Source organism: Myotis yumanensis, unplaced genomic scaffold (genome assembly GCF_028538775.1).
Source record: "Myotis yumanensis isolate MYYU_CA2020_CCGP unplaced genomic scaffold, mMyoYum1.0.hap1 SCAF_9, whole genome shotgun sequence".
Taxonomy (NCBI): domain Eukaryota; kingdom Metazoa; phylum Chordata; class Mammalia; order Chiroptera; family Vespertilionidae; genus Myotis; species Myotis yumanensis.
The window spans coordinates 50,691,574-50,763,662 of record NW_027223760.1 but is presented as its reverse complement, the minus strand read 5'-3'; the positions used below and the strand labels follow the sequence as shown (position 1 = coordinate 50,763,662).

The 72,089-nt window shown below is 39.7% G+C and overlaps 1 protein-coding gene across 4 annotated transcripts; it reads right to left on the bottom strand.

Moving 5' to 3' along the window:
- Window positions 1-32,471: 32,471 nt before the first annotated feature.
- C1GALT1 (core 1 synthase, glycoprotein-N-acetylgalactosamine 3-beta-galactosyltransferase 1) lies at window positions 32,472-57,130 on the bottom strand. Of its 4 annotated transcripts, XM_070424317.1 has the most exons (5): window positions 56,978-57,130; window positions 46,426-46,662; window positions 42,267-42,934; window positions 35,199-35,424; window positions 32,472-34,510 (listed from the first exon to the last, which is right to left on the bottom strand). In XM_070424317.1, the coding sequence occupies exons 1-4, from the start codon at window positions 56,982-56,984 to the stop codon at window positions 35,239-35,241; spliced, it is 1,098 nt and encodes a 365-aa protein (XP_070280418.1). In that variant the 5' UTR covers window positions 56,985-57,130; the 3' UTR covers window positions 32,472-34,510; window positions 35,199-35,238. The 4 variants fall into 4 exon arrangements, with proteins under 4 accessions (XP_070280418.1, XP_070280417.1, XP_070280419.1 ...); XM_070424316.1 differs by having other exon boundaries at window positions 32,472-35,424; XM_070424318.1 differs by lacking the exon at window positions 56,978-57,130 and adding an exon at window positions 56,461-56,541 and having other exon boundaries at window positions 32,472-35,424.
- Between the last annotated feature and the right edge of the window lie 14,959 nt (window positions 57,131-72,089).

Sequence of the window (72,089 nt, the reverse complement as noted above, 5' to 3'; positions counted from 1 at the left end):
TATGATTTGTGCTTTGTACCAAGTACTATAGCAAATGAGTTCTGGAGGGGTATGCCTGGCAACTTATGTTTAAAGAGCCTCTTCGGATGATTTCTCAAGTTGAATAGACACGTTACTCTAAAAAGCCAGCAGGTTCTTGAACCCAAAGACAATGTCTCTTTGAGCTCCTTTAAGTTACTGCTTGAACTGTAAGTTCCTATTGGGGGTGGGGGAGGGAGCATTAAAGGAACTCCAAGGTCTATTTTATTGGCAACTTAAGACACAAAGTATTTTATTGTTAAATTTATTACATTTGAAAAGGAGAGCCTAGGTTAAATAATGTAATTTTCCCAAAACTGAATGTGCTCATTTGAAGCTCAGTTTTTTTTTTTGCTTGAATGTAACTACTGCTTCAATGACCTGAGATCAGGCGATTGATCAGTCCCAGTTGGTAGCATCCCTGTTGTCCTTGGTGAGGATTTATACCATTCTGGACTATATGGAGTTTGTCTTATGTGGGCATTTTCATTCTGAATGTCTCCTGTGAGGCTATACCATATGCAGGAATCCATCTTCATCATTCTCACTTTCCTACACCAGAAATCACCATGGAAACGGTCACCATTCAGTGTGCCTTCACCGACAGGAAGATTTGATTAGCATTCAGCTGTATGCCTTTTGAATTCTTTTAATTAATTACTCATGATGACATTGTCTGGTCCCAGGAGCTTAATTTTATCCAGGGAGCTGCTTCTCATCCTTATGTCTTTCTATTATCTCTGGTAGGATGCTTTTCTTGGATCAGTCAGTCGTCACCTTCTACTCTTACTGAAGATTTGAAGATGTGAAGCTGTTTGAGTCTTTTCCCACCACAGGGAGAGGGAGAGTGGGCTGATGGAAGGTTGGGTAGATGGTGGCTGCTGTGGCTCAGGCAGTGGTGACTTTCATTGTGCCCCTCCAGCTCCACGGCTTGGTCAGCTGGAATGGATGTTTTATTATGTGACAGTGGCCAGAGAGGTGACAGACTTGCCTGAGATTTATTTCAGAGCTGGCCTGGAATGGATCCAAAGGGCAGGTTGGAGAGGGAGAAGTGAGAAGCAAAAACACTGTACTTTGCTTGCATCTACAAAGCCCCGCTCTTTCAATAAATCAGCTACTAGAGGATCAGGAGGATTTGAGGACTGAGTGGTCAGCTGTCAAACAAGATGGTCTCTTTGTCGTCACCATTTATCTCATGTCAAGGTTCAGGACAAATTCCACAGCACCACACAGCATGGGTTCAGAGAGAGGCTTACTGGGCTGGGTCATCAAAGGAAGAGAGAGCAGGAGGCTGCCTTCCTCAATCACCCATAGAGAGGAGTCCCGGGCAGGGCCTCTGCTGGATATGCATTGAGGGTCTACCTTCTGAAGAAAGGAACTGCCCCCTTGATGTTGGAGGGGAGGAAAAAGTTCTTCTCCACCCTCTTAGGGTCCCTGGTTGGGTCTGAAAATTAAACTAACAAAGACAAATGAACAAAATACAAATTTATTCAACATGCGTTTAATGTGACATGGAAGCCTTCATAAGGAAATGAAGATCCAAAGAAACAGACGGTGTATTTTTATTCTAGGTTTGAGGCAAGTGGGAAGTCATGCAGAAATAGGATGGGATAAGGAGTATGGGGTAAGTGTAGTAAAGTGGGGGGAACTGAGCAAGACCTGCTTGTTAGGATTCTTCTTAATGTCACTTGGTCTAGGGAGATAAGAATGCTCCTTCCCTCTGGGTATAGGGAGGGCACTTCTTAATGAGGGGAGAAGGAAGGGGATGGGGAGGTCAGAGGGACCGTCCTCCTGCTGTTTTCTCAAACTCCTTCAACTTAAAAAACACACAAACACCTCAATGTGCCAAGGTGCCATATTTTGGGGTAGCATGTCCTGAATCCCATCCATATCCTTCCTTTGTATAGGGTAGATGTGAGGAAGCAACCTGTTGCAGTGAGGGGAGACACACTGTGGGAGGCTGATGTTTACAGAACTTGCCTGGGAATGCCAGTTGTCCAGCACATGAAAACCATGGGACCTGGAAAGTTATACGGGTTGGGAGGAAAGAGTGGGAGGAGGGGACTACCCCCTCTTGAGCAGTGGGAGTGAGCATAGCCTCCTCTACTAAGAAGGAGCCCCCATCCAGGTGGGCTCACTGTCCTGGCGCCAAGAATACACGTATGAGGTCACTTCCAACTCTTCTGACCCCTGCATCATTATCCAGGTGAGAAAGAAGGAAGAAGCAGGGATAAATCCAGGTTTCAGGCCAGTGCAACTGGATATCTAAAGGAGGAGGAGGAAAGAGCAGGTAGGAAGTGAATGCAGAGGGAGAGCAAAGTTGAAGGAAAAGACTAAAGAGTACTTACATAAAAAGCATCCACTGTTTCCTCAGTGCACAGAGAAATGAGAATGTATTGAATACCTACCAAGCTTAAATAATTTCATCAGCTATTTTCTGACAAAATGGATCACAAAATAAATACCTATGAATTTATTTAAGAGATTTTTTAAAAATCTGCTATTTTGCCTCATCCCACTTGCAGAATAATAGAAAGGGAAACCAATAATTTCAGTAGCCTTCAGAGTTTTAACTCTGAGCCAGTCAACAGTTTAGTCCATGATGCCCTCGAGTTGACCCTCGGTAGGTCAGGGCAGTGGGGTGAGCTATGGTGCTAAAAACCTGCATTTATAAATGACATGTGGACAAGGTTATTCATCACAGCATTTTTTTTTTAAATGATTGAAAATAACTAAAGTGATTACCACAAGGGTAGCCATTACGTAAATTATGTCACACAATTCACTGGAATATAATGCAACTATAAAAAATACTTTTTAAAAACTCTCATCATCCTCCCTTTTAAAAATCCTCACCTGCGGATATGTTTGTACTGATTTTTAGAGAGAGAGAGAAAGAGAGACATAGATGTGAGAAAGAAACATTGATCGGTTGCCTCCCTTTCACATTCCAACTGTGGATGGAACCAACAATCTAGGTATGTGCCCTGAACGGAAATCAAAGCTGCAACTTTTTGGTGTACTGGAAGATGCTCCGACCAACTGAGTCATCTGGCCAGGGCTACGAAATAATACTTTTTAATGTAGTGATACATAATGATATCCACAACTGCTTGTTGGGTAAAATATTGGCACTGTCAATCAAACAGTCTATTCTATGCTATTATTTATATAAAAAACAAGTGTGGTGAGACCATACGCATGGTTATATACAGCAAGAATATTTCTGGAAAGACATGCAAGAAACTAGTAATAATGATTATCTTCAGGAAGGGACACTAAATGGCTAGCAGCAGAAATGAGAGATATTTCACCGAAACACAGGTGTCCCCCAAAATTTATGCACACTTTAACAGCTGATAGCTCAATTCTGGAAATGAAAAGTATTTTATTAAACACTGCCTTTATAATTATTCAAAGTGTGTGTGTACATTTGGGGGGGCACCCTATATATTTCACGTCTTTTGGATCATGTGAATATATTATATATTCTGAAAAAAATATGGCTTCAAAACAGCATATAAAATCTTACATTTACTCTCTTTCAGACAAAGTCTTTCTGCATTTGCTCATGGCCTTTTATCAAAATTTCTGTTGTATCATTTTTCTGGATTCTTTTCTTCAAGGCAGTAGAGCAGGGGTCCTCAAACTACAGCCCGCTGGCCACATGCAAATACAAATATTGTATTTGTTCCCGTTTTGTTTTTTTACTTCAAAATAAGATATGTGCAGTGTGCATAGGAATTTGTTCATAGTTTTTTTTAAACTATAGTCCGGCCCTCCAACGGTCTGAGGGACAGTGAACTGGCCCCCTGTTTAAAAAGTTTGAGGACCCCTGCAGTAGAGCGTACTTTTGTCCCTTTAAGAGTGTGGGTTGGAGTCAGACTGACACAGGTTGAGAGCTGGCACCACCACCACCGGGCTGTGGGAATTCTAAGCTGCTTTACCCAGATCTCAGATCCTTGATCACAAAATGCTCACCGTGTGGCATCTAGCTTCCCCTGCAGTGAGTGATCCAAAAGAGAACAAGTGCCTTCAATGACCTACACCATGGTCACACACCATCACTTCTGCCTTACTCTACTCCTTAGGAGCCAGTCAGTAATCCAGTCCATAGCCAAGGGGCAGGAAACTAGGTTTTAACCTCTTGAAGGGAGGAATAGCAAAGAACTTGTGGACATATTTGAAAACCACGACAAAAAAGTAACCATATAATTTATCATTCAAGCTCAGACACTTTAAGAGTAAAAGATGGTGTTGTTCACAATCAAGTGTGGGCAGTAAGGGTAAACTGGGACTTTCCTGAGCAAAGCAGGATGTATGGTCACTGAGCTATCGGTCTTCCCACAACCTCTCGTGAAGATAAATCTCAGAGCCAGATACATTTGCAAATATCTATTACAAACTGGCTCTCAAACACTCATTCTCCTTGCCCTATAAGTTCAGTGACATTTTTTCTCCCAACACTTTGCCTGAGAAGCTATTTTTCAGACAATATGAGAAAATGTTTTGACTGTAGAGCAGCTAAGTTTCTAATTGAATCAGACGAGAGAATCCTCTTAAGACAGTGATGGCGAACCTATGATACATGTGTCAGAGGTGACACATATATGTGACACGGCACCAGAGTTAAGTTAGGGTTTTTCAAAATGCTGACACATCGAGCTCAAAAGGTTCGCCATCACTGTCTTAAGAGAAAAAAGTCGGGGCAGAAAATAAATCTGGGTGTCTTTCCCAAGGTGTTAGGCTGCCAGGCTCCTCAGATAGCACAGTCATGTCACCACTGAAAAGGTCTCATACTATCCCTTTAAAATCCCCTGAAGTGCAGATAGAATAGCAACTTTTGAAGCTCCTGCAGAAATGTCATCCAGGTTAAGGCATCTTACATGTGTTACCTAGCTTTCAAGCATGTACAAAATCTCCAGGTGTTAGCAAACATCTCCTTGGGGATAGACTGAAACTCTTTTAAACAGATACCTGCATATCACACCATCTATGCTGAAGTACTTACAAGTAAATTTCAGACGGTACACAAAACTCAGTAACTATGTCCCTAAGCAGCTTTCAGTTTTTATTTTTATTTTTGTTGATTTCACAGAAGAAGGGGGGGAGAGAGAAAGATAGAGAGAGATAGAAACATCAATGATGAGAGAGAATCATTGATCGCCTGCCTCCTGCACACCCCACACTATGGATTGAACCCATGACCCTGGCGTGTGCCCTGACCGGGAATGGAATCGTGACCTCCTGGTTCATAGGTCTATGCTCAATCACTTAACCATGCTGGCCAAGCCACCTTAAGCTTTTAACAATTCCATTAAAAACTATCATTTCAAGAGGAAAAAGAAATTCTAAGTAAGAGAGGTTCAGACTGGTAGTAACAGATAGTTTTCCTACAGAAATTCCAAGGATAAAGTATTTCCTTTCATAATATCTTACCTAATAATAGACAAATATGTAAACTGACCGACCCTCTGCTAGGCTCACCAGCCTATCAGGAGAGTATGCAAATTAACCCAACAAAGATGGCAGTTAATTTGCATACGTAGGTGTGAAGTGGCAGAGCGAAGACGGAAGGCTCTGGGGCCGGCCGAAGCAGCGAAGACTGAAGGCCTGGGTCCCAGGTGCTGGAGGAAAACTGGTGCTGGCAGCCAGGGGAAGGGAAGGCCTATTGCACGAATCTCTTTGTGTAACAGGCCTCTAGTATTCCTATAAAATCCAAAGAGAGCAAACCCAGAACTGGATTACCTCTGGTTTTTCTTGCTAGTTACTGCCTCTCCTTTTACTTACCATAGCAGCACTATCATTCATGCCTTTGTCATTTATTTCTATCAGTAAAACCCTAATTACCTACTCCAACCCTTGGTCCTGGGTCCCAATTATGATATGGCAATAGCAGCATGAGCCCTACCTCATTGGCGGTATCACGTCTACCTTGAGTTGCTAAAATAAAATTCTGAGAAAGAATGTCTTTGTCTGATAGTCAAGGTGTGCCATAATTTGGCCCAGCACCATCCTGTAGAAAAATAATATCTATCACGTGGGTAACTTAAAATTTCTAGTAGTATCATGAACATAGTAAAAGGAAAGAGAGTTGATTTTAGTAAGATGTTTTATTTAATCCAATATATGCCAGAGGGGTTCAGAGTCTGCCATGCCAAAATATGCCAGGCTGGTAGAAGGATTATTTTGGCTGAAGGCAATTGAAAAGAAGCAGACACCAGAAAAACGCGCTGCCTTCTCCCATTCTCCTAGGATGGGCAACACGGTTCTTAATCACCAGAGGCAACTCTAGACTCTTTCAGCTCAGAGATGGCACTGGAGCAGTATACACAAACAAAGCTTGCTAAAGCAGCCCTTCTCTTCCATTAGTTTCTCCATCCATGTATTTGTCTTCCCACAATCTGTTGCCCCTAGAAGCTCAAAGACCCTTTCCTTTGTCTCATTACTTCTCTACACATTTACTGTTCTTTGTTAAGATGCTCTATAAGCCCACGTTCTAACCACCCCTTTGAGTTACTCATCACTGAGTACTCCTGTGTTTATGAGCAATGAATTCATTACTAAAAATCTGTTTGTTTTTCTCTTGTGAATCTGCCTTTGGTCAGTCTAATTTTCAGGGCCTCAGCCAATGAACCTAAGGTAGGCAGAGAAAAAAGAATTTTTTCTTCTTTCCTACAATCCAAATATGATTTTAACACATAAATACAATACAAATATTAATAAGATATTGTGTTTTTCAATTGAGTGTTCAAATCTGGTGTGTACTTTGACATTTGCAGCAATTTGACATTTACAGCAAATTTCTATTTGGACTAGACACATTTCAAATGCTCAGTAGCCACGTGTGGCTAGTGGCTACTGTATTGGAAAGCATAGACTAGTTCTATCAGACCTTGACCCCTTAAATTTCTATCAACCACAATACTTGCTCTTCCCTGAAAATACTCCAAGATTATTTGCCTCCTATCTTGATAGGCATTGTTCCTCATTCTTAGAAATTCCTCCTTCTATCTCATTCTTCTAAATCTTGCCTTATCATCTCAAATGCAAGACAAAGCTTTTACACCTGGACCAGATGTGTTCACTCACTTAGTCTATCATAGATGGCTGCAATGTATGCATGCATATCAGTTTATCTTTATTGTCTTCTTGAGAGAAAGTATTGAGACTTTTTTTGGTCTCTCTTCCCAGGCCTTCTAGATTGCTTTGCATATACTGGGTACCCAAAAAGGATCTGTTGTTTTGAAGTGGACTGCACTGAATTCACTGCAAAGGAAAGGATTTAGAATCAAGCCACTGATAGCCAGTGAGACATCTGCATGGCAATATGTTCTCTGCCTATAGGGAAACCAAAACCCTGCTGACTTAGTCACTCCACATCCAAAGCAACCATTAATTATGTGGAAACTGCTCACTTTGCATGGCAATTTTAAAACGTCTTCATCGTGAAGTTGATGACTATATTTAATTTAGCTATTATCACTTTAAGGCTGCACACGCAGGGCTCCCCACCCCCTTTTGGCATATTGTCTATTAACTCAGCTAGAATCTTCTTTGTCACCTCGTAGAAAACTGCCAGTTATTCCGCATCTGGCATTGAGGACTATTGAGAGGGACTGGAAAGAAAAGGTAACTGCTTTGACTAAATATTTATAAATGCTCACTCATATCTCCCTGGTCCCATTTGATCCAAAATGAGAATTCTGCCTGTGCTGGGAATCAGTGATGCCAACTAGATGAGGTTTCCTCTTTCTGAGTCCTGTCTTTGCCTTCTGCTGTTTCTGTCTGCTGTGAGGCTGCAGAAAGCACTGACCTGCCTTCCTTATGGAGGTCTTGGGGCTCAGGTTACTTGAGTTCCTTCCCCAAAGAATACAAAATATTCCTTCAGACCAAAGACTATTTACTAATAATATCTAAAGTGTTACTTCTCACAGGTATTTGTACTGTATTTATTTCCCAATAGAAACGAAGCCCTTGTGGGTCTCTGACCTACCCTGAGACGCACCCTTCAAACTCTCCTATTTGTATAGAGACTGGCTTCTCATTCACCTGTAATACTAGATTTTGCTGACTGTGGGGACCCTCAGGTAAAATGAGATTATGCCATGTTAAGAACTTGAGCTTTGGCATGAAAACCCCTGGTTTAACCAATCACAGACTATTAAATATTGAGCAAGTTAATAAACTTCTCTGAGCTTTGTTTCTTTGAGGATGATACTATTTAGCTCATAAAATCATTGTGAGGTTTAGATGAGATAAGGTATATTAGATAAAGTGCCTGATGCATGGTAAATGCCAAACACATATGGAGACATAACTTAGAAAACAGTAAGTAACATGCTTTTCATGCCTTCTGTGGTCTAGATCCGATGCTGGCTTTTCACTTATGATCTTTTTCATGACCCAAAATGATTAGACTGGGGCAAACAGGTGAGGCGGCCAAAAGCTAAAGGTGAGCAGTCCAGGGCTCTGGCCAATATCTTGAAATCCTTAGAACATATTTGTGAAGGGGGCCAGCACCCAAAAACATGCTTCTTTAGCATAAGGATTCTTTTGAGCTGATTATTTTGAGAAACTGCAGACACAGGAGAAGCTCTGAAAATAGGTAGAAGTTACCCTTTTATAAGGGAAATTTACATTAGACGTGTGTCTATAACAGGAAGAGCAATTATCAGAGATAATTTTTCACCTGAGAGACCTATCTACAGAGCAATCTCAGTTCACCAAATATTTCCTCTTCTTACCTTCCTAGGAATTGCCTTCCCCCTTTCAAGTCTAGACCTTAGCTCAGGATGGTGTACAAGCCTCAATCATCTGTCTGCCTTTTAAACCTCACATCTTTGTGGGCTCCCATAATCAATTAAGTTAATTCACATTTTAAATTTAAATTAATTAACTTGATTAATTAAATACAATTAAAATTATTTCTTCTTCCATGAATCTTTTACACAGGGGTTTCAGCCAATAACCTAGAAGAGTAAAGGAAAAATAATTTTCCTCCCCTACATTTGGTATGCATACTAGGGAGCCCCAGAACATCAGTTGGAAGTTTTTCTATAAAATAATAGTCCCACCTAATACATAGGAGGAAGTTGCAGCCTGAAATTCAGTGCTAAATCCTAAGTACCTGATAAACACTGGTGATATGGCAAATAAAGAGTGGTACTGAGACTTAGTCTTCAATAATCCTGGAAATATTTACTCAAACCAATACATGTTTATTGTAATATTTGTGTCAGTTATTTTGCATTAAAATTTTCACGTTGAGGCAATTGTAGATTTATACGCAGTTATAAGAAATAATACAGAGAGCAAGAGAGAGATCCCATGTACCCTTTACCCATTTCCCCCCAGTGACAACAACTTGCAAAACTGTACAGCACAGAATCACCACCAGGATATTCATGTTGATGCAGCAAAACATTTCCATCGCCAGAACAATCCTTCATGTTGTCATTTTACAGCCACACCCACTTCCCTCCTGCCTGCATCTCACCTTAACCCCTGACAGCCACGAACCTATTCTCCATTTCTCGAATGTTGTCATCTCAGGAACATTATATCAATGGGATCATATGGGTTTCTTGTTGCTTCAGACTATAGTAGATGACAGTCAAAGCATACTAGTACATAGGATTCAGCGGTTCTCAACCTGTGGGTCGTGACCCCTTTGGCGGTCGAACGACCCTTTCACAGGGGTCGCCTAAGACCATCCTGCATATCAGATATTTACATTACGATTCATAACAGTAGCAACATTACAGTTATGAAGTAGCAACAAAAATAATTTTATGGTTGGGTCACAACATGAGGCACTGTATTTAAAGGGCCAGAAGGTTGAGAACCACTGACATAGATGGTCTCTCAGTGAGCTAGAAATATGGGTGGAGCATATATTAGAGGCTTGAAGGTTATAAAGCAAAAAAGTAGACAAGGGCCTCATATATGCTGAATGCAATAATTTAGATATTGTTCCATAGGCCATGGAAAGCTGTTTACGGATTAATTTCTAATCATTAATTAGAAATTAACAATGTGATTCAAAGAGCTCACTCTGGCAGCTATGTGCTGGAGTAATCTAGGTTGGAAGCAGGAAGAACAATCAGAACATGATGTTAGAAGTCCATGGAAGAGATTATAAAGAGCTGAACTAAGCAGCGGCAGGAAGAGTAGGATAAAGAAGATATGAAAAGTGGAAGAGAAAGTGTGGAGGTGAAGGGGTGACATGTTGGGGAGGAGAGCCATTTGCCAGGACAAGTGAAGGACAAGATCAGAGTTTGAAGATGAGCCCAGTTTTCAAATACTCATTTCAAGGTACTTGTGGGACATCTGCGGACAACGTCCAGGAGGAAATGTGGGGCGAGAGCTCGGAAGGGAGGGCAATCTTCCACACACACGTAAGAGGAAATTGAATCCACAGTGACAGAGAGGCCCGCAGAGACTGTGGACACAAAGAGCAGACAGAGCAAGACAAGTTAGTTGTCTTCTATTTTCCTACCTTCTCATGAGGTATAATGAGAATCATAGAGGGTACATCATATTTCCAGGGGGGAAAGAATGCAATACCAGGCTTAAACCATTATAGAATTTTATAAATTCAAGATTTTATTACTGCAATAAAGAACTATGATGAAATACTAGCAAGTTTTTAGCTCTTTTTCTTTTTTCTTTTAGCACTAAGCACTTTTTAAACCTTTTCCAAACATCCAAGCCATGCTCCTATTTTAGAAGAACTCAGAAAGGAAGACATATAATTACAGTGATTTCTGAGTAGTTGTTTAGGCACAAACAGTAGCTTCCACATACAGAATCTTATAATTAGGGGCAAGTCCTCAGCCGAATCCAGAACCAGCTGAGTGAGACCATGTAAAGCAAAGGGATCAGATCTTCACTGAAAAAGTGTAAAACCAACATCCAAGTGTCTCTTTTCTTCTTCTGGTACATTCAACTCTGAATTTTCCATTAGCATATTGCTCTGAATACCTTCTGCCAACAAAAGCTGAGTGGAGTAGAGATAGTCACATTCAAGAGAGCTCTCTTGCAAATCACAGCATAAGTAAGTAGTCAGATCTAGTAATCTCTCCTCCCTTCCAGTTCTAGCACTATCCCCAGCCTCCCCATGGCAGTGACTTATTTCCTTCACTTATAAAAATAGTAACAGGATTCATGAATACTATAGTGACAGCACAAAAGGAACTCCAATGGGTTAATAAAGAAAATGCACAGAAGTACCTAACTGCAAAAAATTCAATACTAAACCATAATAAACTCCATGTATCTGAGAAATAAAATCACAGATTTGGAACTATTCAGGAGACTTCGTGAATTCTATCAAACCTACACATGTACTTATCAAGCTGTTTCCCTCTTATTAAGCTGAAGGAAAAAGGAATCATTTATACAACTTCTTCCTGTCACAGTGATTAGTGAATGCTTTCATTCCTCTAGCCAGTATCTCTGGTGAGGACTGTAAGCAAGTCACTATGCCAGCCTGGGGCTTGAGGGAGAGAGACTAGCTTGAAAAATTTACAGTCTGGTGGATACCAGTGAATTAATAGAATCTTGATTGTTATGTTATCAAAATCTTTTCCACATTTTTAAAGAATTCCATATTACCTAAGGGACCTCAGGAAACCACAAGCATGCGTACTGTGAATTCCCCATATTCGCTAATTCTATTTTTTGGATAAAGCTACCTATAGGGAGTTATCTTATTTAGCACTGCCTAATTTCAAAGAGGGTGTGAGCTAGCAGCCAAGGATCCCAGGTATGAATTGAATAAGGGAGACTGGAGCAATTACAATAATGAATCCTAATAACCAGATGGTGTGCCAAGACTACATCTGCCCAGGGGAAAAAACTGAGTATTGATGCACGAAGTCATTCTGTGTCATTCTGAAGGCTGGTTTATGGTTTCATAATGGATGAAATTCAGTAAGATATAAGTGCCCTCCAGGAAGGCTCCATCCACCCCTAGCCCACGTCTCTGCTTTTCATCTAGGCTTCATCTGTATTGGGAAGAATTACTCTGTTACCAGCAAACTTAGTGATGCTGAGCTCCCTGCATGGAGGAGCAGAGTGACGCCCCTGCATGCTGGCATAACAGAGTCAGGACGGGGTGGGAGGGGAAATCATGTTGAGGGCTGGTGCTGGGAATCAAAAGCAACAGAACAGACCTTCTGCAGGTTGGGGCAGGGAAGTAGTGTTGGGAAAGGTTGAGAAGGGAAGAAACATAACAGTGGTTCTCTGCTCTCACTGGAACGCATGATTTCTTGCTTTTAAATCAAGAATGGGTTTTGTATGCTGGTTGGCTCTTCATTTGTCTAATAATGATTGAGGGATACCAGCCAGTTTAAATCTGCATTCAACAAATATTTCTTGCACACCTGCTATGTGCCAGGTTGTTCCAGGGGCTGGAAAAACAGAAATGAAGAACTCAAGGAGCTCATATTCTGGGTGGGTAGGTGGGGGATAAACATCCAAAGAGTAAACAACTAGCATCCCTGTAGCACTGGTCACCCAGTGCCCTTGACCCAAGGACTCACCATTTTACATGTTTGCATGTCCTTGGCCTCCCATCTACAGGCTCTGCCTACATAGGACCGTTGGCATGACAACAAGGCACTCATTCTTGACTCCACGCTTTTCTCCCTCATCCTATTCACTTTCATGCTTTACTTTCTGCCACATCCACTCATATGCCTTGTCTACAACAGAAGCACAATGAGCAGTTTGTAGGATTTAACCAGGACCCAAGGCCTGAGGTTCCACTCCCCACTTTCCATTTTAATGGACTTCCTGGCACTGCTACACCACCTGCTTAGTCCTTGGTTTGTTACAATCTCTCAGCTTTTGTATGTGCCACTCCCAACATTCACTTACGTATATACTCTTCTCTGCACCAGCTGTCACGACTGACCAATAGATGACTCCCAACACACTCACCACCCTAGTGCCTAACACACCTGCCTGTGCTGAGAAACAACAGTATCTGTCCTCCTTCCCTTGGCCGGGTGGCTGTACTATGCCTGCAGGCCTCAGCAGGGGCAATGCCTGTCCACCATTCCCAAGACATCCCTCAGCCCTGCTGGACCCATTCTTATGGACAACTGCACTTTTAAAAAACCAGAATAACCAGCTCTCTGGGTCCCGGGCCTAGACTCCCCAAGAAGGGTGAGGGTGGCAGTGAAAGCCTCAGCCTCTGCGCTTGGGCATAAACCTACTGGAACAAGCCTGAGCTGGGACATTTGTGAAGCACTTCCCGGTAACATTTCTGATTTGTTATTATCTGAGGATGTTGTTTAGGCATCTTTACTGTCTACATACAAGATAATTTTACCCTGAGGGAAAGTAAGTGGTTGGTGTTGGTTGATGACCAACTCTGTGTAGCCCTCCCTAACGGAGGGCAACACCTAAGAAGCAAAGGTTTTCTGTCTAGCGCCTTCCCCCTCTTCAGGGGACAGGTAGCGTGGCTTATCTTGGGTCTCACTTCTTCCCACTCCCTTCCTTCTCTTCCCCTCTCAATAATGTAGGTCATTTGCTAGTCTGCAGGAGAGTTGGGGACAGAAACACTGTCCTAAATAGAGCTAGAAACTAAATGAAAGGCATGGCCTCTGGTGAGCTTCTCTGTGTCAAGAGAAATCCGATCCTCCAGGCACTTTGAGGTCTTGGGGAGATGAGATACAGATTCATGAAGTAGAAAAAGAAGTCCTGTAAAGCAATATAACCAACAAATGCAAATGCAAATCATAGGGCTATAAATTCTAGAAGGGCCTGGAATAGAGATGCACGATAGAGATGACAGTAAAAGAAGGCTTGCTGGAAACACATCCTCCCGATAGAGTGGGTATGGTGCCTGCTGGCAGTCAACACCACGTCAGCCGCCAAATAAAAGGAAGACTGGGCAGGGATGCTGGGGAAAAATCCAATGTCTGTGACAAGCTGTCAGACAGGCATTAGCATTCCCCTGACCTCAGAGGAGCTCACATTTGAAGGTCTCGCCTGATCAAACACACTTTCTGCATAATGAAGTATTGGAATAAAAAGCCCTAAAGGTCTCCTTGGAACTACCCTGGCATTTGGAACACGCCATATCCCCATATGGCCCATTTTATTTCTTAAATTTTAACTCTTAAAATGGAAGGAAATTACTTATTTATTTAAGGAGCAACTGATACCTGATCCATGTTCTTTCTTTCAAACTGGATAACAAAGTACTTCTCACGTAATAAATAGTACTTAAGTCGATCTAATACATTTCTGAATAAGAGAGTAAGACAATCCTAAAAAACAATTTAAACAGAACTGCTGAATTTATTTTACTCAGTTATACATTATGTATATACTTTAAGTACACTTGCTTTTCTTTTTTATCTAAAATTGATAGTTTCTTTTCTAAATATTTTTATTTATTTCAGAGAGGAAGAGAGAGCGAGAGGAAGAGGGAGAGGGAGGGGGGGGAGAGACAGAGAGAGAGAGAGAGATTAACATCAATGAGAGAGAGTCATTGATTGGCTGTCTCCTGCAGGCCGCACACTGGGAATTGAGCCCACAACCCGGACATGTGCTCTGACCGGGAATCTAACTGTGACCCCCTGGTTCATAGGTCAATGCTTAAACACTGAGCCACTGGCTGGGCTGCTTTTCTTTTTCAAAGAACAGAAACATCACTTTTTCAATTTGTTGTCCAAATTTTAGAGGCATATTCTTTTTACTACATATTAATGTTAACAGATATATATTCAAACTTCCTAAAGGAAGTCACCTGGAAATGTGTCCTATGTTCATACTTGTTGCATTATCAAAAATGAATACTAAGTTTACCTAAGGTAGGCTGACTCTATGAAATAGTATGATTCAGGGGTCAGAACTACTGGCTGCCATCCCATTCTTAGATTCTCAGGAGTCTGTAATTAATTCTCCATAACTCATCTTAGGTGCACGTATATCATTAGGATTTGTCTGGACAACAAAGAATTTAAGTAACCTGCAGGGTGAATAGCAACATTGGAGGTGTTTGGTTCTTATCCAGCTAATAACTTCATTTCTGAGAGGGCACACCTAAACTCCAACAGCTGCAAAAATGGAACCAGTGCCTATAAGACTATGATTGCTGGGATGCTTATATCCCTGGGTTCAAAGTCCTAAAGGATTAAAACAGCAATTCTTTCCCATGAAGATTTAGGTTCCTCAAAACCAGGCAAAGAAGCACTATTTGTGGTGGAAGAACTTGAAACCTAATATAGAATAAATAGGAAACCTTGGCAGACTCAGGTTGCACAAACACTTAGGAAAGCACCTATATTCTTAGGGTTACTAAAATATACCAACAAAGGCAGAACCTGAAATAGAAATAATGTTCAAATTATTTTCCTTGTTTTACATGACTAATATGAGTAATGTACAAATCAATTTCCATTTATCATCTTTGTTCACTGGAATTTTAACTGACTATTCCTCTCTCACCATTTCAGCATTAGAGGTATCTAATTAGTTTTATTTTGTTATACATATCTTCAAAAGGAGTGTCCTTTTTTTCATGTGGGCAGGATTCTTATTAAATACTAGAGACCTGGTGCACAAAATTTGTGCACTGGGGGGGGGGGTGTCCCTCAGCACAGCCTGTGCCCTCTCCAATCTGGGACCCCTCAGGGGATGTCCGACTGCCGGCAGTTGGACATCCCTCTCACAATCTGGCACTGCTGGCTCCCAACTGCTCGCCTGCCTGCCTGCCTGATTGCCCCTAACTGCTTCTGCCTACCAGCCTTATCACCCCCTAACCACTCCCCTGCCAGCCTGATTGATGCCTAACTGCTCCCCTGTCAGCCCAATAGCCCCCAACTGCCCTCCCCTGCAGGCCTGGTCTCCCCCAACTGCCCTCCCTCCCCTGCAGGACCGACACCCCCAACTGCCCTCCTCTGCCAGCCTGGTCGTCCACAACTGCCCTCCCCTGCCTGCCCAGTAGCCCCAACTGCCCTCCCCTGCTGGCCTGGCTGCCCCTAACTGCCATGCCCTGCAGACCCGGTCCCCCCCAACTGCCCTCCCTCCCCTGGAGGCCTGGTCGCCCCCAACTGCCCTCCCCTGCTGGCCCAGTCACCCCAACTGCCCTCCCCTGCTGGTCCGGTTGCCCCAACTGCCCTCCCCTGCTGGTCCAGTCACCCCAACTCCCCGCCTGGTCACCCCTAACTGCCCTCCCCTGAAGGCCTGGTTGCCCACAACTGCTCTCCACTGCTGGCCATCTTGTGGCGGCCATCTGGTGCCCACATGGAGGCAGCCATCTTTGTCCGAGAGTGTGATGGTCAATTTGCATATTACCTCTATTATATAGGATACCTCACTCTACCTGTTAGAAATGTTTCCAAAAAAACTCACAAATGAAACAAAACAAAAGAGGCAGTTGCTCAAGGCCTTCATTAGGAACCTTGGACCTTCCACCTCTCAGCTCCTTCTAGCCTTACTCATGAGATTTTCTTCCTCATGGTTGCAAGATAAGAGCAAGGGGGAAGAGCAACATGCATTTCTTCTGGAGGCCATTTATTGGGGAAGGAAAGCCTGTAGGATATTCGCCTACATCTCACTGATGTCCCATCACACCTTTAGCTGAAAGGAATGTAAGAAGGCAACAATTTTTAACTGATGATATTTCTGCCCTAAACAAATGAGCATTTTGTTAGTTCAGAAAAAGATAATGGAATCCAGTAGATAGCTACCTATATTTGCTACAAATATCATTCTGCATGTGTAACTACGGGATGGTTGACTTCCATCGCCTACTTCCCATTTTCTCAGTTCTTCCATTTCTCTAGTCATATACTCCCCCAGGCTTCGGTTCTTAGGCACTACATAACTTTCAATATTCTTCTCTTAGCGTTCCAGTATTCTGCTTCAAAAATTTATATTCCTTTCCTGCCAACTCTCTCTGCCTTCTTTTGTCTATGACAATTACTTTGTTCCTTCCACCCCTTTTTTTTTGAGTACCCCTAACAAAAGCTGCTCCTGATTCAAAATCCTTTTGTTAGCTAAAACATACCCATAAATAATTTAATATTTATCCTCTTCTAAGTCTCTCATTAAATATCAGACATGACTCAGATATCTTTTAATCTATAAAATTATACATCTATAATATCAGTGTGAGTTTGCTGACAAGGGAGGCAGCACTCAGGTACACCTTTGGTTATTGATTGAAGGGTATGAGCTCAGGTGACACAAAGATACATTATTGTGTCAAAGAGGCAGAGTCTTAGTCAAAATCATGAAGGTCTAAGTGGAGAGTCTCAGACTCTGGCAGGAGCCAGGCTGTGTGGAGATTGGAAAATATTTGCCTTTGTAGCCTTATTTTTTTAACTTAAAAATTATTGATTTTTAGAGAAGGGGAGGGAAGGAGGGAGGGAGGGAGGGAGGGAGGGAGAAAGGGAGGGAGGGAGAGATATTTATTGTTCCACTCATTTATGCATCCATTGGTTGATTCTCATATGTGCCTTACAGGATCAAACCAGCAACTTTGGTATATCAGAATGACTCTCTAACCAACTGAACTACCCTGCCAAGGCTGCCTTTGCAGCATTTGTAAACACGTTGCAATACTTTGCTGATTTACTGATGAAACTATGAAAAGAGAGTATACTAGTATACATCGAGTAATGAATCTGCTGTGAGCATGTGCTGGAGGGAGGAAGAAGTGGGTGGCTGAGACGCTGAAGTGGGCAGCCAGATTCACTCAGATACATACAGAAATAGAAGCGTAAAGTCAGCATATAAGAACCCCTCTGTCACCTACAGCAGCTGGGACAATCTGGGAGAAGTCCAAACAACTTTGTTCCCAAGAGTAAGCTCATGTACCCCAGTTGGACAGTTTGGGATCTGAGGATGTGACTGTTTGAGAAAGAGTGGGATGCTGGTAGCAGTACCCAGCTCAAGTCTCAATCCTTCATGTCCCAAGCGCAAAACAGTAAGCATTCAGTTGATTGAACCAATACTTGGTATTTCAGCAAACATTTGATGTTATTTCAGAATGCTCCTGGAGGCCTTGGCTCTCATCTTCTGCAGTCTAGCAAAGTGTTCCTTGTACATAGAGTACTCTCCCTGAGCTGAGTTCTGGTTCTTCATCTTATTATGTCTTCAGAAATGTTTTGGTGCCCCTTATAGGTGACTCTGTCAGATAGATGCCCACTAGACCTTCTCCTTAATCTGGCTTTGAAAAAAATCTAGACCCTAGCTAGAAAAGTTTTCTCCTCTACCTAGGTGGCCACATGTTAAAAGGGTTTATTGAGAGAGAAAAAAAAAATGTAGTGAACCACAGAAGGCTAGAAACTCATTTAACTGATATTCCATGAGACTACGGGGAACATGGGGGAATGTGAGGCTCATACAATCATAGAATCAGGGAACCACACGTACGAAATGGAAATGGAGGGCCTTCATCTTCTTTTCTCTTTTCTTTTCCCTTTCCTTTCCTCTTCTCCTTTCTCTTCTTTCTTCTTCCTTTCTTCCTTTCTTTCTTTCTCTTCCTTCCTTCCTCCCTTCCCTTCCCTTCCCTTACCCTTTCTTTCTTTCTTTCTTTCTTTCTTTCTTTCTTTCTTTCTTTCTTTCTTTCTTTCTCTTTCTTTCTTTCTTTCTTTCTTTCTTTCTTTCTTTCTTTCTTTCTTTCTTTCTTTTTCTTTCTTTCTTTCTTTCTTTCTTCCTTTCTTTCTTTCTTTCTTTCTTTCTTTCTTTCTTTCTTTCTTTCTTTCTTTCTTTCTTTCCTTCTTTCTTCTTTCTTTCTCTTCCTGTCTCTCACCCTCCTCCCTCCCTCTCTTCCTTCCTTTCTTTTTTTTGGTAATATAAGTAGATGTCTTTGTAACTTGTCATGATTCATGGAGACTGAGCAAAATGTTAATGACTTATAATCACTTATATTGGCAAATGAGATTCTTAGGCCCCATCTTCCCTCCTGGGAAATAAAACTCAGGTTATGTAGGGTGAAGGTAGAGATGCCTTAGCTTTGAGTTAAATCTTGAGAAGAATATAAGAAACTAGAACAGAGGTCCTAATTTGCTGTTTTCCAGCACAGATCTGATCTGATGAACTGGTTCAAGTATATTACTTTATACTAGTAAAAGAATTACTATGTACCTACATGTCCAAGAGACTATGTTAAAGAACTTACATACATGCTCATGACATTGATTTTCTATATTTTATAGATGAGAAAAGTGAAGTTCAAAAGTTCATAAACTTAAGATTCCCTAGCTGCTAAGAGGCAGAGCTGGTATTCACACCCAAGAAAATTACTAGAGTTTGGCCTCATTAGTAGATAGGGATAATTAAAGCTACTTGTAGAATAATTACTAAATAAATAAATAGCTGGGATGTTTCAGGCATCTAGAACTAGGCATTGAAGCATACATAGAGTATATATTAACTTTTGCTTTTCCCTGAATGTTTTCTCATTTAAAGGAAATTTCTGCAAGTCTTTCTCTTGATAGTTAGCTATTGTGGACCAGAATCCCTGATATGCCCAGGACTGGACAGGAAATGGCCAAACATTTCTTTATACATTTAGTGAGAAACTGATTCTTGTTGCAAATCACTAAATGGGGATATGAAGAGGGTGAGGTGAAAGGAAAGGGTCTAAAAACGTGTGCTTTGATGCATTAACCTGGTGAATGCAGACTAAATTTCCATACCCTAGACATTCTGCTGCATATAATGTACAATACCAGAGATATGCATCTCTGTCTCAAGGACATTAAGTGCCAATTATACTTGAGAAACTTACAATGTACATTTTTTTTCTTTGAAATGCAGCATGTTATTTGCTGAGGGTAAATAGTTATCTTCCTGTTCCATGTGACCTTTATAGGGAAGGTATGTTTGGTGTTGGCTTTAAAGAAGGTGGAGTTGGCCTTTGTGAGGCATGAACCTGGGAGAAAGAGCTCATAAACACAGAGAGCGGGCTCTGCAATGGCTTAGCTCCGTGACCTTTAGAACAGGACTCTGCTTTTCTGTGTTTTGGGCACCCTTTAGAAGAATGAGCTAATGATATTTTCCACATGCCTCACAAATAGCAGTTCCCAAGAAGCTGTCTGTCTTCTGGGTCTTTTGGGACCTTGCAGTTGACATTGGATGAACACGTTCTACTATGTTCAAAGCATTGCGCCTCAGGTAATGGATAGGACAGTGAACAAAAGGGAATTCACATACAATTTTCTATGCATGAAATCATTTCCAAGTGGGAAATATTAGAGCCAACTCTAAGGGATAGTGATGAAGATACAAAACAACCTTTGTTCTACAATACCCCACTTCCCCCTCCCCCCAGATCCAGATTCTATTTTCTCTATAAAATTGGATTTACAACTCAATAGAAAGTAACCCAAATTAAAAATGAGCAAAAGAACTGAATAGACATATTTCTAAAGAAGACATACAAATAAGCAACAGGTACATGAAAAGGTACAACATCACTAATCATCAGGTGAATACAAATCAAAGATCCACCTCACACTTGTTAGGAAGGCTATTCTCAAAAGAGCTAACAAATGTTGGCGAGGATGTGGAGAAAAGGAAACCATTATACACTGTTGGTGGGAATGTAAATAGTAGAGCTATTATGGAAAACAGTATGGCAGTTCCTCAAAAAATTAAAAACTGAACTACCATATGATCTAGCAATCTCAAACCTGGGTATCTATTGGAAGGAATTGAAATCACTATCTGGAAGAGATATCTGCTCACCTGTGTTCATTGAAGCATTATTCACAATAGCCAAGACATAGAAACAACCTAAGTGTCCATTGGCAAATAAATGGTTAAAGAAAATATCACACACACACCCCCGCCCCCCCAGCTCCACACACACACATCAAAATGGTTCCGAAAATTTTGGAGCAAAGCATACCTGTCCAGTGTAGCATACCTGTCCAGGGTATTTTTTAGAAGTTTTCAGACAAGTATGGTTTTAGCCTGATTTTCAATCTTTATATTGGGAGAATTTTAAAATATTGAATATCAAAGTACAGAGAGTGGGAAAGTCTGGCTAATCTTGAAAAATCATAACAAAACAATAAAGGTCTAAAGACAGAAGTCATGGATTTTCATGGCCACTCATCTACAGTGATTCTATACTGGACACTGTGGTCCAGTCCCCGCTTTAAGTTTGAGGCACCCATTCCCCAGCTGCTGGGAGTGTTGGCAGCTGTTGGCTCTTGGCTGAGTTTGTCTCAGAGGATTACCCTCAGCTAAAGAGAGCTACCTTGCCCAAGATTATGCCCACTCCCTGGGCAGTCCTCGCCCAGGGATGGGTACATACGGCTGAATAAAGGCCAAGCAGCCTTGCCCTAAGTAGACTGAAAGGTCATTCCAGCTCCAGAGTTTCCCGTGAGGGACTGGCTTAGGTCTTTGTTAAAACAGCTTTACATACAGGTTCAACACCTCCTTCTGCACAAACCTGTTTCTCCTGCTTCCCTATAGGTGTGAATCCCAAACACCTTCCTGCATGTTCATCTCTATCTGGCAACAGATTCTAACAAATCCCATCAGCCCTGAGGACAGATTGTTCACCAGAGGCCTCCAAAGTGGTGTGTGCGTGCACATATGTACAGGCATACATGTGTGTTCTTGTGTGTAATTTGTGAAAAAAAGAATGGGGAAATCACCTAGCAGTCTAAAATAGGACTGGAAAAAAAATTTATTGGTTTTTAAAATTTCCATCGTGACCTTCAATTTTTCTTTTTAAAAGTCTCAATTTCCTCTGCCAAAAAGAGTTACAAAAGGCAACAATGGAAAGGTGAAATATTCAGAGAGGCATTAAGCAATCAAATTCATTTCTTTCAATGATGCACTAAACTTATCATGATTTGGGCACAGTTGAGACAAGAGGGTAGACTGTCAACTACAGTTAGCTATCTAACATACGGTGTTTACAAAAGAATAAAGCCATTTCAAAGTTCAAGTTAACATTTAAGGATGCTTTTTGGCTTAGTGGTTAGATTGTTGGACCCAGAACCAAAGGTCAAGGGTTCAATTCCCGGTCAAGGGCGTGTACCTGGCCCCGGTCAGAGGCAAGTTTGGGAGGCAACCAGTCAATGTGTCTCTCTCATATCGATGTTTCTCTCTCTGTCTCCCTTCCTTCCTCCCTTCCACTCTCTCTCTAAAGATCAATGGAAAAAATATCCTCAGGTGAGCAATAAAAAAAAAAAAAATGCTCCACCATCTTTGGAAAAAATGGAAGACAGAAAAATAACTCAAGGAAATTTTCCCTTCTCCCAACCCTCCCCTCCCCCCGCCCCAATTATCTTAGTTCTTTTGTAGAGTGATCTGCAAAGGTAGCCTGATGGAAGTGTTGCTCCTTAGGATGTGGCTGGTCCTATTATAGAGCAAGAGACCGGACTCACTGACCGCTAATTTGGCTGGAACTGACATGCTGAAGCTAAGCTAGTATCTGCAAACTTCCACAGAGAACAACAGATAGTGTCTAAGAATATGGTAAGGTGGAATCAGTTTGGATATTAAAACATATGAATTCATATATGTAAATACCTATTTCATGCCTCAAAGTAGACAGTTCTGTAGACATTTTCTACGTCTTTTGATATCTTTGTTTTTGAGGAAATTGGGATAGTTTGAAAAGAGTATTTCTTAAGCCAATCATAAACAGGGCACAAGGTACTCTGAAATGTGGTGGGAAGTCAAGAAGGACAGATGTGGGCGAGAGGTGTGTGAAAGAGCCTGGCTTCCTGTGATATTGATCTTGGGTAAAAGTTTGGCTTCAAAAGGTTTTTAAAAATGTAAAATACATATTTTTACAGGAAATCATCTTGGGTTAAAAAAAATTACCTTCTTTAGAGTGATAAATACTATACACATTGCTACATTTTAAGCAAACACTTGAAGCAAGAGTATACAGCATAATGCAATGCTTCTGAAGTGAGGTTCCATATTACCTGCGTTAGAATCATCTGAAATGATTTTAAAAATTCAGATTCCGGCCCTAACTGGTTTGGTTCAGTGGATAGAGCATTGGCCTGCGGACTGAAGGGTCCCAGGTTCGATTCCGGTCAAGAGCATGTACCTTGGTTGCGGGCATATCCCCAGTAGGGGGTGTGCAGGAGGCAGCTGATCAATGTTTCTCTCATCAATGTTTCTAACTCTCTATCCTTCTCCCTTCCTCTCTGTAAAAAATCAATAAAATATATTTTTTTAAAAATTTCAGATTCCAGCACCACTCCAGACATACTTAGTCTAGGATTCTGCACAATAACTAGCATACCAGGTGATTCCTGGGCACACAAAAATGTAAGAAAAACTGGCATAATGTGATGACTAGCTTTAGGGCCAGAGGAGTCTTCAAAGATAAATCTAGCCTAAACCCCATAGACTGTGACCAAAGCACAATACAAGGTTTGTTACAATACAAGGTTTAAGTAATGAAGTCAGGGTCTGAGATCCTTTTACTTGAACAAATATTTATGGACTAGCAACTCTCTGGGAGATATAAAGATGAATGAGACATAATTCCTGTTCTTTGTAAATCTAAAATGTCATCTTTCTAATTTTCAACTAAATATGTAATTCAAACTTTCCTCAATTCTGTTTTTATTCTTACATCTTTTCATGTAAGATTGTCTCTTAGAAGACATTTAATATAATGCTCATAAAATTCCAAAATAATTTTATTTTATCCTTTCCATTTATTTCCCCATTCTAAGATCAATACCAATGTGGTGGATGGGTGAGCTGGTGAATAGCAATAATTCCAATCTACTCTGCTATAAAACTTGAAGAGACAGGCATGTGGCTTTAAAAGACAAAATCAAATTAATAATATTCACGATGTCTGTGCTTAGTCTCTGAATGCAATTTACAACACTACTATTAATTTGTTGGTGTGAGCATGACCCAGTCCATTCACTGTTTCAAGGAGTTCTTGGTTGTACAACATTAAGGTTCTAACTACAGCAAAAAAGCTCAGACCTGGAGTCTATGCTATATTTTAAGACTTGACTTTCAAACTTGAGAACTTGCAGAATATATTCAACTTTAGAAATTCCTTTAGAGATTAAAGTAGTACCTATTCAGAAGTGTACAAGGTCCAACCCTTAGCCTTTACTATCTAGATGAAGACCAGGAAGTTTCTCTCAAATGTAGCTTTTAATGAATTTAGGTCAAGCTAATATACAATGCGTAGCTGGCTTCTAAGACTCAAAAACACTGAACCTGTAAAGCTGTTTTAACAAAGACCTAAGCCAGTCCCTCACGGGAAACTCTGGAGCTGGAATGACCTTTCAGTCTACTTAGGGCAAGGCTGCCTGGCCTTTATTCAGCCGTATGTACCCATCCCTGGGCGAGGACTGCCCAGGGAGTGGGCATAATCTTGGGCAAGGTAGCTCTCTTTAGCTGAGGGTAATCCTCTGAGACAAACTCAGCCAAGAGCCAACAGCTGCCAACACTCCCAGCAGCTGGGGAATGGGTGCCTCAAACTTAAAGGGGGGACTGGACCACAGTGTCCAGTATAGAATCACTGTAGATGAGTGGCCATGAAAATCCATGACTTCTGTCTTTAGACCTTTATTGTTTTGTTATGATACTGAAGTTACTCTTTAGTCACCTTGACTCAAGACTAGAATACTAAAGCAGGAGAAAAGTGGTGAACCAAGAAAGAAGTGGTGAACTGTATTTGTGTTGTCTCTATATCTCCCTTCTCCATCCAAACCGCTGAACTAAATAAAGAGCGAGGCCCTGAGGAATGAGTTTTGTTCCCTGCTTTGTTCATGGGAGAGGGCCACTGTTCCTAAAAGACAGTTCTGAAATGTCAGGAACAGTTAAGATTTAATTAAACTACATTATCCTTGGCTCTAGAAGCCAGATTGTCACTTGTCAGACTTTCTGCAATTCTTTCTCATATGAAAAAAGGTGTAGACTGACTGGTTTAGAATCAGGGTATTAGGTGATTTGATGTCTATGTTACCACACCCCAGTCTCCTGGGTGTGATTTTGACTTATATAAAAGCTAACAAAATAAATTAAATATTTGCTGACCTTGTGTATACAGAATAGCCTGGGTTGAATCTTGGGAGGAATAACTGTAGGAGAGGTGAAAGAGGAAATAACCGTGACAACTCCAAATTTTAACATGATATTCCATAGGGTGAGGTTAATTTTTAAATCTTAGGTGTGAGAAGTACAAGTACTTTAGAGAGGATACCACTACCATCCTGTCACATAAAGTGGATTCTGGAGAATAATGTTACCAGTTCAAAGGAAACCAATCTACAAGACAGCACAGAGCTGTTCTTTAATGTAATTTAAAAGAATAATTAATCCCACTGATATTATTAACTGTGCTTTTGGGTAAAGTCACTGTTTCACATCTTTACAGTATCCATTTCTCTTGCTCTACTTATTTCAGTTTCAGTAACAACAGAAAGTTTGAGGAATTACTCATCTAATTATGTATAATTAGATGTAAAGAGGGAAAAGGAAAATTCTTTAAGACATCCTGACAAGTTTCAAATAATTCTATGCAGTGATCTAGAGTTATCAAGGAGCAAATTTAGAAAATATTCTGTTAAGTTTAGGATTGGTAAAGACTACTGAATTAGTAAGAGGGCAAATAAATTTATATTGCTTAATATGTAGCAAAAATTTTATATTAAGGCATTAATTTACATTATGAGGTCAATTGACCCAAATGAGGTCATTTGTGATCTTAAATTAAAATTTGAGCACACAGCTGTTTTTCATCCCTGTCCACCCTCTAAGTCAACAGTGTGTGATAAAGAACACTGGATATGGCCATGTTTTGAAACTTCAGATTCAGGTTAAATTTCACCACTCAGTTCCGCTTCACTTATCCTCACTGAGTCACTCGATCTCTGAATAGTTTTCCATTTGGTAAATGTGAGGATTTATTAGACTAAGAGGGTCTAAGGACAATAAAACATGAAATGAAGGTCTAACCTGGTAAAGATTAGGAGACTTTCAGATGGAAAAATAATACCAACTATCATGATTACTTAAGGATCTCAGAAATAGCTGGTCACAAGTCTAACTTAGGATCACTAAGAAAATAGAGGTCATTCACTTATTTCCAAATGCTTTTTTCTGCTCCCACTTTCAAAATGTTATTTTAAAGAGGGTGGCGACTGATTTGAAAGCAGCTAATTTAAAAAAAGAGGACATAATAAAAAATGAAATCATAAAGTACCCTTCTGTTAAGTTTCAAAGCTGACTAGTGTTGTAGCGAGGTGACCATGGCTGAAGCTGGAGCCCCTGCTATGTCTGAAACCCTAATGCAGTGAGATGGAACAGGCACAGTAGTGAGTCTGGTGCAGCCTCACCTGCTTTGGGCTGGTGCTGCTCCGTGCGTGATTTACTTAAGCACAAACAATTCAGACTTTCCGAAATATACTGATGTTAGACTTTTTGGGCGATTTTCTTATTGGGGCCACAAATCCAGACCACACTTCTCTGAAGAGAGTATATATTTCCACTGTCAGTTTCCCAGGCGAAGGGTCAGTTTTCCAGCAGGAAGTGAGGAGTAACAAGTTCAGACTGGGTGAAGGGAGATCTTCATTTTTCTTAGGGCAGATGTCAATTTAGCTCAGACTCTAAGCATGTGGTGGTACCCAGAATGCTTCTAGTGGGGGGTAGGTCAGCTACTTCTGGTGCCTTGGAAACAGATGCTCAAGAAAAAACAGCTTGGTGAGAGGCAAGAGAATCCCACTGCGTCTGGGCAGCTCTCATTAATTATTCTATGGAACTTTCCTTCTGTTATTCTGGAACACTCCTGAAGTCTGGTCTCTGTTGTGCTGTGGTAATAAGAGAAGACAAGTCCCTCCTCCAAAGCCATATACACGTCGCGGCAGAAGATGGCAGTGCCCAGTGCACAATTATGTACCAGGAGGCAACAGCAAAGCACAAGAGAATCCTCTGCCTCACTTTTCACAAAGCAGAGAAATATTTGTGATTCTGTTCCTAAGAGCTATCCTCAGCCACAAGGAGTGCCATTCAAAACCTCACTCACCACTTTTGCCAAACAAGATGACATCAATTTAGGGTTAATAATAGTAAGGCAGATTCCTACTGGTTTTCACGTGTTTAAAAATATGTACCCATATTTTCGTTGGGTAGGTTCTAGAAAGAAACATTTCTAAAGGAAGAGGAAATTTTAGGATTATGCTGGCGTGCATTCTTGAAGTCCTGTCTCTTCCTTCTCCTTTCAGTTAATTCCAAGAAAGTTTGTTCAGCTGGTGAGAGGGAATTAAAATTCTTAAAAGATAAGTAATTCTTGCCGAAACCGGTTTGGCTCAGTGGATAGAGCGTCGGCTTGCAGACTGAAAGGTCCCAGGTTTGATTCCGGTCAAGGGCATGTACCTGGGTTGCGGGCACATCCCCAGTAGGAGATGTGCAGGAGGCAGCTGATCGATGTTTCTCTCTCATCGATGTTTCTAACTCTCTATCCTTCTCCCTTCCTCTCTGTAAAAAATCAATAAAATATATTTTTTTAAAAAAAGAATAGTAACTCTCATTATATAAAAAAAAAAAGATAAGTAATTCTTTAGTCTTCGAAACATCTGATGGAAAGTGGGGCAATAAAAAATCTTAAATAAGAATTACTGCCAATAAGAAGAAAAGAAAGGAAAAAATAAAATACATGGGATGAAAGAATACAAGAATAGGGAATTCAGAAAGCTAGAAACTCAAAGGCAAAAAGTGAGGGGAAATTCAACCAGGCAAGTAGGTTTGTAAAAATTATTTTTTTATAAACAATCTATGCCAAATTATTCTAAGCACATAGTTACTGTCACCTCATCAAATACAATTACTTATTATATAAACCTAATTAGTATGAAAAAGCAATCGTTTTAAAGATAAATCCAATGATTAAAATAACCATAACTTTCTACTCCTATCTATTTCTGACACACATACACCACTGAACAGTACAAATACAGAAAGACAGCCTTGTATAGAACTAAACAAAAAGTTGAATCATTGCTTCTTTTTGAAACTACTTTCTGGATTTTATCACCATTCCTCTACAATCTAACAACAGCAAAATTAATGGAAAGTGAATTTAACTTAAATGCTACCAGGAGTATGTTTGTAGTGTTACAGGTATAGAGGGAGGAAAGACAATGCAGTTTAGAGTAAGTTCTATGAAGAAAGATTTGAAGCTAACAATAGTCAGAACTTGGAAGTACTGTTAATCTTCCATTAGACATTCAATAAAGAACCCAAATAGCTTACATCCTAAGGAATTGCCTAAAAAGAGACAATGAGTATTTCATTATTGCAAAGTAAGCAGCTGTATTCAACTGCACTATACAGAGGCAATATATAAGAGAGTATAAATAACCTGGACAAATTTTCAGTCCTGTAAAAACAAGCATCAATAACAGAATAGGAGTAACACCAGCACAAACAATTGGTGGTTCTTTTGGCAGAAGAAATGATTCAACACAAAGATAATTTTAAGAATTTGTTCATTAAAAATAAAAGGTCAAAGAGAGAGGCAACAAGTGTTAATTTGAGATAAAAAAGAATACCTGTTTGGGAAGAAGCACTGATACAGGCAGAAACCCAAACAAGTAGTGTACTGAGGAGGAGTGAAGGCAAGGGTGTTTTTTGTTTTGTTTTGTTTTGTTTTTGAGAAAGGAAAGGGAAATAACTACATGAGTAGAAGGAAGGAATTTCTATAGGTGCAAATAAGCTAAGTTATTCTATAAATATACATGGTGGTGCTAATTCTAAAATATGTCTTTAATTTTTAGTGGATAATCAGGATGTCTGCTTTCCTGTTAACTTTGCAAACAGTTGTTTGAAATACAATGCTGGTTTGGCCCAGTCCAAAGGTTGTTTTTCCCAACTCCAACTTTCCAAATGTTGAGTAGTAAGACATACAAAGTTCCTCTGGAATGGCTGCCCTAGCTCTATTTTAAAATGGTTCCACTTATGTCAACTTTTCATAAATTATAGTAAAATTCTAGGCAGCAATACTAAATTCATTTATTAGTAACAAGTCAAACTCACAGCAAAACGAAGTTTACTTCCATGTGTTACTAATAGTGACAGATTTATTTGGAGAATGTCAATGTCGCTGAACTTAACGGTAGTTGTTAAATGTTCATTCAGTCTTAAACACTAATGCAATTTCTATTTGGATAATCTATATTGTCAGTGTTATTAAATCTGATGTAAAATGTTTGAGATAGAAAATGTTTAGCAAGAAGATAAATTCAGTAATAATCTCGTATCACTGGACTATACCTTAGGAAAACTTGAAATAGGTGGTAAATCTGCATGTTTAGATAAATAAACCCCTTCTCTAATGACTTATCAATTAGTGATACAACTAAATATAGCTAACTGGGAAATTCCTTAGCTTTTCTAAAGCTGTTTAATCCAAATGTACACATATGCACTAACAAGGAACATATAGGGTAGCAGGTTACTGAAAATGGAAGCAGATAGGCTAGACCAGGGGTGGGCAAACTTTTTGACTCGAGGGCCACAATGGGTTCTTAAACTGGACCGGAGGGCCGGAACAAAAGCATGGATGGAGTGTTTGTGTGAACTAATATAAATTCAAAGTAAACATCATTACATAAAAGGGTACGGTCTTTTTTTTTTTTTTTTTTTTTAGTTTTATTCATTTCAAACGGGCTGGATTCGGCCCGCGGGCCATAGTTTGCCCACGGCTGGTAGACTCAAGGGCCTTATGAACATTTGTAATCATTTGCTTAGGAAGAGACACGTCAATTTTTATTCCTATTTTTAAAGTCCCAGACTGATTTAAATCAATAGACCTGAGCTCTGGATGAAATGTGCCTCAAAACACAAGTTTTTGGTCTATAGATCACATTTCAGGGAGCCTTCACATACGCAGAATAAGCAAAGGTGGAAAGATGTTTTTACATAATAGGAGCAAAGAACTTGATATGCCTTTTGCCATTTATAAAATGTCTCATTCAGCCCTGGCCAGTGATCAGAGAGTTGGCCTTCACATCCCAGGGTCTTGGGTTTGATCCCTGGCCAAGATCAGGGCTCGTGCAGGAGGCAACCAATCGATGTGTCTCTACCACAATTTAAATTAATATTTTCTATAAAATAACTCCCAAATTACCCAGAGGACGAGTTTCTCCCGCAACTTTTACATAAGTTAAAAATAATCAGATGAAACAGCTTTAAACATGGTAATTTATTTTACTCAATTGTTTAAATCCATTATTTAAAAATGTTCAAAAGGCACTTTAAAAAACATATTTAAAAATACATTTCTCTGACTTATCGGTGATCACTTAAAATAAGCAAGTCACCAGACATTGTTAAACCATTCATGACACTATTACCTTACATAGTTTTTAAATTCCAAGACACAAACATTCACTGTGTAATATAGCACACTGCTTAGCAGTAAGATTAGTTTCCCTCTAATAACATACCTTATATGAATTATTAATTTGCAGAGCCCTGCAAAGTTATTTAAACTGAACTGATATAAACTGAAAACTAGACAGGTAAAGAAGTTGAAATAGAACACTAGTTTTAGGTTGGTTTCTCTATAGAGAATTGGTAAAATTTCTTACTCTAATCTGTATTAAAATTTCTATTTCAACATAAGTAATTATATAAACATAAGTAATTTTAAAGAAAAGTTACATTTAGCATAAATTAAACCACAGGTTATCCCCCAGATTTATTAAGTATGTTTCTGTCAGGCCTACTATAAAGTAGAGAAATCAGGCAAATGAGTTGTTCGGTTTGTTTTGAGAAAGGGGGGAGGTGGAATATAAATAACTTTACTTCATTTAATAATTATATATCTAGAATTAGTTTAAAATTGTAGACTTTTAAGTAGGGCAATATTCTGAGAGCCAGCAGACATTATTCTTAGACAGATTTCTACTTCTAAACTCATAGGGAAACTTAAAGTTAATAGGTATGAAATTATCAATAAGCAATACAAATTCTAATCACTAATAACAGCTAATTAACCTTGTGAAGGCAGTATTAGGAGTAGTTGGGAGGGGAAGAGTAGTTAGAATATGGAGAATAGTTTTAGAAAATAAAGAAAGGGCAATCAATACAAAGAAGCAGAAACTGTCAAAGACATAATACTCTAAACTGAAAATTTAAATGGAGAATAAAAGGACAGATTTTATCGAATCAATCAAGTGAGGGATTTTTCAATCTTCAAGCTGGTAATATATAGGATGTCCTCCAAAAATGTAATAATTACTAATTCCAAAAAAGTGTGTATACATTTTTGGGGACACTGCAGTTTGATAGGCTCAAGGAAGTGAAAAATTAACACTCAAAAACAATTATGAAAATAATCAGTTAGCAAATTAAATGCCCAAATCCAATGACCATATTTCAAAAAATATTCAAAACTGGTCAGTGATTTATTTTCTAATCTTCTTATAGTAACAAATGCTCCTCTGAAATTTAAGGTATCTAAAAACAAAAAATTTAGCTCTGGGACAACAATCTGCTTTGCATCATCTATGAACTTCCCAATTGAAAATACAAGCATACTGTTATGGAGAGGCCACATTAAAATCATTTATCCAAATGACAGAGATCTTAATTTAAAATATAAGTCAGTATTATCATGAAATCTGGTTTTATGTACTTTATCAAATACTTGAATTTTTTGCTTTATAAGGTCATGTAGGACAGTCAACTGATTCTTAAAAGTAATGAAATTTTGATAGTGTCAAAATTAGCAAAAAAACCCCCCCAAAAACCCAACCCATTATGCATATTGTAAAATAGTATTTTGCTATCTCTATTTAAACATTTTTATTAACAATAGTGGGCATTTGGGATGACACTCATTTAGGATGTTTTTAATGAATTAGTACTACTTAATGAACCCTTCCTGCACTAATGTGAAATTCCTAAACTCAAAGAATTATAGATTTTACTGTGTGGGTCCTGATGTTAGTCACTCTGAAGAAGCTAAAGAATTTTGCCAAAATAAATGATCCACTGATCCTTTAAATCAGCTTTAAAGTCTTTTACATTTAATATAGTGTAATATTGGACTACACTTATTTTTAAAATGCCTTATCTAAATCTTTGAAAGATACTTTACTTACACAGCAGTTAATCCTTAGTATGTTCCAAGGATCACCTGCATCAGAATCACATAGAGCTTATCAGGTTCTCAAACTAGGATGAATAAGCCTCACCTGAAGGGCTTGTTTAAACATAACTCTAGCTCCAGTAGGTATGAGCAAGGCCCAGGAGATGGCATTTCCAACAATTTCCCAAATGATACTGATACATTGTAGATTTAGACCACACTTTGAGAACCACAGTCTAAGGGTATCTAGTAAGAATGAACAATAGTCCTGGGCCCCATGCTAGATTCAGAATTTCTGGGCTTTGGGTCTTGAAACTGGTGTTTTAACAAGCTCCCAGGTAAGAGTATAAAAACCACAATCTGAGAAGCATCATGACAAGTTGGTTAATTTTACTATTATTGGCCAATGTATCACATGTCAGTAAGTAAAAATGGAAAAAATGCTAAATGACTAACCTCTGGGCTGATACGGTACAAAGAACACATAGGCTTTGAGTAGAAATCCCAGCTATTACTTATTAGCTTTGTGACAGTGGAAAATGTACTTTAACTCTGAGCCTCAGTTTTCACATCCATAATATGGGAATAGCATCCAATTTGTGAGGATTAACACTAACGTACAAAGAGTATCTAAGCACAGTAATTGGCATATAATATGCATCAGATAAAAACTAGCTATTACTTCTAAGAAATGAATAAAGTATTTCCTTCAATATCTGATTTGATTAAAGCAGATTTTTCATTCATTTGAAACAAATATTTACACTCCAAGTTAACAGACTAAAACCTTATATTTATTGCTTCATACTCTGGGCCAGACAGTATTCTAAAAGCCATACATATATTCACTCATTTAATCCTCATAAAATTCCTGTGAGGTAGGTAGTGTTATTGTCCCTAATTTACAGATGAGGAAATTGAGGCACAGAGAGATTAAGGAAATTGCTCAAGGTTACAAAACTAGTAAGTGATGAAGCAAGAATTTAAACCCAGGTAGTCTAACTCAGGACCCCAGGATTTATCACAATGTTCATTTCCTTTGAGTAAATTTTAAGGTTTTTGGATGTTTATAATAAACTATTTATACTTCTAGTACAGAAAAGTAGCAAACATGGACTCAGATAAATTCATATCCACACCAAAGTGAAGAGCTGTTCAAGAACAGAATGAATGTCTTAAAATTTTGGCAGATGACCATCATGAAAACAATAAAAAACAATTTAATAGGTAAAAATTGGTGTGAGTTTTCACTACATAGACATAGTATCCATAATTGGCCACTAAGATGAACATCCTCTCAAATATACCATCTAAAGAGGTCATAGTTTTGGCACAATAAATATAAACTATTTAGCTAAACAGCAGAGTCAATGGTGTGACAGCCATGTGAAATTAGCATGATAAACATAAGAGAAATATAAATCATTTGTACCATTTATGATAATCTTATAGAAAGTCTGTAAAATATTGTTATGATACACTCAGGTAATTTGCTAAAGATAACAAAAACTAATTTTTTTTTCCTTCCAGAAACTCTTTAAATAGAGGGTCACTAAAATAAGAACAAAATATTCATGAATGTGTTTTTGATGACAGTCTTGAATGGGTATTCTGCTCAACTGGAATTATCTATCCATTGGCAATACAATCATCCCCAAATAGAGGATGGGACAAAATAGCATTTATTCTTGTATTATTTATTAATTATTGTATTATTTTCTATACGAACAACTGTATACCTACTTTTGCCCCACCCTGTACATAAGTCAGCATCAAATTTAGATATTATTCATAAAATAAGTATTTTGTCTTTTAATACCTGACATATTTCAGCTTGTTTAAGCATTGTGCATTTTCTAATATTTTTAATTAACTCTGGTCAAAATCTTGCATTCAAATTATTTTGCCAGTGTAATTAACAACCACCTTAGATCCTAAAAATGAATTTTAAAACTGCTTTAAAGAAGTTATGAAAGGCACAAAACAAGTTCTTATCTCTCAACAGGATAAGAATGAAAAAAACTATAATTATGTAGTTGGAAAGAGTTTTAAATGATCAATTAAAAGTGTAGCTTAGTAATTCCTGAGTGGCAGTGATATCAAAAAACATTCCCCAAGCAGCATTAAAGTTATTATTTATTAGTTACCCATAATTAACAATGGGTAAATATGGGAACAAAATATTTAATCAAATGCTTTAAAGCTTTGAGTAAATATTAATAGTTGAAAATGGTATCCAAGAATGGTTAAACATATTTAGAAGAGACAATGGCGACTCAGCATAGTACCTTAGATATACTGCGGTTTCAGTTCCAGACCACCACGATAAAGCAAGTGTCGCAATAAAGCGAGTCGTTATCTTTTTTTTATCTTGAGAGAAAATTTTTTCTTGCCTTGTAAAAGGCACAACATCTGTGAAGCACATAAAGCAATAAAACAAGGTATGCCTATAAACGGTTAACTATTATTTAGAACCAAGTGTATATATATATATATATATTATAATCAAGGTCCATGATCATTTCAAAATGTGGTTTATTAATGCGCATTGGAATGAGTGCCATTCTTATTCTACCTTCTTCTGAAAGAAATACTGCCAATTTTAAATAGTCACAGCAAAATTTAGATTAGCCAAAACTACACACGGGTATGTGTTGGGAGAGGAGGGGTTCATTTATACCATACTGTGAATATAAACTCATGTCTTGAGTTTATAAACAACACTGAACAACAATACTTCCTTCTAAAATTTTAAGGCAGATCTGTTTAGCATCATGTGTGTGTTATTAATATGGTACAGTGTAGTTTTAGCTTCCCAGTTAAAATAATACATGTGGTCAGAAACAGGCAACAAAATCTTTTTAGCCCCTCTGCCTTACCAACATTATAAAAACACAAGTTTTTCATATATATATATATATATATTACTGTATCAAAACACATTTTAACAGACTTCACAGCTTATTAAAGCTTCAGTTTATAGGCATTCATATGAAAGATTTCTAATACGGAATGTTCATTTAGAATTCTTCACTGGGCTTCCAGTGTTCTACATCAGAAACGCAGAAGTTCTTCTTCAGTGCAATGTCAGACATTTTACCTCTGTTCATTTATGCTTTTCTTTCAAGGTTTCCCAAATTTTACTTTGGATCTTCATTTTTGTATGCCTGACTTATTTCCTTCCGTATATTTTCAGGTAAGGCAGGTTGATATCTGTATAAATATCCATATGGACGAAGATGATAAACGAGGTATTCTAACTCATACATGGTTGTAGGATCAACATAGTGAAAAGAAACTGCAAGATCAGAACAGCAACCAGGACCCTAAAAAAGTAGAGGAAACAGACATTATTAAATAAGTAGCACTTTGTTAAAATACAGTATGCACAAAGTGATAAAGAAAACACTAACTTTAACAGAATCCAATAATTAAAGCAGGCAGGGTTTAAAGAGACACCTAATTTATTAGACCTGGAAGAAAGGATTTTTTAAAGTTCCTATTGATTTAAAACCAAATATGAAATTGCTAAAGCATTTCAAATTGAAATAATATTCTCTTACTCTACAGTGTTTCAGCAGAAAAAAATCTTGAGACTTTTTTCAATACAAAGGATAAAGCTCTATTTCTTCAAGTTTTGCTTTCTCTTCATAATTTTCTCACTATCAATTTTCGTTTGGCTGAGCTCCAGAAAGGTACCTTCAGAACATTCAGTAACTAGAAAGCCTTGCCAGTTATATGTCTGCAATCTAATACTTCATCTACACATTAACCCAAATAGTAGGAGAGGAAGTTTTGAGTCAAACCTAGGTTTGAATCCAAATTTTGCCTACTGGTGTATGACACTGGCAAGTTATTAAATCTTTATAAGCATCAATTTCCCCATCTGCAAAAGATGGTTAAAGGAGATAATGTGCATGAAATGCTTAGGACTATGCTTTGCCTATAATATATGTTCAATAAATGTCAGCTATTATTGATAGAACAATCACATTCAGGTGGCCCTCAGTAAGTCAGAGTTTTAAACCTTCATTCACACTTATGTAATTCTCATACATTCCTAATACAGTTGGTATTAGAACAAGTTTAAAACAAAACAAAATAAAAATACAACAAACAGGAATGAAAATGCATAAAAATGTAGAAAACTGGGGGAAAAAACCTGGTCATAGAATTAAACAATCATGGGTCACTTGGGGATTAGAACTGGTATCTGGAGAATGTTTCTGGTGACTCCAACAAAACTGGGATCCTATCTAATGTCTTTGCAAGGACCCAAGGAGAAAGACAGTCTGGTAAGTTACCACAGAATATTCATATTGACCTACTAAAATTGAACATTTAATAATTTATGTTTGGAAGTATGCAGCTGACAATGCTTAAAAATTATCAAGAATTATTCATTGTATTTTCTCTGGCCTGATTCTCAACTTTTCCTTTGAAACACTGTTTGTGAAATCTTGGACAAATATGTAGGCACTGAAATATTATCTGGTGCCTACTTTTTAAAGCTTGAGGGAACATAATAGAAACAAATATGAAAAGTAAACTGTAAGTCAACTTGTGATTACCTCTGTACAATAGGTATATATGAACCACATAATGTAGTTTAATATTTTCTAATAGCCACATTTAAAAAGTAAAAGTAGGTGAAATTAATTTAATGTAATTTAATCTTACTGAATAAATCCATATTATTTTTTCAATATGTAATATTTTTTAAATTATTAATGAAATCATTCTTTTCAGTTGTGCTAAGACCTTGAAATCAGTCATTAATTTTATAATTAAAGCACATCTCAATGTGGACTTGTCACATTTCTAGCGCTCAATGGTTAATGTTAGTGGCTATATACTGGCCAGTACATATTGAACTAAAAAACCAGAACAATAGCAGTTAGTTTTAAATTGCAGATCCTCTATGGAAGCAATTTTATTTGACTCTGAAGTATTGTAATAATATTTTTACAAGATTTACTGCATTAATTATGTTACACTCTATTGTATTATTGCTTTTTAATGGATGGTCAGGATACTGTTATTATTAAGCATTATAAGCAACAAAATATAATAAAACAGCCATAATTATTAAAAATAAAAAAGTTCTTTGCATATTATTATGGTTATTTAAAAAACTCAAGAGTCAAGTGAAAAATCATCCAAAATAAGGAATCTAAGAACAGAGCCAGATTTTAAAGATGCTTTAAAAAACCAAAAGCTTTCATATATATAGGCTAAGAAGTTTTAAGAAAGAGTCTAAGTAGAAGAGTAACAAAAATATTAGATACCTAGGGAAATACTTAAGAAGGAATAAAATTCTGAAGAAAACTATAAAACTTCACTAGGGGACCTAAAAGGCAAACTAAAAAATCCTGGGCAATTATGTCCACTGTCCTTAAATTAATAAATTTATACTCAAGGAAAAAGACATAAGAGTTGCCAGAACAGTCTTAGATTAATAACTTAAATATTTTGTAAAGCTACAAGGTTATAAACATATGGTGCTGAGCCAAAACCAAATAGAACAATGGAACAGAACTTGAAATTAAGACACTGATCGATCCTACACTATACCATAGTGTATAATAAAGGAGGTATTTTAAATCAGTAATGAAAAAATGGTATTGAAATAATTAGTTAACAATTTTTTAAAAATCAGGAGCTCTCTACCTCATCATATGCTAGTAAGTTTCAGATGAATTAGAGTTAATGTAAATGAAACTGACAAAATAATAGAATAAGTCATATTTAATCATTTCTGACCTATGAAAGAGGCAATTTCACATGTAGAAGGAAATATTTATATATATAGGCAAAAGTAGGTTTACAGTTGTTCATAGCCTATATGAGAAACATGCAAATTAACCATCCCTCCACTATGCTCAAGCCACGCCCACAAGCCAATCAGGAGCAAGTATGCAAATTAACCCAACTAAGATGGCAGCGGCCATGGAGCTGGAGCCAGCAGGAGGCTTGGGTTGCCCCTGGCGATGGAGGAAGCCAAGCTTCCCCCCTGCCCTGGCCGGCCCTCAGCTCTGCTCAAGGCTACAAAGTTTCAATTATAGAAGATAAATAAATACCAGAAGAAAAAAAAAAAAAGAAAAAAAGGAGAGGCTGGGAGCTTGGGTCGTTGGGGGGCTTGGCCAGCCTGAAAACGACCATCAGCCCCTCACCCAGGCTGGCCAGGCACCCCAGCGGGACTTCCCCACCCTGAAGGGGCTGTGGGCAGCCTGAAAACGGCCCTCAGCCCCTCACCCAGGCTGGCCACACCCCCATGGGGTGAGGGTCCCCGCTGGGGGGCTTGGCCAGCCTGCAAAGAACCCTCAGCCCCTCACCCAGGCTGGCCAGGCACCCCAGTGGGGACCACTACCCTGAAAAAGTGTGGCCAGCCTGAAAACAGCCCTCAGCCCCTCACCCAGGCTGGCCACACCCCCATGGGGTGAGGGTCCCTGCTGGGGGGGTTGGCCAGCCTGAAAACAGCCATCAGCCTCTCACCCAGGCTGGCCAGGCACCCCAGTGGGACCCCCACCCTGATCTGGGACACCCTTCAGGGCAAACCAGCTGGCCCCCACCCGTGCACCAGGCCTCTATCCTATAAAAGGGTAATATGCAAACTGACCCTAACAGCAAAACGACTGGGAATGAATGGTCACTATGACACACACTGACCACCAGGGGGAAGACACTCAATGCAGGAGCTGCCCCCTGGTGGTCAGTGCACTCCCAAAGGGGCAGCTCTACTCAGCCACAAGCCAGGTTGACAGCTGCCAGCACAGCAGTGGTGGTGGGAGCCTCTCCTGCCACCTCAGCAGTGCTAAAGATGTCTGACTGCAGCTTAGGCCTGCTCCCCCCTGGCAAATGGACATCCCCCGAGGGCTCCCAGAGGGATGTCTGACTGCCAGCTTAGGCCAGATCCCCCGGGGAGTGGGCCTAAGCCAGCAGGTGAACATCCCCTGAGGGGTCCCAGACTGCAAGAGGGCACAGGCTGGGCTGAGGGACCACCCCCCGAGTGCACAAATTTTTGTGCACCAGGCCTCTAGTGGAAAAAATAAAATAATACAAGGATAAACTGTTTCAGATACTCTAAACTGTAAACCTATTTTTGCCTACTCCTTTTGTGTGTGTGTGTGTGTGTGTGTGTGTGTGTATTTACATATAAATATAAATACACACACGTCTATTTTAAATCCACTATATTATGACTGCAAATTCTCTGGTGAAAAGTCTATTTCTAGAGAACAGACTCACTTATAGGGAATTGAGAAGGTGGAATGAGAAGGGAACTGTATGAAAAGTAAAGTTCTGAACAACCAACTTAAGACCATAAACTCCGATCAACTAGAATATTTTACACTCTCACTTGCTATATAAAATTTTTCTACACTGTATTTTTAGTGAGTACTACAGAGAATGTATGTATGATATTTAGGATGGCTTTAAAATAGTAACTCAGGGAGAAAAAGTAATAAATAATGGATGAGTAATAGAAGTTTGATTTCACATTGGGTTTATATAGAATCTTCTAAGAGAGAAGAGGCAACATTGGAAGTCTGGGTCAGTACTGGCACTCCCAAATCTATTTTATAGTTTTCAATATAACTGAATAAATTTTTACATAAAAAACTAGTTTTTGCCATCCATTTTAAAACTGACTACAATTTAAATAAAAGGTGCACTATAAGCCCTGGCTAGGTGGCTCGGCTGGAGCATCGGTTGCAGGTTTGATTCCTGGTTAGGATACCTAAACTTCAGGTTGCTCTGGATGGAAAGCAAACAAAAAAAGCCCCTGGTCAAGAACTACTATTTTGGTGATGATTTGAAAGTGCTGGCCTTTCTTGTGGACTGAAGGGTCCTGGGTTTGATTCCAGTCAAGGGCACATACCTCAGTTGCAGGCTCCTTCTGGGCCCAGGCCCTGGTCAAGGTTCATGCAATAGGCAACCAATCAATGCGTCTCTCACACTGATAGTTCTATCTGTCTTTCCCTCTCTCTAAAAATCAATTAAAAAATATTTTCAGGCGAGGATTAAAAAAAAAGTTCTAGTCTGTGAAGAGAATGATGGCATGACGTATCTTATTTTTATCATAGGGCCAGAGAAAAGAAGGCACAGGATTCTAGTAACTTGCCTAGAGGCATTATTAATTAACTAGAGGCCTGGCCTGCATCCTCTCACAATCCGGGACCCCTTGGGGGATGTCAGACTACCGGTTTCGGCCCTGAGGGATGTAAAAGTGTGCGAAGCAGCAGGCGGCTGGGGCGTTGCTCCCACTCATCCTGGCCCTGCTGAGCCTGCTGAGCCTGCTGCCACTTGGTGGCACTGCTGCAGAGGCGGGAGAGGTTTGTGCTGCTGCAGCTATGTTTGCCATCTGTGAGCCTGGCGTCTGGCGCCCATCCATCAGCTAAGCGGCGCTCCCACTGTGGGGGTACACTGACCACCAGGAGGCAGCTCCTGCATTGAGCGTCTGTACCCCTGGTGGTCAGTGCACATCATAGCTATGGGCTGGTTGTCCGGTCATCTAGTTGCTTAGGCTTTTATATACATAGACCAGAGGCCTGGTGCACAAATTTGTGCACCAGTGGGGTCCCTTGGTCTGACCTGCGGGATTGGGCCAAAACCAGCTCTCAGACATCCCCCAAGAGGTCCCAGATTACGAGAGGGCGCAGGCCACCGGTGCATGATCAGGGTCAGGGTGCGTGAGAGGGCTCCAGGGTGTGTCTGGCCCATCTTGCTCAGTCCCGATAGACCGGACCCCAGCAGCAAGCTAACCTACCAGTCGGAGCATCCGCCCCCTGGTGGTCAGTGCACGTCATAGTGACTGGTCGACCGGTCAACTGTCACCTGGTGGTCAGTGCACGTCATAGCGAGCAGTTGGGTGGCCTTAGTATATCATTAGCATATTATGCTCTGATTGGCTGAATGGCTGACCAGATGACCGGACACTTAGCATATTAGGCTTTTATTATATAGGATAGATAACAGAACTGAGTATAAAAGCTGGGTTTTGTGATGCCTGGACTCTTTCAGTCATTCACTGCTGTAATTGGTCATAACAGTGAAAACCCAGCAACAGTCTATCAAATGTTCATATGCAGGAGAATGGATAAATTACAGTACATTCATATATTAGGTTATTACACAGAAGTCTAAATTAATAAAGCAGATACATAGATTAATGTTGATAAGTTTTACTATATGATATAATTCCATTTATTTAAAAATCTGTAAAACAATACTACATATTATTTATGGACACATAAACATGTAGGAAAAACATAAAAACAAGTCTGGCAATGATAAATATTAGATCCATGATATTATTTGAAGAAGGAGGTAGGAGAAATGGATTGGGGAGGATACACAGGCCTCAACTATATCTATAACCTTTTTCTTTTAAAAAAATCTGAAGCAAATGTAGCAAAAGATTAATATTTGGTAAACCTGGTTTGTTGGTACAAGACATTATACTTTTCTCAAATATTTTTACATCTGAAAAATTTAATAAAATAATGTAATTTAAAATTCTCAAGAATTTATAAGTTAAGGTGTCAAATGAGAGCTAAGACTTATTAAGTACTTACTGTGTGATAGACACTGCACTGCACTGTAATTACAACTGGATGAGAAAGGTAGATCATATCCATTTTACAAATGAGAAAAATGATGCTAGGAAGTTAGGCAAATTCTGTCCATACCACGTCATTCAACTATTAAGTAGGTCTTTCTGAACCTCAGAGTCTTTTGATGTATTGTTTCTTAACCACCCAAACTAGAGTACCCCCACTCTACTCTGTGTCACTCTGCATCCCCTTGCATGGCTTTTTCTTCAGGACACTAACCACAACCTAGAATCACATTATATCTTAATTAGTCCGTGTGTTTATTCTATGTCTCCTCATCTAGAATATAAAGTTAATGAGAACTGGAACTTGGCCATTTTTATTGCTATAGTCCCAGTGCCTGGCATATAGTAGTACTAATATTTGTTGAATGACTGAGTATTGCTGACACTCATATTGTTATTTACTGTGTTATATTGTCACTCTACATAAAAAGACTAAAGGAGATTCTCAGTGTTACTAAAGAAACATACACATATTAGTTGGTTTTTTTTTAAAGTAAGCAAAAGTCAGTCTAAATATTTATATTGTAATAAAATTTCTAAACTTACCTCTACAGGAGGGTAATAGTTATAATTCCAATACCAAAATGTTTTAGGTAAATAACCCTTGATTAAGTGGTGCTCTGGTACAAAGGGATGAAAAGTTTCTTTTCCAATGGTATCTCTGGAATCTCCCGCCTCTACATTTATAATTTCCATGCATCTTCCCAGTGCTAAATCTTCAATGGAGGAACTATGTGTACATTTCTCTGTTTTAAACGCATCAACAAATCTCTTCAAGGCTTCTTTGCTCAGTACATATCCTGCTCCTCCACTCATGTAGCCCTGCTTAACATAGGGCTTAAATCTTCTCCCAAAGTAAATGGGTTCTTCAGGGCTGTGTTTTGAGAGAAGCCATCTCAAATTGTCTAGTATAACATATGTATCGTCATCGGCTTTCATAAACCAATCAGCATCTTCTAGATAGTGATCATGAACATACTGAAAAGCTTTAATTGTTTTCCAGTATAGCTGGTCTCTGCCTTCTCTGGTTTCTAATCCCACAGCAGGGAAGTCTTTGTTTTCTTCTGAACTCATAAACAACACTTTATTACAGCGCTGGGCCCATGTAGCTTTGACATGTTTAGCCTTTTTCTCTAGATTTTGAGGTCCTGTCATAACCCAGCAAAGAATTTTAACTTTCTGATAGAGGTTTTCAGCGATGTCAGTGTTCTCATCTATTAAACAGAAAATTTCAAAGTTACATTTACATATAATGTGAAATCCAAATAAATTATGTTGAAGAAGACATTTTCTTAAGCAGTATCAAAGAACCACCCCAACCCCTGTCCCTGTTTCTATTTACCTAGTTACCATTAGTGATTTAACTGAAAGAAAACAAAGCTCAACCTAATATGAACTGTCATTCTGATCTATTGGTTTCATGTCAATCTTATCCAGGAGATCAGTGGAGCTAACAAGAGTTGTCACTATGACTTCAATTTTTCAATAATTTTTCATTGCTCTGAATAAACTCTGAAAGGCAGGAAAGACATGCTGCTGAAGTGGCAGTTTATTTTGAAGCTCACAAGAGTCCACTGTTATGAATTTCCATAAGTACCCTAAGGTGGCTTTTTAAAAAAAGTTTTCCTAACTACCCCAGTTTCATGAAGAAGCGTTAATACAGAGTTGAGATTACTTCCAATAGTACTATATCTCATTACAAAATGCAAAACCACCAGTCAGAAAAAGAACACATGAATAGGAAGAGGTAGTATTTCCAAGATCATCTAGAGTAGTGTTTTTTAAAGTATGGGTTTGCAAAGAAATGTGTAAGGAGCATATGCCAGAATATAAAGCAGCATATTAATGTTTTCATTGAAGAAGTTTTGCTTCTCCCTCCACCTCTACAAAAGTCCTAAGCAGTGAGCTGAAATGATTTATATCCTGGTGCAAGCTCCTTATCTGGATGCAGGTAAGTAACAAACAATTCACTGGCTGTCATGTCAAAACCACATTTTGAGTAACAATATGCAGAGGAAGAGTTCAACTATAGGATTCTAAATCAGTGCTTTGTGAAGGACCAATTTTTATATACAATAATTTGAAATCTATACTTTTACAAACATGCTAAAAATGAAATACTGAAAAATAAAAATCATATATAAAATCCAAGCCCTAGTAAATTTTTATATTTAGATTTAGACAAAATTATTGTCAAATTACCATAAAATGTCTTTTAATCGTGATTTCAATACTTCTTTACTTGTGGACCAGCATGAGTCTGCAAAACCACACTTGTATAGCAATGCTCTAGGCATAATCCTCAGAAAGCACATCCTTAAAGTTAAGGTCAACCAGTGAGTTAAGAAAGCTAACACCTGTGAAAAAGTAACAACTAAAGACATAAATTTCTAGGTAACTGATTGAGAGGGAATAGAAGGCAAGGTTGGGAAAGGACATGAAAATATACTTATGCCCCAATAAATATCAAGAATTCACAATCTAAAAACGGACAAAATCACCCTATTTTCAATCAGAGAAAATTCATGGTTCTTATACGTGGGAGCCCAATTTCCTAGCTATATAGACATACCAAATCCTAAATGGAAAAGGAAGATGATGGTGGAGGCAGGAATCTGCAATATGTTTCACTAAGAGCAAGAAAATTTTCTCCCCATGTTGGTAGATATTCTTTCTCATTCTTTCAATTACTCACTCATTAATGACTTTGTAGTAAGCACGAGCTAGCCCAGGAGATAACAGGATGAATAAGATACATTTGCAAACCAATACTTGCCACATACTAAGAGATGCTATAATTTCTGAGGTATGTACCAAGGGTTTGATGTGCTGTGGGAAAAGAAAGCAGTGGCTGGCAAATCCTATGGAGCAGTGCAATGGAAAGTTGGCTAGAACAAAGAAGGGGGGGATAAAGCGATATCAGCAAAAATAAGAGATAATGCAGAAAATACATCTTTAAATGAGTAGATGCTCACCTAAAGAAAGGACAAAAGGCATGGTGAAGTTTGGTTGAGGCCTGATCAGGGGAAAAGCACTATAGATTGAGAGAAGAAATCTGAAAAACGGTAAAGAAAGTGAACTGCTAGATTTAAGTGACAAATGTGATTGACTGGTAAGCAAAGAAAAGCATCTACCATGACTGCAACGTTTCTGACTTGGGCAGATGGTAATAAGATATATAAAATATATATGGGATACAGAAGGTAGAGTAAGTTTCAGAAGTAGGAAAGAAAAGGAGTTCATTTGCATGTTAAATTTGAGAGGAACAGAACTTTTAGCATACCCTACATTTTGTGGGCCTTGGAGGAGGACAAGTTAGGTACCTAATATATGTGCCTGCAGTAAGGTCAACCTAGCACAGCTTACTAGTAGTAGAGGAGCCTCAATCCAATTGACCATTTCAAGACCTATAGCAATGCTACAGAGCAAATGCACAGTGATTAAACTGCTTTACAATAAGAACACCTGCTCAGAGCTGAATCACTGTTATATAAACATTCACACAACATAAAATAAGTTGTAATGTGCTTGCTAGTTCACAAAACTCAACCAAGATCTGACACCTTGCCCTACAACCACCACTTGAGAGGTAGGAAAGAAATAATTTACTGCCAGAAAGATAACAGAAATAGCTGTTAATGAGGACCCTCTGCATCCTAGAATTCTAATTGTTTTCAAACTGGTTGCATTTTTTTCTGTCAAATAAACCACAAAATTTGCAGCGATCTTTGAATTGTGTTAATGCCTTTTTATAGTGTCTAGAACTGGGTTAAAGATAAAGACAATAGCCCTAGCCGGTTTGGCTCAGTAGATAGAGCGTTGGCCTTTGGACTGAAGGGTCCTGAGTTCAATTCTGGTCAAGGGCACATGCCCAGGTTGCGGGCTCGATCCCCACTGGGGGGCGTGCAGGAGGCAGCCAATCAATGATTCTCTCTCACTGAATGTTTCTGTCTCTCTCCCTCTCCCTTCCTCTCTGAAATCAATAATATATATATATATGTAAAAGATAAAGACAATAAGGGAGAGATGGGAATTAAAACTATGGGGGTTGATGACATCACACAGGCAAAGAAGAGCCAAAGGACAGAGACTTGGAGAAAGCCTACATTTAAAGGGCACACAGAGGGCTCAATTGAGAAAACCTAGTTAGAGATATGAGGCAAGAAGAAAATGAAGTCATTATAACACACCCTTAGTTTTTTAATTCCCTAGTTCTTTATGCTTCTAAAAAGGAAACAAGATAAGTGATATTAACTATTGATAAAATTATAAATTAAAATTTATGTATACCTCTTGTGTTTCTCTAAGAAAACACAACTAAGCAAAAACAAAGACCAAAACAAGATAGCAAAAAACAAAGATGCAGATATAAACCATGGTAACACAATCAGACTAAATAAAAATTTTCAGAAACAAATCTAGACTTAAAAGTTTTGCCTTTTGCCAAATTACAGTTTCTGAACTATTTCTACTAAAAAATAAATTCAAAAGCAATATTTTACTACCTAAGTTTGTCTGGCAATTTCCTTCTTCTGAGGCAAACTGAGAGTTGTCATTTAACATCTAAAATTAAGATCACTTTTATCAAAAGATATACTGTGATGTAACAAAATTCATATAACTCTTTGCAATTCCTTCAATACTTACATAGACTGAAAAATACTGTTTAATACTGAAAAATACTCCTTAATAAAGTAATCCATACCTTTATGTTGGCTAACATCTGCATTGAAGTTCATCTGTCCTTCTAGATGATTCTGTCCATTATCATCTGAATGCCTAGCATGAGGATCATTATGAAGAATCTTAGGTTGGGTGTCACCCTGTTCTCCCAACAAAATACTAAATAGCTGAGAACACAGAACAAATCCAACTGCTGATCCACAGAGGAAGATTAAAAAATTCAGCCAAGATTTAGAGGCCATTTCCCAAAAGTGTATTTCTGTAAGAAAAAAAAAAGGATGTTATAAACTATAGAGCATTATACATACCAAAAGTAAAAAGTCTGCTAACTTTTAGCTATACTGGAAAGTTAGTTCTTTTCATATAAGAGAACATATCTAAGAATATTTAACTTCTACCTATGCACAGGAGATAAAAGGATGAATTTACTGCTAAAACAGCACATTATGGACAAGTCAAAAAATGAATAATCATTGTTGAGATGGGACATGGGTAAATACAAGTATGGGAAAATATGATTCAATCAAAATCATTTGAGGAACATTTTAAAAATACAAATTTCCTGGCTCAACAACTGAAATTACAGATGCAAAGTGCTGGGACAACTAAAATTTATATTTTTACTTTATTTTTTAAGGAAAAGGTTTGTATTATTCTTTGTTTAAAACAACAACAACAACAACAACAAAAAACAAGCAAGCAATAAAGCACTGCATGAAGAAAGAAATCACTCTAAATCCTAGAAATAACTTTTGATGAATATCATTACAGAGATGAATAACATCCTATCTAATAAAGAGGGATATGAACATTGATCGTCATGCCGCCACAAAGATGGCAGCGCCCATAGCCACAAGATGGTGGTGCCCAGTCCCCTCAGCCCTGCCCGAATCCCCTAGTTCTTCCAGCCCCACCGGGGGGTGGGGGGGGTAGGGGGGTGGCAGGTGCACGATGCAGCTGGACCTGCCCTCAGGCGGGTCCAACCGCTCCTTGCACCAACCGCCAGAGTCCCACAGTCCTTTCAGCCCAGCCGGGGATGTGGCAGGTGCACAGTGCGGCTGGACCTGCCTTCAGCCCCCCCGCCACCCAGGGCCAGCCTGAGGCACAGGCAAGCCTCAGATGTCGGCTGCCCAACAGACGCCCGAGGCAAGCAAGCCTCGGATGGTGGCTGCTCAGCTGCCCACGGCCGCCCGAGGCTCAGGTAACCAGGGCTGGCCGAGGCTTGGGCTGCCAGCAGTGGCAGCAGCAGAGGTGTGATGGGGGCATCGCCTTCCCCTGATCGCCGGGTCGCCTCCCGCCCCTGAGGGCTCCCGGACTGTGAGAGGGAGCAGGCTGGGCTGAGGGACACCCTCCTCCTCCAGTGCATGAATTTTCATGCACCGGGCCTCTAGTCCTATATAATAAAAGCCTAATATGCAAATTGTCCTCTCGACCAAGAGTTCGACCAGGAGTTCGACCACTCACTATGATGTGCACTGACCACCAGCGGGTGGCACAGAACATGGCGGGCATTGGCAACACAGCATTGGAGGCGCTGCTGGCCCTGATGGGCCCCGACGAGAGTGGGACCGAGGCGGGCTGGTGGAGCAGGTGAGCTGGCAGCACCAGGCCAAGGCAGGACACACAGATGGCAACCAGTAGCGGTGGCAGGGGGCGGGGCTCTAAGGCTCTGAGAGAGTCAGGTGGGGGGGCCGGCCCCAACCCATTGCCTGCAGATGGCAACCAGTGGCTGGCAGGCCCTGATTACCCGATTAAGGCTGGGCCCTGGGCTGGGACGGGGAACTGGGAGTAGGTGGTGGTGACCAACCTCCTGCGGAGCCCGGGCAGGGGGCTGCAACCTCTCGCTGGCTACCTGAAGGTGGGGGTGACGGGGATGGAGGTGCAGTGAGAATGTGAGGTGTCCGCTGAGCTCACTCTCACTCCTCCTGCTACCCTCTCCCAGAAAACCAGGGCTCGTGTGCCAGGGAAGACCCTGTGCTCAGGTGCCAGGCACCCATGAGGAGCTCGCCCCACACCCACGCAGCCTCTTCCGGGTGAGCCGGGCCGCAGCTGCTGGGACCACAGGGGCTGGTAGGGCTCCCTGTGGGTTTGTGCAAGAGCCAGTCTGTGAGGCCAGCTGGGAGAGAGCACGCTGCCCCCCCTCCGGCTTTGGTGTGGCACCACTCGGTGGCCCAGAGGCCCATGCTGCGCCCCGACCCGTGGTGTCCGGCTGCACTCAGTGCATTTCCGCATGGGGACTCGGGTGCTGTGACTCAGGCGGAGGGGGGCATGCAGGGGCCCAGGTGCTGCCCAGGGCCCAGAGGTCAGCTGGGACCTGCCCTTCCACACCAGATGCTCACACTTCGATCGCCAGCCAGGCCTAGGGATCGCACTCGTGCAACGAATTTCGAGCACCAGGCTTCTAGTCTTTATGAATAACAGAGACAGAGAAAGAAGAAGAGATAATTATAGCTAAGATTTGATTCCTGTACTAAGAGCTTTATATGGATTACCTTAAACCAGTGATCAGCAAACTGCGGCTCGCAAGCCACATGTGGCTCTTTGGCCCCTTGAGTGTGGCTCTTCCGCAAAATACCACGTGCGGGTGCGCATGTACAGGGTCTTCCCTGGCACGCGATTGAAACTTTGTGGACCATGCGCAAAAGTCGGTATTTTGTGGAAGAGCCACACTCAAGGGGCCAAAGAGCCACATGTGGCTCGCGAGTCGCAGTTTGCTGACCACTGCCTTAAACCATAAACTAAAGACCACTGATCCCATTTCCTAGATGAATTCAGACAGAGAGGTTAGTAACCTTTCCAGGATCACATTAGCAATCTAAATCAAGAGTTCAGATTCTTGCCCTGGCCAGGTGACTCAGCTGATTGGAGTGTCATCCTGTACACCAAAAGGGTTCAGGTTCAATTCCTGGTCAAGGCACATATGTAGGTTATAGGTTTAAATTCCACTCGGGGCAGGTAGGAGAGGCAACTGGTCAATGTTTCTCTCTCACATCAATGTTTCTCTCTTTTCCCCTTCCTCTCTCTAAAATCAATAAACATATCCTTGGGTGAGGCTAAAAAAAAAAACTTCAAACTCTTCACCATTTTGCTATAGTTTTACAAAATTTGGCTTGTAAATTTGTATATTTACAAAATAGTCCTGCTATTTTAAATACTTAACATATTAAGTTAGATTTCCTTGAATTTATGAAAAAAGAGAAATTAAATAAATCTAAACAAACTTTGAATGTTAGCTAAACATTTCTGACATGACTGCCCTCTTTTCAATGATCCCTTTGAAGATAAACATTATGAAAAACATAAAACAATTGGAAGCATGTACACACCTTGTATGACTAAAAATTAAATAATGCTGATTTAAAAAAAATCAAGACTTAACTAAAAAAACTGGGGAGACAGACTATGTTCATGAAATAGAAGACTCAACATAGTAAACATGTCAATTCTCCCTAATTGGATACACAGATTTAATTCAATTTCTATGAAAATTCTTTCAAGATTTCTTGTATAAACAAGATTATTCTAAAATGTATATGTTACGGTGAATGAATCAGAATAGCTCAACAATTTTTTTAAAAAGAAGAATAAAGCGGGAGGAATCAGTCTACGTGAATTTAAGATATCTTATAGCGACTGAAATCAAGACTATATAGAACTGGAGTACAAGGCTCATGGACCAATAGAACAGAATAGACAACTGAAAAATAGATATTTGATAAATGTATAACGTCAAATATCAACTGATATTTGTATAAATGCAGCTGAGTGGAGGAAAGATAAGACTTTCAATAAATGTTGCTGGGCACCTCTAGGCCAGAAATAAATAAATAAATAAATAAATAAATTTTAAAAAATTAAAAAAAAAAAAATCTTGACCTAAATCTCACATCTTATACAAAAATTAACTCCAAATGAACCTTGGACTTAAACATAAAATATGCAACTATAAAACTTTTAGGGGGAAAAAAAACACAAAAGAAAATATTGATCTAGAACTAGGCAAAGAATCCTTAGACTTGACAGCAAAAGCACAATCCAAAAAAGGGAAAGATTAATAAATTGGACTTCATTAAAATTAAACTTGGTGCTCCACAAAAGACATTACTGAGAGACTAAAAAGACAAGCTAAACTGGAAGAAAATATTTGCAAACCACATATTTAACAAAAGAACTAGTATTTAGAATATATAAAGAATTCTTAAGCCTAGCTGGTTTGGCTCAGTGGATAGGGCGTCTGCCTGCTGACGAAAAGGGCTAGGTCCAACATGCAGGAGGCAGCCAATCAATGATTCCCTCTCATCAGTGATGTTTCTACCTCTTTCTCCCTCTTCCTTCCTCTCTCTAAAATCAATAAAAACATATATATTTTTTTAAATCATGCAGAGAGAAAGAAGAATAGGTTGCCAGGGACTTAGGGGGGAGGGGGAAAGCAACAGGGAGTTATTGTTTAATGGGTATAGCATTTCAGTTGCACAACAATATAAATGTACCTAATACCACTGAAACTTACACTTAAAAATGGTTAAGATGGTAAATTTTATGTGTCTTTTACCATAATAAAAAATAATGGGAAAAAAATCAACGATAAAGATGTTGATTTTCTCCAAATTAACCTATATATGTAATTCACCCCAACAAAAATATAAGATTTTTTAAAAGTTAAACAACTTGGTATAAAGTATTCATAGTATGGAAAAATAAACATGTGAACATGAGAAATTCTGGAAAGGGATATGGAGGTGAACTAACCCTACCAGACCCAGTTAAATACAAGATTTTAAAAATCTAATAATGATGAAATTATTCTAAATGCTGTTTGGAAAAATAAGCAGGTGAGTATACTGGAAAATTCTTGAAAGGGACACATTGGGGGTTGGAGGGTAGATTAGGCCTACCAAATATTAAAATATATTAGCTACAATAAATGGTGGTATAGTAATAAAAATAATTTTATATTCAGGTCAAACAGGCATATCAATGTATCTGTAAATCTGTAAAAAAAATTTTTTTAATTTAAAAGACATAGCACTGAGAAACTTTTTTTCTCTATAACCAGACGGTCACAAAGTTTATCAATGATATTACAACATCCCACTCTTGCATGGATGATGAATCATTAATTTAACAGAAGCAGCCTCAATTTCCAAATCAGTCAGATAAGGGTTTCTCAGACACAACATTCTACATTTATCTTAACTTTGTAGTCTGCAAGGCAACAGGACTCCGACTGAGCTTCTTAGCTTATGCCTGATGTTAATTAACTCCTTGACACACAGTCTCCCTGTGCTTTAAACCTATCAAATATTGATTCATTTAAATTGTATCTAAACCCCACTGTTCAAAACCCTATAATAGCCCTGTCCCTTCTTTATTTAGTGAAATGCTGACAGTTCCTCTGGTGTTTAGTCTCTCATAGCAAGTTAATTAACCTACCTTTGTAAGCCCAAAGATAGCCCTCTTGGTTTTTATCAGATCAAAATAATCTATTAGAAAAACAAGCACATATGGAAATTTAATACATAAGCCACATAGCATTTCAAATCAAGATGGCTCATTCAAGAAATGATATTGAATTAATCATATGGGAAAAGAGTAAAAAGCACAGATGGATCCCTACCTTTCTCTTTCAAATTCCAAATGATTCTAAGATTTCAATATTTAAAAAAATAAAATAAAAACAAAATTAGGAGAAAACCTATTTTTATATTTTTATATAAAGAACTGAGATCTTCCCCAAATTCAAAAGCTATGACTAAATTGCATGAGGTTACTCATTGGATAAATTTCTGGCAGTGAAACTGCTGGTTCAAAGGTATGTTTTTAAATGTTAAAAAAAATATGTGCAGCAAAAAACCAAAATAAACAAAAAGTATCATAAAGAGAAAAACAAAAGATCAACCTAATATAAAAACAGATACTTAACATGCAACCTATGTACTAGTAATGTGCCCTGACCAGGAATCAAATCCAAAAATTTTTGGTGTATGGACCAACGCTCCAACCAACTGAGCAACCTGGCTAGGGCTGGCAATATCTTTTAAATTTTTGAAATTTATATGCCTTGACCTATCATTTCATAACCAGAAATTTCTCTTAGGGACATAATCTGAAAGATGTTCTTGGTAGCCATAGCAATGTTTATTTACTGACAAGGAATTAGTTTATACAGAAATAATAACATTTTCTTTTTCACCTCTACACCTAGCTCTCCCCAAAGGTAACTACTACTGCTTCTTATGTATCCATGGAAAAAAAGTAATGCCTGTATAAGCATATATGTATGTACATCCTTTAATTTATATCAAAGAGATGATGCTCTATAACCATTAATCTCCACTTTACTCTTTTCACTTATTTTCTCTCATAACACCCATGTAAGATAAAAGATTTATTTTTTAAGACAAAGCTCTACAGTCTGTATAGTATGATTGCATTTGGCTTTTTAAATGCTTCTGTATATATAAAAAATTCTAGAATGATGTACAATAGCCCCCCCCCCCCCCACTTATCTGCAGTTTCACTTTCCATTATTTCAGTTACCTGTAGTCCAAAAATGTTAAATGAAAATTCCAGAATACAATTCGTAAGTTTTAAAATGCCCACTGTTCTAAGTAGCATGATGAAATCTCGCACCATCCAGCTCTGTCCCACCCAGGACATGAATCATCCCTTTGTACACATCTAGGCTGTAAATGTTTCCCCCTCATGTTAGGCATTTAGTAGTTAGGTTATCAGATGAATTGGTATTGGTATGGAAGTGCTTATATTGAAGTAATCCTTATTTTACTTAATAATGGCCCCAAAGCACAAGAGTAGTGTTGCTTTCAAAGAGAAACCATAGAAGTTATGTATATATGTATGCATGCTGAGGGGAAAAAAACAGTATATACAGGCATACCTCATTTTATTGCACTTTGCTTTATTGTGCTTCACAGATGTTGCCTTTTTTTTTTTTTTTTAACAAATTAAAGGCAAAACCCTCCACCAGCTAAAAGATTATGACTTGCTTTATTGCAGTGATCTGGAACTGAACTCATAATATCTCCAAAGTATGTATGTATAACAGGGTTTGGTACTATCCACAATTTCAGGCATCTTCTGGAGGTCCTAGAACATATTCCCCATGGATAAGGGGGAACTACTGAATACAAAATATTTAACAAGGGATACCTCTGGAAATTAAGACTGGGTGGCATGGGCAGCAAGGACAAATTTATTTGCATTTTATAACTTTTTTATGTTTTACTTTTAAAAATCAAGTACATACCTATTACTTTTCTGACAAAACTTAAATAAAGGTAGATATTTTATATAGGGAATGAAATAATATAAGAAAAACTAAATTGCACTAATTTCCCACACTTGTTACACAAAAAGATCTCTTGATCCTTTCCAGAGTTCCCCCAACTTTCAGATTTATATACACACAAAGCATTTCCACCTGGACCACAGGCATGTTAAATTCAACATGTCCAAAAGTGACTCACTGCCTTCCTCCCTTAAGCCTGCTCATCTTACCTAATTTACTGGTAATTACCTAAATTACTGACCAATGGGTTCCTATTTCACCAGGAGCCATTGGATTATTTAAAGTAAAAATTAGGGAGACACTGTTAACACTCTCCTTACTTTACCCCACATCCAATTACCTAATCTTGCCAATTTTATTTCCTAAATATTTTTCTAATCCATCCTCTCCTCTCCATTTTTACTACTTGTCCTATTTCAGACCCTCCTCTCTCCCCTAAGATCCTGCAATAGCTCACCAGTCTACCCAACTCAAGGCTATCTCTCCTCAATTTATTCCCATTCTGTTATCAGAATGACCTATCTAAAATGAAAAGTTGAACTCTATCAATCCATGGGACCCCACTGCCTACAAGACAAAAACTAAGGACATGATAAGGCCCCTCCTTGACCTAGACTCTGTCCAGGTTTCCAGCCTCATATGTTAATACTCCATGCCTTATAATTTATGCTTCAGCAATCCTGAACTCTAGTTTGCCAAATATCCCAGTGCAATTAGCTCCGCTATTCCTATTGTCTTCTCTGTCTACACAACAAACACCCTCTTCCCTCCACCATCTATGCCCCAACTGTGTAAGTCCCGGTAAGCCAAGGTTTCTTAACTTGGCACAACTGGCATCTTGAGCTGAATAAATTCTCTGTTGTGGGGGCTGTTGTTTACTGTCAAACGTTTAGCAACATCTGGAGCCTATACTCACAAGATGCCAGTAGCACTCCCCCTAGTTGTGACACAGGAGTTTTTTTCTCAAAAGGTCGGACACATTTCCTATTTTCACACATTACAGATTTTGGCACTTATGTTTGAATTTAAGTACAAAGTGAAAATTTAAGTACACATTAGATACACATTTAGATTTTATGATAAAATGCTACTTCTCTTTTTATGGAACAACTCCCCATTTTTTCTTCTTGCTTCTTTTAGAAGAATGACCTTAATCCCACTGAATTTTCAGTAAAAGAATTTTGTCATGCCTTTCTTTCAATCTTGTTAGTTTGTATACTAACCTTTTTACTTAAATCTCAACAAATCTTCTAAAAGTCACATACTTATACTTGGAAGCTTAAAGTTGTAAGTGAATCTGAACTGAATTCAGCATGATTGTCCATTTCCATCTAATGATTGTTTATGCCTGTACTGTCACAAGAATTCCAATCAATGATTTTACCACACAAAGACTATTTTATATTGCCATGGTTTGTAAAGTTCATAAGCTATATATGATGCAATTTTTATCTTAGTGAGCACAAATCAATATACAAATATATAGTAAAAGGCATATATCTAGTGACAAACTTGTGTATTGCCATGACTAAGTGAACATTAATTCATTATATGTACTCCTAAATAAGTCTGTGATAAAATTCTAAGAATTCCAAGAATTTCTGAATACTTAATTTACTCAGCAATATATAATCTATACCAAAAAGCATTTTTTTTAAAAAAAAACAAAACATACTTTAAATGGGAAGTAACCACAAAATATATTTTTAAATGCTGAGTCCTAAGTGAAAAGATTCATTGAAACATTCCAACCAAATTTGAGAGAGACATTTAATAGTTCTCCACTAGTACTAAAAAACCATACTCTTTTCCTGTGAAGAACTTTAATGAGTCATACTTTCCTGACTAAATCATTATTTTACTGAACATATGGTAAAAAAGAGTTAACTGTTTGGTAACTTGAAACTTTATATTCACTTAAATTGCACATCATCAATACACAATAAGGCAGGCAGAAAATGCGTCTAGTTTACTATACACGATACTTAGAAGCCCACAGCATCAAACACAAGGCTCATCTGACATTTATCTGATAAAGGTGTAAAAAGCGGTCTAAACCCCTCTTAAAAACTCAAGGAATATGGGGATAAGGACACATATGTAATAACTTAATCAATAAAGAAATTTTTAAAAAAAGACACGAGAAACTCAAGATTCCCACCGTCTACACTTAATTAAACCCCCTGAAGTCACGCACGACGCTTGCTCCTGGTGCCCAGCACAGCTGGCTCTCTGTTCTACGCCCAGCTGGTCGCACACGAACCTATTTCCGTCCCTTACACCTCGGCCTAATCACCCCCACTCTAACGCATTCAAGTCCCAACTTTTACAACTAACTTTTAAATTTCATAATGGAATCAATCCATGGTTTAGCATAACAGTTCCCGACCCGAAAACGTAAAAAGGATATGCCACAATATCTATAATGAGCTTAGAGAACCAGATCATGAGTCTAGTCACCATTTCCAGCGCGTGTGGTATAGGCAGGCGTTAGGGTAAGCGCTAGGGAGAAGTAAGTCCCCGCCCCTAAATTACGGTCATCTTTTAAGAGAATATAATTTACCCAAACTCCAGCTGTATGGCCACCTTGGCAGCACCTACTAATGAACTCGCACCTGGGGAAGGGGAAGAGGAGAAGGAAACCTTTTCCTCCTCCTTGGCCCCGCGGGCAAGTGCCCAGGGCACACCGGGCTCGGTCACCCCGCCAAGCCAGGGGGACTTAAAAAGGGGCATGTGTCCCCGACAAACCTGAAGATCCGCCACAGCCCGGAGGAAGCCGCCGGCACTCGGGGACGGTGCCCGCTCTCCGGGCGCCCGGCTGGCGCGGCAGTCAGCGGCTCCCGGGGAAGGTGCCCACACCTGAGCCGCCGATCCCGCTCGACCCGCGGGCGGAGGGGCAGGACCGCTGCGGGGTCCCGCCGCCGCCGGTCGACTGCAGGGTAGCGCCGCGAGGAGGAGAGAGGCGCGCGAGGGCGACAGGGAAGGACCCGCGGCGAAGAGGAAGCAACAACTGAACAAAATAGCGGCCGGCAGGGCAGGCGGACCCAGTCGCGGTTCGCAGAGGCTCCGGGCGCAGGAAGTGCCGCGCCGCCCTCAGAAGCCCGCACGCCCCCAGTCCCGGCGGCGACTCCCAGACACCTGTTTAGCGGCGCCCGCGCTCGGGTGCCACCCTCCAGGCTCCCCCCGCCAACACTCCGAGCCGGGGAAGGACGCGGGGAAGCCAGACCTCGGGCTCGCAGCCTGAGGGCGCCTCCGCCGGCCGTACCTGACATCCGCGGCGACTCCCTCTCGCCCCTCCTGGGGGGCGGAGAGGAGAACGACACGAGACCGGCGACCTTCGCTCCACTCGGCAGCCGCAGAAGTGCTCGTGGCCGCTAGTCGGGGCCGCCCGCTGCCGCCTAGATTTCTCCCCGGCAGCAGCGGCGGCGGCGGCGGCCGAGGGGGGCCCGGCGCCCGCTCCCGCCCTCTCGCACCGCCCCTCCCCGCAGCCGGTCCAGGCCGCGGCCCGCCAACGGCGCAGGCGCCACCCAGGGGTCTCCTAGCGGTGACGTCGCCGCCGCGTCCCCGGCCCCAGGGAAGAGCCCAGCTAGTGGGGGCGAAGTGGGCGGGGCTACGGCGACGTGCGGACGCGGGGATTGGCCGCCGAGCGCACGCCCCGCCCTCGGGCGAAGGTCGTCTGGGAAGTTGGGTCTTCAGGGAGCCGGAGTGGAAGCCCACTGGCCGCCCCTCTCTGCTGGCTTTCGCCTTTCTTCCGAGGCTGCGGGGTCCTGCACTAGCTTCCGGACCGGGAGAGGGACTGAAGCAGTGAAACAGCAGGGACTGAAACTGGGGGCGCCTTGTGGACCTTGGTCTGAGGGCAGGATCTGGCCCTGCAGGAGTCTTTTGACCTGGAGCCTGCTCTTACCTTGTTTTTCTCCGTTTCCCCCACCTCACCCGCACTCCCCCCCCCCCCCCCCCCCCCCCACACACACACACTCTTTTCCCAGTATCTCTCTGGCCTTAATGACAGGAAATACGGCAAGATAAGATATGCAAACGGGTGCTGGGTAACCAGTTCTGTGAAGTAGGAAGGGCTGAAAATTCAGTTGATGATAATACCATAAGGCCTTGTGTAGGCACTCGGGGCCTTTGGTTCTGCCATGACTTCAGTGCTGTCAGGCAAGTGGCAGGAAGAACTTCCTTCGGGCTTTGCAAAACTTACCTCCTTTAGTTGGCAAAAGGACATTGAATCAGAAACCTATCTTTGAATTGAGAAGGGGGAACCTGCGAGCCAGGAGGTGGGGGTAGGTCTTGGCTTTATTGGGGTTAACCAGCATCCACAAGGCCTACCTTGAAGGTGAGAAAGCTATCTTGTTTCCTTTAAAGGCCCTCAGGTAGTTCTTCAGTGACTTTCAGCATAGCTGTTAGGAGTGTAGGCTCTGGGCTGGAATCTTGGTCCCTCCACCTATTGTGTAATCTTGGCAACTTACTTAACAACGTGCCTGGGAGAAATACGAAACAGCGTGTGTAAGTTATTGTTGTTGTCATTTTTTTTTCTTTAATTTGTTTAGATTTAGCCCTAGTGTAGTTTCCCAGGATATGCCATTAATAGATCCAAAAGAATTTTAAAACACCTAGTGATTCTTATCCAAACCTCCCATTTTTCAGATGAGAAAACTGAGGTCAGAAAGATAAACTGGTGGGCTCAAGCAAGAAGTGAAACACCAGACTGACAACAGTCTGATGTTAAGGTGAGTGCTCTTTCCCAGACCCATGCCTCCAGACTTCTCCCTCTTACATCTTTGCCTACATCTTCTCTTCCTCAGCCTTTCTTTCCACAGCTGCTGTAAAACAGGATGTCACAGTGCTCCAAATAGAAAGGAAAACAAAGCAAAAAAAGTTCATGATTTCTTACCTCATTTTAATTTTAGTGAAATTTATAATGAGTAAGGAATGACATATTTCCAGTGAGCAAAAATAAGAAACCTATCCAAGGATAAGTTCAGCCACAGCATGTCTAAGAAAATTAGTGGCAACAAGTAATGTTGATATGAAGAATACTGGATGAAGTTAGCCCCTCCCTCTCTTGGGTATTTTTTTAAATAGCTACTGTTTTGATGAAAACAATACATACTATTCAAACAAATACAGGTGTTCTTTTCCCCCAAATCTCATAGAGATAACCATTTAAAATATTCATGTTATCGTCTTCTATACATCTCTAAGAATTAAAAAAAAAAACAAAGACAAATACAGTACTTCATAAATTGGATCTTATGTGCACAGTCCTTTTCTCACTGAACAGCATGTCACCAATAACTTCATTTTAAAAAGTTACATAGTGTCCATTAAGTGGACATTTATCATCATTTAATCAGTTTTCTATTGATTGACATTTTTGTTTTTCCCCCAAATGTTTCCTATTTTAAACAACTCTTTGATGAACTTCCTTATATATGCCCCTTTGCACAACTTTGTAGTTATCTTTTGGGACAAATTCGTGGAAGTGACATTTTTGTCAGCCAATTCTTCAACATTATCAACTAGAAAAAATAAGTGTGCCTACTTTGAAAAATATACTTTATATGTGAGACTCAATACAACCAAATTCTCCCATTTGAAACACAGTTAAACCTCAGACAGTTGTTGTCAGTCTGGTGTTTCAGTAATCTGTCAGAGCTCTCTGGAGCAGAATAATGTGTGTTGAGGCTCCTTGAAGCAGGGTGGTTGACACTGCTAGTTGTTTAAGCCAAAATCTTTTTTCTTTACTAGCAGAATTCTGATCTTTTTTCAGGGTGTCAGTGTGTCCAGTTAAAAATTTTTACTTCCCCAGACTCTTTAAAGCCATGGTTGGCCACGTGGCCTACAAAATTAAAGGAGATGTTCCTAGGGGGGGCTCGAAGCTTTATGGAAGCAATGTTCATTTAGCCATTGGACCTGTATCTATTCTTTATCTGAGCAATGGCATGATGCTGGAGGTGGAGCAGCCATATTTCAACCATAATAACAAAAGCCCCACACACTATTAATAGTGTGAGAAGTCAAAGATGCCTGGCTCATGACTGCTCTGGAGGCACAGCTTACCAGCTCTGGACTGCCCATTTCTGAACTTGAGTAGGGAAAATAAATCCCTCCTATTTAAGGTTTTGTTGTTTGGATTTTCTGTTATAAACACTGAATGCAATTCCTAATCGATATATTAACATAGAACAAGTCACCATTTATTTAGCACTGTATATAGGAATTTTAATAAATGGGGAACACAAAATGGAAACAAGAAATAACAACAAAATACCACTCTCTTCTCTGATAAACTTAGTTTTCCTTTCAATACCCAAATGTTACAATTAGATTAACAAATCGTTTTGTGATGACTTGATCAAGTTCTGTAAAGTAAATTATATTCACTGGTATAATAGTTTTAAAATATGGCCCAACTGGTGTGGCTCAGTGGTTGAATGTTGACCTATGAACCAGGGGGTCACAGTTCGATTCCCAGTCAGGGCACATGCCCGAGTTGTGGGCTCGATCCCCAGTGTGGGGCATGCAGGAGGCAGCTGATTAATGATTCTCTCTCGTCATTGATGTTTCTCTCTCTCTCTCCCCTCTCCCTTCCTCTCTGAAATCAATACAAATATATTTTTTTAAAAAAATATGTTCACAAGCTTTGATACTTCTTCCTTCAAAAGGTGGACCTGAATTCCCCTTACCTTGAGTTTGAACTATATTTAGTGACTCGTTCTCATGAATAGACTTGTTCACATTGTAGAAATGACATACTGTGATTTCTTAGGGAGGCGGGGGGACATTTGAATATATAGAGAGGCCCACATTATGAGTAATTAAGGCTTCCAGCCAAAAGCTAGTGAGGAACTGAGGACTCATGACAACAGCAAAGTGAGTGAATTTGGAAGCAGATCCTCCAGCCCTGGTCAAGCTTTCAGGTGACTGCATTCCTGATCATCTTTACCGAACCTCAAGAGAGAACCTGACCCAGAACCACTCGGCTAAAGTGCTCCTGAATTCCTGGCCCAGAGAAACTGTGAGTTAAAAAATGTTTGTTGTCTTAAGCCATTTAATTGGGGATAATTTGTTATGCCATAAAGATAGCTAATAGAGTTAGGTATAATAGAGCCTAGCACAATGCCTGGCACGTATTTCAGTGTTTAATTATTTGTTGTTTGAATGAGTACACAATTGAATGAAGTAAGATACTTGTTTTTCACTTTAAACCAGTGGTTCTCAACCTTGGCTGCACATTAGAATCACCTGGGAATCTTTTTAAAATCCTGATTTCTGGGCCTCACCCCATAACAAAGAAACAGCATTTCCGGAGGGTGAGGCCCAGAAATCAGGATTTTAAAAGGATTCCCAGGTGATTCTAATGTGCAGCCAAGGTTGAGAACCACTGCTTTAAATAGTAACAAACAATGCTGATATTATCTTTGATTCCTGACACCTGTATTATACAAGGGTTTTCTGATATGATCACAGGGAAATCAACTGTGAATCTTGCTGAGACCTAAACATTGACATTTCTGAAAGAAACATAAGGTGAATAAAGTGTTAGAATCCTTGAGTCTTGAATAATGCTCCCAGCTTTATCACTGAATAGCCAAGTAGCCTACGGCAAGTCACTTAAGACCTCCAAATCTCAATTCTCCTATCCACAAATTGGGGGAAATAATCCTAACATGCTTCAAAAGGTGGTCAATGAGATTATATGTGACAGTGTAATTATAAAACATTAGCATTCTCTTAACATGTTAAGCGCCAAGCCTGTTTTGTCTTCCTTTCCGTTTCAGTCACCAGTGACTGACATGGCGCTTAACGTGTTAATTACATTAGGCTCATGAGGTCTGTCTTACTGTGTGGTTTTTTTGTTAATCTTCACCAGAGGATATTTTTTTCCATTGATTTTTAGAGAGTGGAAGAGAAGGACGGAGGGAAGGAGTGCAGGAGGGAGAGAGAGAGAGAGAAACATCAATGTGAGAGAGACACATTGATTGCTTGCCTCCCTCACGAGCCCCAACTGGGGCCAGGAATCAAATCCATGACCCTTTGGTGTGTGGGCCTACACTCTAAGCATCAAGCAACATCTGGCAGGCACTATCCTACTGTATTTTTAAGCAATAAATATTTTATTTTATTTTTTTAAGAGTACATATTCATTTTAATTTGAATTTGTACATTAAGGGGAAAAGCTAGAAATAGAGCTTTATACAAATGCTGGCAAATGTTTAACAACCAGCTCTCCAAAAAACATATACATGTATATATACATATCTATTAATGCACATCCTTTATAATAAAAGGGTAATATGCAAATTGATCCTAACGGCAGAATGACCAGAACGACCACTGGACCAATCACTATGAGGTGCACTGATCACCTCTTGGTTCCTTTCCCCGGCTGGCAGGCTCCGATCGTCTGATGGCCACCTGTGGTGGGGGCGGGGCCAGTGAGTATGTGGGAACAGCCAACCTCTTGGTCCCTTCCCCCTGGCCATCAGGCACCAATCACCCGATGGCGAATGGCTGTAGGCAGCTAGGGAAGATGGCCCTGATTGCAGTCCAGGCCTAGGGACCATACCCATGCACGAATTTCATGCACTGGGCCTCTAGTTAATTTATAATCTCACTGATATAAATGTTGTGTAACTCACAATTTTATAAAGAATAACAAAATATCAAATACTTTTTATTGAATTTCCATATAGCCAATTGATTCTCACACCTTTCATCAGTTTTTGCCGCACTCTTATATCCAAAGTCAAACTACAGTTAAACATTAAATATATTAGATGGTGTGTTTTAGACTTTTCTTTCTAGAGGTGATAACTGGTTGTACTGTGTTCCTTTGTAAAATATTAGCATCATTCATAGTAAGCAGTTAGGGTTTAATAATATGGCAGGATGGTGGGTTATTACATGTCAGATCTCATTTTATAAGCCTGGTGAAAATTTATTGCACCTTTAAAAGAATACCTAATTATGACTGACTTCTTTTTCTCTTCATGAACTAATTTGTCATTGTGGTCGGGTGTGTGCCCCTCTTTATGGTAACAGTGGTCGTTAAACATGCTTAGTAATAAACATACATTTAACCAATTACTCTAGAGTTTATCCTAGAGCAAAATTGCACCCAGCAGCAAGAAAATAAATGGTAGAATACATGTCTTTCTCTTTCAGAGAGGAGGACAATGGAACATCAGAGATAGAGATAGTTATTGACGATGCACAATTTGGTGGTATGGCTAACCCCAGAGGTAAATATGTGAGGATGAGTAAGATGGGGCCTTAGTGTAAGATGCAAGTCCCAATTATGTAGTGGGTGAATTATCCAAACTCCCTGATTTTGTTTTAGGTATTGTTGTTCTGTCTTGCTTTCTGCTATTCTGCTGACTCCAAATTGGTTGAAATTACTTTTTTAATTAGACAGTTTATTTGTGGTTGTAGATGACCCCTGCTACCTACTATTTTTATTTACTTGAGTAGTAAGACCCTACCAAAAAAAAACAAAAAAACAAAAACAAAAACCAAAAACATTGACAGAGCTTCCTTATCTGGCGATTATATGCTTTCCAACTGAGCTCATTCCATATCGAAATACCTACCAGGATAAAGTATTTTCACCCTACACAACCTGAGAGAGCATTTTTCAAACAGTTTTTATTCCTTGCTGCTACATCTTCACAAAAATCTACAAGATTTTGAGATAGTTGCAAAGGTTAGTGTTATTTTCTGAATTGACTGACACGTGAAGTGGATTAAGGTGGAGAACGTAGCCAAAGAGGAGATAAAGAAAAAAAGAAAGTCTCGGAAATACTTTTAACCTCCAGGGAAGAGGACTCAGCATGACTCACAACATACTAAGCTTAAAAGCCGAGACGGCAACGTGTGTGCTGAGGAATGTTGTCATCTAGAGAAATATTCTCAACTTATGAGATTGGGCTCCCTGGGGTTACTTGGGGTTTCTCTAGTTCCTGGAATAAGATTCAGGATGTTTTCCTAGTGGCTCAACAAAAGCAGGGAGCATTTGTTATAAATGGAATAGGTGAAGCTGCCTTTAGTGTAAAATCCCTAAGCAGTAAATGATTTATAAATATGTATGCTACCTCTGTTATTGTAAAGAACTGACAAATTTAGCGCAGTTATGTGGAACATTTTTTTTTTCTTCTTTTAAGTTGTATCTAAATGTATTTAAATGTAAAAATGGATTGTGACAGATACTTTGTTGGCTTTCTGTCCATTCTTCATAGAGAAGCTTCCCCTTCGTCATCCCTATATTCCTCCTACAGCTTGGGTCCCCATAGCCATGTTTATATGAGAGGACCCTTCTCCTTTCCTGCCACAGCTAATTCAATAGGTTTTGATCCTTTAAGAAATATGACTCAATCAGATTCTGTCTTCTGGGAATTTGGAATTGGGAGAAAGAAGCCTTAGTTACTCTCTTTTGAACCCTGAAACTGTATTCCAAATATGGGATTATAACCCAAACATGTAAACCCAAGATAAGGGGAACCCATTCTGCAGGGAGAGTCAGGAATGAAGCAGACTATCTGAGAAGTGTAATGACCCTGAGCTGTGTGCTCCCTGAGAGAGAGAAAGAGCAGGGAGAGAGTCACTATCTAGCTTTCACATATTTCCCATGGCCCCCTTCCCTCAGATGGCCTTCCTGCTCTTGAGTTCCATGAATCCCTATACTGTATTCATATATTAAATTACACGTTTTTTGTCAAGTTAGTTTGAATGGGTAATTTTCCCATTCTTTAAAAAACATTTCATCACTTCATTTAAGAGAGATCTAAATCGTTCTTTTCATTTGTAAGTAGTAAAAAGCATTTTGAAAACTTTGATCTGAGGAATAACCTAAGGCTTATAAAAAATATGCAAAATTTATAATCTTTTGTATAAAGAGATCAAAAGGGCAAAGTAGGAAGCTCTAAGTTCTGTTCTTTCACAGAAACAGAAAAACAAGGAGCAAGCCACTGTCAGAACCAATTTTGTGAGAACTCTGGAAAACACTTAAAAGTTTATAGCAACCAAGTGAGCACTGAATCAAGAAAAAGGCACTTCAAAGCAGTAGGAAAATGTTGTGGTGATTTTACTTGCTTTTCCGCTCCCTCCTCCCCTGCATGGGAACAGTCTTATAATGTCAGTAGTCTTAGAGTGGCAACAGTCTTAAAGCAGCAGTAGTCATAAAGTTGCTGCAATCATAACAAAAAAGCACAGTCTGAAAGTGGCAGCAGTCTTAAAGTGGCAGCAGCCTGTGTTCCTGGTGTGGGACTGCCCCTCAATTCTGGAAGGAGCAAAGTTGACCTTGCTCACAGACTATTGTGATATCTGTTCTAATGTGTCTGGGGGGTGCTAGGGACTGAATTGTGTCCTCCAAAATGTATATGTTGCAGTCCTAACCTATAGTGACTGTAGGGCCTATAAAGACGTGATAAAAGTTAAGTGAGTTCATAAGGGTGAGATCCTCATCTGATAAGGCTAGTGCCCTTATAAGAAGCAGAAATATAAGAGCTCTCTCTGTCCATCAAGTGTGGACACAGTGAGAAGGCAGCTGTCTGTAAGCCAGGGAAAGAACCCTCGCCAGAAACTGAATTGTCTGGAGGCTTGGTTTTGGGCTTTCTATTCTCCAGTCTTATGAGAAATAAATTTCTGTTGCCTGAGTCATCCAGGCTGTGGTGTTTTGTTATGGCAGCCCAAGCATACTAATACAGGGGGCAATCTGAAGGACTGTGGCAAGGTGTTCTATGTTTTACCTAGCTGAGAGCTTGGCTGAAAGAGCTTGAAAACACGACAAGCTGAATCAATAACCCTCAGGCAGCTGGGTCAGAGAATACAGTGAAACATACAATAGACCATCTAAGGCAAAAGATGAGAATTTCTTTAGAAATTAGGACATTCAAAAGCAACCATCGAGACAGGGGAATTTATAAAGCCAGATGCATACCCATGGCAAGATACATGCTCAGAAAAAAATCTTAGACGACCCTAAGCTTTCACCTGGGCTGAGCCCTTGCTTGGTACAGTGCAAACCTGACAAATTGAAGGAAAGCCCTAGCTCAGAGACAATTTACAAAGACGGTAAGGTTCCTGCATTCAAGGAAATTTCTATCAAAACACTAGCTGCACACAAGCTAAGGAACACAGACATCAGTGACCCCATTGACAAGGAATACTGTCTTTGCAATAATAGTTTGGGAAATAAATAAACTGATGACTACAGCCTCCAACAACCCCAAAACAGCAAACCCTGTGAAAAGGGGAGAATCTGACTTCCACTTACCACATTATATTAATTCAATGTCCAGTTTTTCATTTTAAGAAGTTACAAGCATATATGGCTCATTCAAAAAAAACGCAAAATAAATTGGTAGAAACCATCTCTGAGGAAGTCCAGACATTGGCATTACCAGACAAAGATGTTAAAATAACTGTCTTATGCTCAAAAAACTAATGGAAAACATGAGCAATAAACTAAAGGAAATGAGGAAAATAATGTATGAACGAAAAAGAATACCAATAAAGAGAAGGAAATAAAAAGGAACTAAGCGGAACTCTGGAGCTGAAGCGAACAATAGCCACAACTTCGACAAACTTTTGGCTCTAAGACAGGTTTTATGCAGAAGACTCTGGGCCTTGTTCCCCCATTGGGGGATGGTGTCCCTTAAATCATAAAATTTATCACAGTTTAGTGTAAAGTTCTTGGGCTTCAGAGTAAGATTGATGTGTGTAAATGATAGCTATAAATAAAAATAACAATGACTAGCATTACTAATTCAAGTGGAGAAAGCTCTAAGAAGGAAGAACTCAGAGTCTAGGACTTCATAGATGACTTCTGCAGCTGATTACTTACTATGTATCAGACACTATGTTATGTTTTAGGCACTCCACAATACACTTATGTCACTGATTTATTTTAAACTTCACACCAACCCTCTGAAGTAGGTGTTATCAACCCTATTAACTGATAAATAAACTAGTCTTAGAGATTAGGCACTTGTAAATAGTATAACATGGATTTCAACCCAGTTTTTTAAAAATTGCTTCACTGAGGCATAATTAGCATGCAGTAACTAACTATACATATGTAAGGTTGATGTTTGGACATGTGTATATTCCATGAAACCATTACCACAATCAAGATAATAAACATATCTGTCACCCCCAAAAGTTTTCTCCTGCCACTCTCCACCCCATCTCCAAGAAACCACTTACCCGCTTTTTATCACTATAGATTAGTTTGCATATTTTGGCATTATATGAATGGAATCGTACCATGTGTTCTCCCTTTTATCTAGCTTTATCACTCAGCATAATTACATTGAAATTAAACCATGTTGTTGAGTTTATGAATGGTTCATTCCTTTTTGTTGCTAGCAGTATTCCATTACAATTTGTGTATCCATTCACCTGTTGATGGGCATTGAACCCAATGGTTTCTGACTCTAAACCCATGCTACACTCTCTCCCCAGCTCCATAACTTACTGTGTGGTCTTAGAAAACTGAATTATTCTCGTTGAGTCAGAATTTCTCTCATTGGAAAATGGCAATAATATTTCTTCCACAGGATTGTTATTAGTAAATGAGATAACATGAAAGCACCTAATACTGTGCCTGGCACACAGTAGGTGTTTATAAACATTCTTTTTTTTTTTTTTTTCTCAAGAAAGAAATTTCTCCAGGAAAGAACTGAGGAAAAAATATAGTAGTAATGACTTTCTGTACTCTTTCTTCCTGCATTTCACTTCCTTCTTGAAACTTTTTCACTTTAATTTCCCCTGCTTGTGTCTTATGTGCACCTCATGAATATGCTATTCCCTTTTCTCTACTACAAATATGTACAACAAACTTTTTTTTCATGTTGTGAAAATTTCAGTTTATGAAATTTGGCTGAAATAGAGCATTGCCAGTCAAGACAACATTACGTATACCCCTATACATTAGACTTTTATCAAGGATATAAATGATGAATGGGAATGGCAGAGGCTAGGGGTGGAGGGTAGAAAGCAGAGACTGATAAGCAAGGAAGTAAGGCTTTATAGTTGAAGCCCGAACGATCTAGACAGAAAGTGGAGTGATAACTAGGGGCAAGAAGGGCACACATGTGGGGCAGGAAAGAGTTGAAGGAAGGAATAAGGATCTCACATACAAGTAGCCATTTATGCTATTGCTGCCTTTTATCTTTGAAGTACAGACACATCCCCAAATTATCAACACTGGTGAGTACAAAGCTCTTTGGGTGTGAGAAAGGAAATGAGAAGATATGCTATGTTCCGGTTTATCAAGCTCCCAGCTAATGACCCAAAGCCAGTTTCCTTTTCTTCCATTACAGGTTAAATGTGTGTTTATAGATTGTTGTGATACTGTTTTAAACACTGTTTCTGTATGAAAATACTATATGTTTTATTGATTTCAGAGAGGAAGGGAGGAGGAGAGAGATAGAAACATCAATGATGAGAGAGAACCATTGATCAGTTGCTTCCTGCACACCCCGCACTGGGGATAGAGCCCCAACCCGGGCATGCACCCTGACCAGGAATGGAACCATGACCTCCTGGTTCATAGGTTGATGCTCAACCACTGAGCCACACAGGCTGGGCTGGAAAAAACATTGTCACTTCAATGAATATTTGGAATACAGCTCACATGGAGACAGGTAACTTTGTTTAGCTTACTAACATTAACCATTTAGATGTTGCAGATAAAGAAAATTCAGGTGATAAAAAAGTGACTTGAGGAGGACATTACGATGAAATTAAGTTCAAATTGTTGGCATTTCACATACCTTTATTCAGTCTCTAAAACTCCTTTTTCTATTGGATCTCTAAAGAGCCTTCTTTGCCTTGAAAAGATTATTAGGGAAGGGGATAAGAGGAAGGGAACAAACTACCATAGTCCAACAAACTAATCAATCTCTCTCTCTCTCTCTCTCTCTCTCTCTCTCTCTCTCTCTCCCCCTCTTGTTTTCCCTCTTGCTTTGGAACTCTATTTCTCTTCCAAGTGATTTTTGTCACCCCCCTCCTCTTCCTCTGTGTGTGGGGTGTGTTTGTGTATGTTGTGGGCAGGGTGTATGTGTATGGGGGGAGGGTGTTTGCTTTTCTCTTCTTTTTCTTTGCTTCCTGGTCTTTAACTGCACTCAGTATTTCGCCTGCCTCCTTTCCATCTCTTTATTTTTAGTTATTGTTTTTATACCTGCCCCTGCCAGTAGAAAAAAGAATGCCACTATTACTTTCTTTTTCTTTTTTTAAGTTCTTAACTCTTTCTGGCTCTGTGCTAACAACTATTATAAAAAGGAAATGACATAGACAGTGTCTGACTTCTAAAGTATAAAATCTATTGTGAGACCCAGCTGTGATTTTATAACACCCTTATGATTCTGACTTTTTTGTTGGTTTCTCCATGCCGTTAAAAATCTAAAGGCCTAAGTTACAAACATACCTGATTCCCGTACAATTTCAGAAGGTTCAAAAAGTCCCTGAACCCCTAAGGAGTTTATGATCTCAGATAAACAATCCTGCTGGTTGTCTCAATACATTTCACAAATGTCACACAATTTTTGAGATAGGAGGAATATCTTGAGACCTGATCAATTTGAATTCATTTAGGTAAGAAAATCAATAGGATATTTAACAGCCATTTGGTGTGGTTGGAGAGGTAAAAGAGAAAGAAATGTTATCAAATCATAAGTAGATTGTAACATTATCCGAAAGGAACAAACATTTATGGAGCATCACCTACTACACACATACCTATATATAAAATTCCTACATAATATAGCTGTTGTAAAAATTATATTTGTATATGTGTATTTATATGTATGCATATATAAAAATATTTACATATGTGTACATTTGTGTATGTATTGTATATTTGTGTAGGCAAACAAATATGTATAGATAATATATTAAGTACTATAAATATAATTTTCATAATAACTATAACATGTAGGAATTATACTCAGATATGGAAATTGAGCCTCAGAGAAATCAAATAGCTAACTCAAGTCACCTGCTAGTAAATGATAGATTAGAATTCACACCAACATCTAATTCTAATGCCCCTTCAGAGGTTGATTTCTCATCTTTTCTACTCAACACGAAACTAAGCACATAGGAGGCACTCATAGAAGGTTGGAATATTGATTGAATTAAACCAAACAGAGGTAAGTACAGACTCCTGCAGTAGATCACTGGAAACTACCACTCCCACCCTCATCTACCCACCCACCCACCCACCCCCATTTAATTTCATTTCTTTAGAGAAAAGAGGGGGCATTCTAGCCAGTTCTGAAGAGGAGAGGAAACGCTCCAGAATTGCAGAGAAATACAATAATTTTACTGTACTCATCAGAGAACTATGTCAGGTCTAGCATACTGAGAGGGTAGCAGGCTTGAATATGCCAGTTTTCATTAGGAATGAATGTACTGCAAAGTTAATGCAATATTAACTTGAGGAAACCATTTTTGATTTAGTGAGTCCTCTGAACATTAAAGAAGGCATTTTGACTGAGGCTTCTGAAATATAAAGAACAGTTTGAAACATGCCTAGGAAGAAAATGCAGCAATTTTAACCTAAGGAGGTTCTCAAGTGAAGACTGATTTTAAAGGAATTGTTCAGAATTATATGCACATACTCTGAGGCTAGCTAACGAAGGAAGCTATAATGTGAAGAGAGTTGCTGAAGAAATGCAAGCAACTCTCAGGTAGAAAGGCTGTTTATACTTCAAAAGTAAATCTTTGGCCTGACCAGTATTGCTCAGGGGTTGGAGCATTAGCCAGCACACCGAAAAGTCACTCTTTCGATTCCTGGTGAAGGGCACATACCTAGGTTGCAGGTTCAATCCCTGTCCCAGTCGGGTGTGTGTGAGAGGCAACAAACTGATGTCTTTCTCACATTGATGTTTTTCTCTCTCTTTCTCCCCGCATCCCCTCCTCTCTTCCACGCCCCCTAAAAATCAATGGAAAAAATATACTCAGGTGAGGCTTAACAACAACAAAAGCTTATCTTTAGGGAAGCTAAGAAACAATTAAGTTGAACGGAAACTGTATTGGAAGTCATTATAATTGTAGAAGCCAGTCAAGACAATGGAGTAATGCAGAATTAGGTAGTGTTACCCTGCTTGATAGGTTCATGATTTAAAAATAAGCCCATCTTGACTTCAGGTCAGGGCAAGATCATGATGCATAGTTTTTTAATTTCTCCAATCCTTTCCTAAAACATATACTAAATAATAGAGTAGCAATAGCTCTACTCTCATTCAATGTATTATTATCATTGTTGTTGTTATTTGATATCCTTGGCTCTTGGCTCTGCAGCCCAAAGTTCAATTCTGTTCCACTCCACACCCAGGTTTCCATAATGCTTGCCTGAATCTCACTTACCAGGGCCTATTTAATTGGGTTCATAAAAGAGACTGGGTCATGGAATGAAATAAATAAGGGTTTGGGAATTAGGTAGACCTGGGTTCAAATCTCAGTACCACTATTCGCTGATTTTATAAGTTGGATCTGTCACAAGACCTCTCATTCTCTCATTATCTACACTAATAAAAGAGAACCATGGTAATTAGCGTACGACCGCTACCCTTTTCATTGGCTAATCAGTGAGTATATGCAAATTAACTGTCAGCCAAGATGGCGGCAGGCAGCCAGGCAGCTGAGAACAGGATGCTTGGTTGCTCCAGCGATAGAGGAAACCAAGGTTCCCGCCTGCAGCTGTGGGGCTCTGAGCTCCTGAAGCAACAGCTCCAAAAGATACAATGTTTCAATTATAGAAGCTAAAAGATGGCGGTTAATCTGCATACTTAGGCTCCAAGCCGTAGAGCGAAGCCAAACATCCCTGAAGCCGCAGAGCAGAGAGGCCTCACTGCCTGGGGATGAGCAGAGCCGGGAGGCCTCCCGGCCGGGATCAGCGGAGCCGAGAGGCCTCCCAGCCCGGGGATCAGCGGAGCCTGATGGAAGCCCTGGGTGTTTATGCACCCTGGGGGTGCAGAGGTCCTGTCCTAGGCAGAGGCCTATGGTGAAATTTTCGACTCTGAGAAGCAGCCTACGGGCTGGAAGGCAGCTCCTCTGACCTCAGTGCTGGAGAAGACCATTAAGCAGAAAACTAAAGAAACCGATTTTACATCATTTCCCAGGTGGAGAACAGTTGGCATGTAAGCCCCTGACCAGTGCCCAGCCTCTCCTCTGTCAGTCTATCTCACTCTTAGGTACCATGTTCTTTGTTCTGTCTTAACTGCAACTCATTTTTAAACTAGATTGCTTTTAAAAGAAGACTAAATAAAGTTTCCCTTAAGTTATTTAGGTGGTGCTGGGGCTGCTGGGGGTCTGATAGAAGACACAAACACGCAACGGGGGGCTTGTACCCAGCAGCCCCAAGGCCC

Bases quoted from the DNA above. Each gene is read 5' to 3' on its own strand.
- C1GALT1 (XM_070424316.1), bottom strand. The intron at 42,935-46,425 runs GTATGGATTACT...TCTGTTTAATAG, and splicing joins AGATGTTAGCCAACATAAAG to ATGAGAACACTGACATCGCT. The intron at 35,425-42,266 runs GTAAGTTTAGAA...CTACTTTTTTAG, and splicing joins ACTATTACCCTCCTGTAGAG to GGTCCTGGTTGCTGTTCTGA.